Source organism: Aegilops tauschii, chromosome 5, assembly GCF_002575655.3.
Source record: "Aegilops tauschii subsp. strangulata cultivar AL8/78 chromosome 5, Aet v6.0, whole genome shotgun sequence".
In the NCBI taxonomy this organism is placed as follows: Eukaryota; Viridiplantae; Streptophyta; class Magnoliopsida; order Poales; family Poaceae; genus Aegilops; species Aegilops tauschii.
The window spans coordinates 8847500-8919588 of record NC_053039.3 but is presented as its reverse complement, the minus strand read 5'-3'; the positions used below and the strand labels follow the sequence as shown (position 1 = coordinate 8919588).

Genomic DNA, 72089 nt, shown 5'->3' with positions numbered 1-72089 from the left:
GAGTTAGTTGCGGGATGATGCATTATAGAACGAGTAAAGAGACTTGCTGGTAACGATATTGAACTAGGTATGAGGATACCGATGATCGAATCTCGGGCAAGTAACATACCGATGACAAAGGGAACAACGTATGTTGTTATGCGGTAAAGATCTTCGTAGAATATCTAGGATCCAATATGAGCATCCAGGTTCCGCTATTGGTTATTGACCGGAGATGTGTCTCGGTCATGTCTACATAGTTCTCGAACCCGTAGGGTCCGCACGCTTAACGTTCGATGACGATTTGTATTATGAATTTATGTGTTTTGATGACCGAAGGTTGTTCAGAGTCCCGGATGAGATCACGGACATGACGAGGAGTCTCAAAATGGTCGAGATATAAATATTGATATATTGGAAGGTTATATTCGGACACCGGAAGGGTTCCGAAGTGTATCAGATATTTTTTGGAGTACCGGGAGGTTACCGGAACCCCCGAGGAGTCAATGGGCCTTAATGGCCCTAGTGGAGATAGGAGGCACCGGGCAAGTGGTGGGGCGCGCCCCCCTAGGCCCAAACCGAATTGGTTAGAGGTTTGGGGGGTCGGCCCCCCTTTCCTTCTTCTCTCCTCCTCCTTCCTTCTTCTCCTAATAGGAATAGGAAAGGCGGGAGCCAAACATACTTGGAGTAGGACTCCCCCCCTTGGGCGCACCACCCCTTGGCCGGCCTCCTCCTCCCTCCCTCCTTTATATACGTGGGAGGGGGCACCCCAAAGACACGCAAGTTGATTGTTTAGCCGTGTGCGGTGCCCCCCTCCACAGATTTCCACCTCGGTCATATCGTTGTAGTGCTTAGGAGAAGCCCTGCGTCGGTAACTTCATCATCACCGTCATCACGCCGTCGTGCTGACGAAACTCTCCCTCGACCTCAGCTGGATCTAGAGTTCGTGGGACGTCACCGAGCTGAACGTGTGCAGATCGCGGAGGCGTCGTACCTTCGGTGCTAGGATCGGTCGGATCGTGAGGACGTACGACTATATCAACCGTGTTGTCATAACGCTTCCACTTTTGGTCTACGAGGGTACGTGGACACACTCTCCCTGCTCGTTGCTATGCATCTCCTAGATAGATCTTGTGTGATCGTAGGAAATTTTTTGAAATACTGTGTTCCCCAACACTACCTTGGTGTTAACCTACCACCACATCCAAAAGAGGGTGGCGTCGTACCACCGCAAGTTCATCATCAGCGTGAGGGGTTAGTATATACCACCTCACCAAAATATACAGACCATCAAATAGTTTTTCAGCCCTAACTACACAAAATGTACGCCGTCATCGTCATCATCGTCGTCGTCGCCACCGCCATCACCGTCGGGGATCATGCATGCTCACAGGCAGCACTACTCTAGTAGTAGTGCTTGCCCAGCCAGCTCCTGAGCCACATCACCCTATGAGCGTCTGCCAAGGCAACGAACCCAACACCCTGGGCCTTGTTGTCAAGCAGGTGGCTGAGAGCTGCCATGAGAGCCTCGTCGCTGAAGCCACCCTGGGTCATGACAGCATCATACAGGTCAGGGTGGACGTCGAGGGGCTTGCACTCCCTGATGGGTGTTGCCACCTCCTTCACCGCCTCAGTCATGCTGCAAAAGACATTGATCTCCTCCTCCATCAGGCCTCCTCTCTTCCTCTTCCTATCATGGATGGGGTCAAATGGCTTGTCGAAGGGCTTCACGAAGGGCTTGTCAGGGCCATCAAGGACCTCGACGTCCGGGGTCCCAGGGAAGTCTGACATGGGAGAACCAAGAGGCTCCCCCGAGCCCATGGCATGCTTCCCAGTTGCCAGCCCGAAGGAGAAGATGTCCTGCATCTGGCTATAGTTCTGTATGTGTGTGTTGAGGAACTCAGCGTCCCTTGGTTGGTCCTAAGAATGAAACACAAGTGTTTTTAGTTGCAATTAGGAGTAGGCAATGGTGGACAGTATGAAAAGGAAGACGGCTGTGAGCTAACCGCGACATGGCCGGTGTAGTGCTCTGCGTCCAGAACTATGGAGCAAGTGTTCTCATCCCATGAGGCGCCGCTAAGGTCTCTCGGCTTGGACACTTGGATCCATCGACCTCTCCACTTCCTCGGGTGGTTGTACACCTGGGTGGCAGACACCTCCTGCCCACACAACTCGAACACCTGCTTCGCAACGGTGTTCAAGTGCACCTCCTTGAAGCCCTTGTCAGTCCTAACTCCACTAGGGATGAGCTCACACATCTTGTTCAACACGAACGTCGACATGAACGGCTGCCACTTCATGTTGTTCGACCTACCATCCTTCTTTGCCTTTGTTGTTGCTACCTTGAGTGTAGCGGCGGCAGCAGCAGCAGGAGTTGGCTCGACGAGCACTACCGGCACATAGAGGGAATCAGACGCGAACACCTCTGAATCAGGTGCCATCTCGGACATAGGCTGCGAGTCCTCGACAAACGATGGAGCAAACCGGTTGTCGGACAGGACAAGGGCCTGACTAAGATCTTGCGTCTGCGTGGTCATGTCCTACAATCGTAGCACACATTGACAATAAGCATAGCACACAACATACCGGACAATCCATGAAAGCAGGAGCATACATGTACATGGTTCATCACTATCATACTAAGCACATATGGTTCATCGCTATCATACTAAGCATACCAAACAATCTATGAGCACGGACATACATCTACAACAAACAGCATGCTACAAATCACAGATCTAAGCACAAATCAACACAAGCACAAGGTTCAACTTCAAACTCTACTACTAATCTAGCCTACCACATGCTTGAACATCTAGCCCTACCACAAATTGCAACCGCGGCATAGCAATCAACCATATGAGCTCACAGATCAGACCACTAATCAACCATGCATCTAGATAAAACCCTAGCTGCAGCTCAGATCTAACTAGAAGGAACAGAGAGAAAGGGGGATTGAACTCACAGAGGCCATGGCTGCAGCTCAAGGACAAGGGGGACAGTCGTAGAAGATCAACGCTGGCCGGTGAAGGAGCGCCGATGCCGTGGACCGCCGGCCGATGAAGATGCGGCACTTACCTGCTCGTCTGTGCCGATGCGCGTCGCCGGGAAAGCTCAAACGAAGGCAGAATGGTGGCGGGAGTTGGGACGGTGAGGGAGGGGGCTAAATAGGGGTGGACTCGGCGGGAGGTGAGCCGAAATCCTCCCGCCGATTTTTCGACGACGCGGGCGAGCTCGTGCCATCTCCCTGGTCGCACGAGGAGAGAAGCGCGTCGCCCTCCCCTGCCTCGCCCGAGCCAGACTCGCGAGCTACTGCCGATTCGGGCGTTTCCCCTGGGCCTGGCCTGGACGTGCTTTAAGTTCCGTGTGATGCAGGCATCACAATAAACGCAGGCAACCAAACGGGCCAAGTTCTTCTCGCGCGGGCCAGGCTGGGCCATATGCAGGCAACCAAACATGCCCCAAAAGCTAACGAGTTTCAATTGGTCCCCTCTCGTTAGGGCTCGTTTTCCTCCTGGCGGCGGCGATCGCCATGGAGACTTCTGTCCCCTGCCCTCTCCTCCGGCCGTCGTTCGCTGGCGTCCTTGACTCCAGGATCGGGCAGCCAAGGGAGGGAACTAGGGTTCTACCGCCCGTGGAAAAATAGGTTTCTTCGGGCAAGAGTATCACGATGGTTAGATCGGCGCTGATTTTCAAAGATCAGCGAGCAAGATGGTTCAGGGTCCCTGATGGAGAGGGCCGCGGGACATCAAGCAACGAGGAAGGCTGCTTTGTTGAAGTAGCAGAGTACGAGGATCCGGATGCGGGAACACTTGAAGCCATTAACAACGTCAAGGATTTGACAGCTGATTGGTTCAGACGTTCAGGCCGTGGATCATGCGAAGGGAGGGCCCCTCGCGGAGGGAGTGGCAGAGGTCGGTCTGGGAGCGTTCCCGGCCGTATGCCGCAGCAGTCTTACCAGGGAGGTGTCGAGGGATTAGATGGTACAGATGCAATCATGGCTGAGTTAGCCATTGTTCCTGTTACCAGTCCTCCGATAGTCAGAGAGCAAAAACGGACCAAGACAGGGTTCGAGCAAGGCAATGGAAGCAACTCAGCAGTCAGAAATTTGGCGAGCTCCTTCGAGGAGTGCTGCCAGGCCCAATAACGCACTCTGTTGGAACTGCCGTGGAGCGGGTGTTGGGGATCGTTGCAGAATTTTAAAATTTTCTACGCATCACCAAGATCCATCTATGGAGTATACTAGCAACGAGGGGAAAGGAGTGCATCTACATACCCTTGTAGATCGCGAGCGGAAGCGTTCAAGTGAACGGGGTTGATGGAGTCGTACTCGTCGTGATCCAAATCACCGATGACCGAGTGCCGAACGGACGGCACCTCCGTGTTCAACACACGTACGGAGCAGCGACGTCTCCTCCTTCTTGATCCAGCAAGGGGAAAGGAGAGATTGATGGAGATCCAGCAGCACGACGGCGTGGTGGTGGAAGTAGCGGGGATCCCGGCAGGGCTTCGCCAAGCGCAAGCGGGAGGGAGAGGTGTCACGGGAGGGAGAGGGAGGCGCCAGGGGCTAGGGTACAGCAGCCCTCCCTCCCCCCTTTATATAGGCCCCCTGGGGGGGCGCCGGCCCCTGGGATCCCATCTACAGGGGGGCGGCGGCCAACGGGGGGAAACTTCCCCCCCCCCAAGCCAGGTGGGGCGCCCCCACCCCCAGGGTTTACAACCCTAGGCGCAGGGGGAGGCCCATGGGGGGCGCACCAGCCCACTAGGGGCTGGTTCCCCTCCCACTTCAGCCCATGGGGCCCTCCGGGATAGGTGGCCCCACCCGGTGGACCCCCGGGACCCTTCCGGTGGTCCCGGTACAATATCGATAACCCCCGAAACTTTCCCGGTGGCCGAAACTGGACTTCCTATATATAATTCTTCACCTCCGGACCATTCCGGAACTCCTCGTGACGTCCGGGATCTCATCCGGGACTCCGAACAACTTTCGGGTTTCCTCATACTAATATCTCTACAACCCTAGCGTCACCGAACCTTAAGTGTGTAGACCCTACGGGTTCGGGAGACATGCAGACATGACCGAGACGCCTCTCCGGTCAATAACCAACAGCGGGATCTGGATACTCATGTTGGCTCCCACATGTTCCACGATGATCTCATCGGATGAACCACGATGTCGAGGATTCAATCAATCCCGTATACAATTCCCTTTGTCAATCGGTACGTTACTTGCCCGAGATTCGATCGTCGGTATCCCAATACCTTGTTCAATATCGTTACCGGCAAGTCACTTTACTCGTACCGTAATGCATGATCCCGTGGCTAACTCCTTAGTCACATTGAGCTCATTATGATGATGCATTACTGAGTGGGCCCAGAGATACCTCTCAGTCATACAGAGTGACAAATCCCAGTCTCGATCCGTGCCAACCCAACAGACGCTTTCGGAGATACCCGTAGTGCACCTTTATAGTCACCCAGTTACGTTGTGACGTTTGGTACACCCAAAGCACTCCTACGGTATCCGGGAGTTGCACGATCTCATGGTCTAAGGAAATGATACTTGACATTGGAAAAGCTCTAGCAAATGAACTACACGATCTTTTGTGCTATGCTTAGGATTGGGTCTTGTCCATCGCATCATTCTCCTAATGATGTGATCCCGTTATCAATGACATCCAATGTCCATAGTCAGGAAACCATGACTATCTGTTGATCAACGAGCTAGTCAACTAGAGGCTCACTAGGGACATGTTGTGGTCTATGTATTCACACATGTATTACGATTTCCGGATAACACAATTATAGCATGAACAATAGACAATTATAATGAACAAGGAAATATAATAATAACCATTTTATTATTGCCTCTAGGGCATATTTCCAACAGTCTCCCACTTGCACTAGAGTCAATAATCTAGTTACATTGTGATGAATCGAACACCCATAGAGTTCTGGTGTTGATCATGTTTTGCTCTAGGGAGAGGTTTAGTCAACGAATCTGCTACATTCAGGTCCGTATGTACTTTACAAATATCTATGTCTCCATTTTGAACACTTTCATGAATGGAGTTGAAGCGACGCTTGATATGCCTGGTCTTCCTGTGAAACCTGGGATCCTTGGCAAGGGCAATAGCTCCAGTGTTATCACAGAAGAGAGTCATCGGGCCCGACGCATTGGGAATCACCCCTAGGTCGGTAATGAACTCCTTCATCCAGATTGCTTCTTACGCTGCCTCTGAGGCCGCCATGTACTCCGCTTCACATGTAGATCCCGCCACGACGCTTTGCTTGCAACTGCACCAGCTTACTGCCCCTCCATTCAAAATATACACGTATCCGGTTTGTGACTTCGAGTCATCCAGATCTGTGTCTAAGCTAGCGTCGACGTAACCCTTTACGACGAGCTCTTCGTCACCTCCATAAACGAGAAACATATCCTTAGTCCTCTTCAGGTACTTTAGGATATTCTTGACCGCTGTCCAGTGTTCCATGTCGGGATTACTTTGGTACCTTCCTACCAAACTTACGGCAAGGTTTACATCAGGTCTGGTACACAGCATGGCATACATAATAGACCCTATGGCCGAGGCATAGGGGATGACACTCATCTTTTCTCTATCTTCTGCCGTGGTCGGGCATTGAGCCGTGCTCAATTGCACACCTTGCAATACAGGCAAGAACCCCTTCTTGGACTGATCCATATTGAACTTCTTCAATATCTTGTCAAGGTACGTACTCTGTGAAAGACCAATGAGGCGTCTTGATCTATCTCTATAGATCTTGATGCCTAATATATAAGCAGCTTCTCCAAGGTCCTTCATTAAAAAACACTTATTCAAATAGGCCTTTATACTTTCCAAGAATTCTATATCATTTCCCATCAATAATATGTCATCCACATATAATAAGAGACTACAGAGCTCCCACTCACTTTCTTGTAAACACAGGCTTCTCCATAAGTCTGTGTAAACCCAAACGCTTTGATCATCTCATCAAAACGAATGTTCCAACTCCGAGATGCTTGCACCAGCCCATAGATGGAGCGCTGGAGCTTTCATACCTTGTTAGCATTCTTAGGATCGCAAAACCTTCCGGCTGCATCATATACAATTCTTCCTTAAGAAAGCCGTTAAGGAATGCCGTTTTGACGTCCATTTGCCATATCTCATAATCATATAATGCGGCAATTGCTAACATGATTCGGACGGACTTCAGCTTCGCTACGGGTGAGAGAGTCTCATCGTAGTCAACCCCTTGAACTTGTCGATAACCCATAGCGACAAGTCGAGCCTTATAGATGGTCACATTACCATCCGCGTCTGTCTCCTTCTTAAAGATCCATTTATTTTCTATGCCTCGCTGATCATCGGGCAAGTCAGTCAAAGTCCATACTTCGTTTTCATACATGGATCCTATCTCGGACTTCATGGCTTCTAGCCATTTGTCGGAATCCGGGCCCGCCATCGCTTCTTCATAGTTCGAAGGTTCACCATTGTCTAACAACATGATTTCTAGGACAGGGTTGCCGTACCACTCTGGTGCGGAACGTGTCCTTGTGGACCTACGAAGTTCAGCAGTAACTTGATCCGAAGCTTCATGATCATCATCATTAACTTCCTCCCTAGTCGGTGTAGGCACCACAGGAACACCTTCCCGCGCTGCGCTACTTTCCGGTTCGGAAGGGGTGACTATCACCTCATCAAGTTCCACTTTCCTCCCACTTAATTCTTTCGAGAGAAACTCTTTCTCCAGAAAGGACCCGTTCTTGGCAACAAAGATCTTGCCTTCGGATCTGAGGTAGAAGGTATACCCAATGGTTTCCTTAGGTTATCCTATGAAGACGCATTTTTCCGACTTGGGTTCGAGCTTTTCAGGTTGAAGTTTCTTGACATAAGCATCGCATCCCCAAACTTTTAGAAACGACAGCTTAGGTTTCTTCCCAAACCATAATTCATACGGTGTCGTCTCAACGGATTTCGACGGAGCCCTATTTGAAGTGAATGCGGCAGTCTCTAAAGCATAGCCCCAAAATGAGAGCGGTAGATCGGTAAGAGACATCATAGATCGCACCATATCCAATAGAGTGCGATTACAACGTTCGGACACACCGTTTCGCTGAGGTGTTCCAGGCGGCATGAGTTGTGAAACGATTCCACATTTCCTTAAGTGCGTACCAAATTCGTGACTTAAATATTCTCCACCACGATCTGATCGTAAGAACTTTATTTTCCTGTCACGTTGATTCTCAACCTCACTCTGAAATTCCTTGAACTTTTCAAAGGTTTCAGACTTGTGTTTCATTAGGTAGTCATACCCATATCTACTTAAGTCATCAGTGAGAGTGAGAACATAACGATATCCTTCGCGAGCCTCAACACTCATTGGACCGCACACATCGGTATGTATGATTTCCAATAAGTTGGTTGCTCGCTCCATTGTTCCGGAGAACGGAGTCTTGGTCATCTTACCCATGAGGCATGGTTCGCACGTGTCAAATGATTCGTAATCAAGAAACTCCAAAAGTCCCTCTGCATGGAGCTTCTTCATGCGTTTGACACCAATGTGACCAAGGCGGCAGTGCCACAAGTATGTGGGACTATCGTTATCAACTTTACATCTTTGGGTATTCACACTATGAATATGTGTAACATCACGTTCGAGATTCATCAAGAATAAACCATTGACCAGCGGAGCATGACCATAAAACATATCTCTCATATAAATAGAACAACCATTATTCTCGGATTTAAATGAGTAGCCATCTCGAATTAAACGAGATCCAGATACAATGTTCATGCTCAAAGCTGGCACTAAATAACAATTATTGAGGTTTAAAACTAATCCCGTAGGTAAATGTAGAGGCAGCATGCCGACGGCGATCACATCGACCTTGGAACCATTCCCGACGTGCATCGTCACCTCGTCCTTTGCCAGTCTCCGCTTATTCCGCAGTTCCTGTTTTGAGTTACAAATATGAGCAACCGCACCGGTATCAAATACCCAGGAGCTACTACGAGTACTGGTAAGGTACACATCAATTACATGTATATCACATATACCTTTGGTGTTGCCGGCCTTCTTGTCCGCTAAGTATTTGGGGCAGTTCCGCTTCCAGTGACCACTTCCCTTGCAATAAAAGCACTCAGTCTCAGGCTTGGGTCCATTCTTTGACTTCTTCCCGGCAACTGGCTTACCGGGCGCGGCAACTCCCTTGCCGTCCTTCTTGAAGTTCTTCTTACCCTTGCCTTTCTTGAACTTAGTGGTTTTATTCACCATCAACACTTGATGTTCCTTTTTGATCTCCACCTCCGCTGATTTCAGCATTGAATATACCTCAGGAATGGTCTTTTCCATCCCCTGCATATTGAAGTTCATCACAAAGCTCTTGTAGCTCGGTGGAAGCGACTGAAGGATTCTGTCAATGACCGCGTCATCCGGGAGATTAACTCCCAGCTGAGACAAGCGGTTGTGTAACCCAGACATTCTGAGTATGTGCTCACTAACAGAACTATTTTCCTCCATTTTACAGCTGAAGAACTTGTCGGAGACTTCATATCTCTCGACCCGGGCATGAGCTTGGAAAACCATTTTCAGCTCTTCGAACATCTCATATGCTCCATGTTTCTCAAAACGCTTTTGGAGGCCCGGTTCTAAGTTGTAAAGCATGCCGCACTGAACGAGGGAGTAATCATCAGCACGTGATTGCCAAGCGTTCATAACGTCTTGGTTCTCTGGGATGGGTGCTTCACCTAGCGGTGCTTCTAGGACATAATCTTTCTTGGCAGCTATGAGGATGATCCTCAGGTTCCGGACCCAGTCCGTATAGTTGCTGCCATCATCTTTCAGCTTGGTTTTCTCTAGGAACGCGTTGAAGTTGAGGGCAACGTGGGCCATTTGATCTACAAGACATATTGTAAAGATTTTGGACTAAGTTCATGATAATTAAGTTCATCTAATCAAATTATTCAATGAACTCCCACTCAGATAGACATCCCTCTAGTCATCTAAGTGAAACATGATCCGAGCTAACTAGGCCGTGTCCGATCATCACGTGACACGGACTAGTTAAGATCGGTGAACATCTCCATGTTGATCGTATCTTCTATACGACTCATGCTCGACCTTTCGGTCTTCCGTGTTTCGAGGCCATGTCTGTACATGCTAGGCTCATCAAGTCAACCTAAGTGTATTGCGTGTGTTCCGAGGCCATGTCTGTACATGCTAGGCTCGTCAACACCCGTTGTATGCGAACGTTAGAATCTATCACACCCGATCATCACGTGGTGCTTCGAAACAACGAACCTTCGCAACGGTGCACAGTTAGGGGGAACACTTTCTTGAAATTATTATAAGGGATCATCTTACTTACTACCGTCGTTCTAAGCAAATAAGATGCAAAACATGATAAACATCACATGCAATCAAATAGTGACATGATATGGCCATTATCATTTTGCTCCTTTGATCTCCATCTTCGGGGCGCCATGATCATCTTCGTCACCGGCATGACACCATGATCTCCATCATCATGATCTCCATCATTGTGTCTTCATGAAGTTGTCACGCCAACGATTACTTCTACTTCTATGGCTAACGCGTTTAGCAATAAAGTAAAGTAATTTACATGGCGTTATTCAATGACACGCAGGTCATACAAAAAATAAAGACAACTCCTATGGCTCCTGCCGGTTGTCATACTCATCGACATGCAAGTCGTGATTCCTATTACAAGAATATGATCAATCTCATACATCACATATATCATTCATCACATCTTCTGGCCACATCACATCACAAGGCACATGCTGCAAAAACAAGTTAGACGTCCTCTAATTGTTGTTGCAAGTTTTTACGTGGCTTCTATAGGTTTTTAGCAAAAACGTTTCTTACCTACGTAAAACCACAACGTGATATGCCAATTTCTATTTACCCTTCATAAGGACCCTTTTCATCGAATCCGTTCCGACTAAAGTGGGAGAGACAGACACCCGCTAGCCACCTTATGCAACTAGTGCATGTCAGTCGGTGGAACCTGTCTCACGTAAGCGTACGTGTAAGGTCGGTCCAGGCCGCTTCATCCCACAATACCGCCGAAACAAGATAAGACTAGTAGTGGCAAGAAAAATTGACAACATCTACACCCACAACTGCTTTGTGTTCTACTCGTGCATAGTAACTACGCATAGGCCTGGCTCATGATGCCACTCTTGGGGATCGTTGCAGAATTTTAAAATTTTCTACGCATCACCAAGATCCATCTATGGAGTATACTAGCAACGAGGGGAAAGGAGTGCATCTACATACCCTTGTAGATCGCGAGCGGAAGCGTTCAAGTGAACGGGGTTGATGGAGTCGTACTCGTCGTGATCCAAATCACCGATGACCGAGTGCCGAACGGACGGCACCTCCGTGTTCAACACACGTACGGAGCAGCGACCTCTCCTCCTTCTTGATCCAGCAAGGGGGAAGGAGAGATTGATGGAGATCCAGCAGCACGACGGCATGGTGGTGGAAGTAGCGGGGATCCCGGCAGGGCTTCGCCAAGCGCAAGCGGGAGGGAGAGGTGTCACGGGAGGGAGAGGGAGGCGCCAGGGGCTAGGGTACAGCAGCCCTCCCTCCCCCCTTTATATAGGCCCCCTGGGGGGGCACCGGCCCCTGGGATCCCATATACAGGGGGGCGGCGGCCAAGGGGGGGAAACTCCCCCCCCCCAAGCCAGGTGGGGCGCCCCCCACCCCCAGGGTTTCCAACCCTAGGCGCAGGGGGAGGCCCATGGGGGCGCACCAGCCCACTAGGGGCTGGTTCCCCTCCCACTTCAGCCCATGGGGCCCTCCGGGATAGGTGGCCCCACCCGATGGACCCCCGGGACCCTTCCGGTGGTCCCGGTACAATACCGATAACCCCCGAAACTTTCCCGGTGGCCGAAACTGGACTTCCTATATATAATTCTTCACCTCCTGACCATTCCGGAACTCCTCGTGACGTACGGGATCTCATCCGGGACTCCAAACAACTTTCGGGTTTCCGCATACTAATATCTCTACAACCCTAGCGTCACCGAACCTTAAGTGTGTAGACCCTACGGGTTCGGGAGACATGCAGACATGACCGAGACACCTCTCCAGTCAATAACCAACAGCGGGATCTGGATACCCATGTTGTCTCCCACATGTTCCACGATGATCTCATTGGATGAACCACGATGTCGAGGATTCAATCAATCCCGTATACAATTCCCTTTGTCAATCGGTACGTTACTTGCCCGAGATTCGATCGTCGGTATCCCAATACCTTGTTCAATCTCGGTACCGGCAAGTCACTTTACTCGTACCGTAATGCATGATCCCGTGGTTAACTCCTTAGTCACATTGAGCTCTTTATGATGATGCATTACTGAGTGGGCCCAGAGATACCTCTCAGTCATACGGAGTGACAAATCCCAGTCTCGATCCGTGCCAACCCAACAGACGCTTTCGGAGATACCCGTAGTGCACCTTTATAGTCACCCAGTTACGTTGTGACGTTTGGTACACCCAAAGCACTCCTACGGTATCCGGGAGTTGCACGATCTCATGGTCTAAGGAAATGATACTTGACATTGGAAAAGCTCTAGCAAACGAACTACACGATCTTTTGTGCTATGCTTAGGATTGGGTCTTGTCCATCACATCATTCTCCTAATGATGTGATCCCGTTATCAATGACATCCAATGTCCATAGTCAGGAAACCATGACTATCTGTTGATCAACGAGCTAGTCAACTAGAGGCTCACTAGGGACATGTTCGGGTCTATGTATTCACACATGTATTACGATTTCCGGATAACACAATTATAGCATGAACAATAGACAATTATCATGAACAAGGAAATATAATAATAACCATTTTATTATTGCCTCTAGGGCATATTTCCAACAGCGGGTAAACCTGCGGTAGTTCGAGGGCTTCGCGATTTCGCGAAGAAGTTTACCCCTACCCTCCTATGTATTGTGGAGACACAAATAGAAGGGAGTAGGGTAGAAGCTCTAGCTAGCTCGATAGGCTATGATAATGCATATGCAGTTGACAGTCAAGGCCGTAGTGGCGGCATTGGACTTTTCTGGAATAATGTAATAAAAATTGAAATTCTTGGTTATCCGTGCTATCATCTGGACGTATCTGTTGAGGAGGAAGGGGAGGACAAGTGGAGGTTGACATGCGTCTATGGTGAAGCCCAAACTCACCTTCGTCACCAAACTTGGACAGTTCTTAAAAACATAAGTACTTTGAGCACGCTCCCATGGATATGTATTGGCGATTTCAATGAAGTTTTATGTCCAACTGAGCATGAGGGAGTTGGACAACGTAGCAATGCTCAGATCCAAGCATTCAGAGACACTATTGATGTTTGCATGTTGATAGATTTGGGATACAAAGGACAGTTTTGGACTTTCGAGAAGAGGGTGGCAGGTGGTACCTACACTCGCTGCAGGTTGGATAGGGCCTTAGTCAACTCTGATTGGTTGGCAAGATTCCCCCTGGCCTCTATTACGCATGAAACGGCAGCTACATCAGACCACCTTGCTCTGCTTCTAGATTTTGGCCGGGCAAAAACTGAAAGGAGGAAACATGAGTTCAAATACGAGACGATGTGGGAGACGCATGAGGGCCTGAATGATGCGGTTGCACAGGGCTGGGGCGCGGGTGCGCCTTGTTCCACGGTGGAAGAGATGAGAGGAAAGCTCAGTAACTTAGCAAAAGATTTGGGAAGATGGAGCAATGACACTTTCGGTAGTGTACGGAAAGAGATTAAAGCCCTAAAAAAGAAGATTGAAGAGCTTCGGGGCGATCCCCTACGTACAGGCCCATCACATGTAGAACTCAAGGTTAATGAGCGGCTGATTGAACTTTATCATAGGGAGGAAATCATGTGGCGCCAGCGGGCTCAGATCGACTGGTTGACCGCAGGAGATAAAAACACAAAGTTCTTCATTTGAGAGCAAGTCTGAGACGAAAAAAGAACTTGATCAAAGCTCAACAAAATTCCCTGGGTGCTATAGTCGTAGACCCGGATGAGATGAAAAGCTTGGCAAATGAGTTCTATCAAACGCTCTATACAACCGAAGGGGTGCAGGGCATAGATGAAGTACTTAATCACGTGCCACGGAAAGTTTCGGAGGAGATGAATGCAATGTTAAATGCTGAATATACAAAGGAGGAGGTGAAAACAGCCCTGTTTCAGATGTTCCCCACCAAAGCTCCGGGCCCGAATGGTTACCCGACGCACTTTTATCAGCATCATTGGGACATTTGTGGTGACGATGTAACGAGGGTGGTGTTGAGCATAGTACGAGGAGAGCAAAGCCCGGAAAGTATTAATGACACAGTCTTGGTTCTGATCCCAAAGGTTCTAAGCCCCACCTTACTCTCTCAGTTCTGACTCATCGGTCTGTGTAACGTAATCTACAAGATTGCATCCAAAGTGGTAGCCAACAAACTGAAAGTTGTTTTGCCTGACATAATCTCTGAGAATCAGTCTGCTTTTGTGCCGGGAAGATTAATCACTGATAATATCATCTGTGCATATGAGTGCCTACATTTCATGAAGAAGTCCAAATCCAAGACTAACAGCTATTGTGCTCTCAAGCTGGACATGATGAAGGCATACGATAGACTGGAGTGGACATATCTGAAGGCCATTATGGGCAAATTGGGCTTTTCTCGGTAGTGGATTAACACAGTAATGGGTATGGTTTCTTCAGTATCCTTTTCTGTTCTTTTTAATGGCGAGAAGCTCGAGTCTTTCAGACCAACCAGAGGGATCCGAGGGGGATACCCAATCTCCCCCTACTTATTCTTGATTGCAGCAGAGGGCCTTTTGTGCCTCCTGAAATCCAGTTCACAGTCATCACTTGCAGGTATTAAGGTGGCCCCAACAGCTCCATCCATAAACCACCTTTTGTTTGCAGATAACAGCCTGCTGCTTTTTAAGGCTAGTGTAGAGGGGTCGGTTGCAGTGTCAAACCTATTGGAGATTTATTGCAATGCTTCAGGACAACGTATAAATAATGATAAATCATCAATCTTCTTCAGCCCAGGTTGCCCGCTTTCTTTGAGGGCAGAGATCAAAAACACATTACATGTCCAGAATGAGTCCTTAAATGAGCGTTATCTTGGCATGCCAACAGATGTTGGCCAGTCCAAGAACGGTACTTTTAAATATCTCCGAGATCGGGTGTGGGAGAAGATCAAAGGATGGATGGATAAGTTACTTTCTGCAGCAGGGAAAGAGGTCTGGATCAAATCAGTCGCTCAGGCCATACCTGTATATTCTATGTCTTGTTTTCGCTTGCCACGAGGTTTACGTCAAAGTATAACATCAATTATCCGACAGTTTTGGTGGGGTAGCAAGGAAGGAAAGAGAAAACCTAGTTGGGTTGCTTGTGAAGGAAATATGCCCTAGAGGCAATAATAAAGTTATTATTTATTTCCTTATTTCATGATAAATGTTTATTATTCATGCTAGAATTGTATTAACCGGAAACATAATACTTGTGTGAATACATAGACAAACAGAGTGTCACTAGTATGCCTCTACTTGACTAGCTCGTTGATCAAAGATGGTTATGTTTCCTAGCCATAGACATGAGTTGTCATTTGATTAACGGGACCACATTATTAGGAGAATGATGTGATTGACTTGACCCATTCCGTTAGCTTAGCACTTGATCGTTTTGTATGTTGCTATTGCTTTCTTCATGACTTATACATGTTCCTATGACTATGAGATTATGCAACTCCCGTTTACCGGAGGAACACTTTGTGTGCTACCAAACATCACAACGTAACTGGGTGATTATAAAGGTGCTCTACAGGTGTCTCCGAAGGTACTTGTTGGGTTGGCGTATTTCGAGATTAGGATTTGTCACTCCGATTGTCGGAGAGGTATCTCTGGGCCCTCTTGGTAATGCACATCACATTAAGCCTTGCAAGCATTGCAACTAAAGAGTTTGTTGCAAGATGATGTATTACGGAATGAGTAAAGAGACTTGCCGGTAACGAGATTGAACTAGGTATTGAGATACCGACGATCGAATCTCGGGCAAGTAACATACCGATGACAAAGGGAACAACGTATGTTGTTATGCGGTCTGACTGATAAAGATCTTCGTAGAATATGTGGGAGCCAATATGAGCATCCAGGTTCCGCTATTGGTTATTGACCGGAGACGTGTCTCGGTCATGTCTACATAGTTCTCGAACCCGTAGGGTCCGCACGCTTAACGTTACGATGACAGTTATATTATGAGTTTATATGTTTTGATGTACCGAAGGTTGTTCGGAGTCCCGGATGTGATCACGGAGATGACGAGGAGTCTCGAAATGGTCGAGACATAAAGATTGATATATTGGACGACTATATTCGGACACCGGAAATGTTCCGGGTGATTTCGGAGAAAACCGGAGTGCCGGAGGGTTACCGGAACCCCCCGGGAGAAGTAATGGGCCTTATGGGCCTTAGTGGAGAGAGAGAGGGGCAGCCAGGAGGGGCCGCGCGCCCCCTCCCCCTCTGGTCCGAATTGGAGTAGGAGAGGGGGGGCGGCGCCCCCCTTTCCTTCTCCCTCTCCCCCTTCCTTTCCCCCTCCTAGTAGGAGTAGGAAAGAGGGGAGTCCTACTCCTACTAGGAGGACTCCTCCTGGCGCGCCAACAAGGGCCGGCCGGCCTCCCCCTTGCTCCTTTATATACGGGGGCAGGGAGGCACCCCATAGACACAACAATTGATCTATTGATCTCTTAGCCGTGTGCGGTGCCCCCCTCCACCATATTACACCTCGATAATATCGTAGCGGTGCTTAGGCGAAGCCCTGCGTCGGTAGAACATCATCATCGTCACCACGCCGTCCTGCTGACGAAACTCTCCCTCAACACTCGGCTGGACCGGAGTTCGAGGGACGTCATCGAGCTAAACGTGTGCTGAACTCGGAGGTACCGTACATTCGGTACTTGATCGGTCGGATCGTGAAGACGTACGACTACATCAACCGCGTTGTGTTAACGCTTCCGCTTTCGGTCTACGAGGGTACGTGGACAACACTCTCCCCTCTCGTTGCTATGCATCACCATGATCTTGCGTGTTCGTAGGAATTTTTTTGAAATTACTACGTTCCCCAATAGTGGTATCAGAGCCTGGTTTTATGCGTTGATGTTATGCACGAGTAGAACACAAGTGAGTTGTGGGCGATATAAGTCATACTGCTTACCAGCATGTCATACTTTGGTTCGGCGGTATTGTGAAGATGAAGCGGCCCGGACCGACATTACGCGTACGCTTACGCGAGACTGGTTTCACCGTTGCGAGCACTCGTTGCTTAAAGGTGACCGGCGGGTGTCTGTCTCTCTCACTTTAGTTGAACCGAGTGTGGCTACGCCCGGTCCTTGCGAAGGTTAAAACAGCACCAACTTGACAAACTATCGTTGTGGTTTTTGATGCGTAGGTAAGAACGGTTCTTGCTAAGCCCGTAGCAGCCACGTAAAACTTGCAACAACAAAGTAGAGGACGTCTAACTTGTTTTTGCAGGGCATGTTGTGATGTGATATGGTCAAGACATGATACTGAATTTTATTGTATGAGATGATCATGTTTTGTAACCGAGTTATCGGCAACTGGCAAGAGCCATATGGTTGTCGTTTTATTGTATGCAATGCAATCGCCATGTAATTGTTTTACTTTATCACTAAGCGGTAGCGATAGTCGTAGAAGCAATAGTTGGCGAGACGACAACGATGCTTCGATGGAGATCAAGGTGTCACGCCGATGACGATGGTGATCATGACGGTGCTTCGGAGATGGAGATCACAAGCACAAGATGATGATGGCCATATCATATCACTTATATTGATTGCATGTGATGTTTATCTTTTATGCATCTTATCTTGCTTTGATTGACGGTAGCATTATAAGATGATCCTTCACTAAATTATCAAAGTATAAGTGTTCTCCCTGAGTATGCACCGTTGCGAAAGTTCTTCGTGCTGAGACACCACGTGATGATCGGGTGTGATAGGCTCTACGTTCAAATACAACTGGTGCAAAACAGTTGCACACGCGGAATACTCAGGTTAAACTTGACGAGCCTAGCATATAACAGATATGGCCTCGGAACACGGAGACCGAAAGGTCGAGCGTGAATCATATAGTAGATATGATCAACATAGTGATGTTCACCGTTGAAACTACTCCATCTCACATGATGATCGGACATGGTTTAGTTGATATGGATCACGTGATCACTTAGAGGATTAGAGGGATGTCTATCTAAGTGGGAGTTCTTCAGTAATATGATTAATTGAACTTGAATTTATCATGAACTTAGTAACTGATAGTATTTTGCTTGTCTATGTTAATTGTAGATAGATGGCCCGTGCTGTTGTTCCGTTGAATTTTAATGCGTTCCTTGAGAAAGCAAAGTTGAAAGATGATGGTAGCAATTACACGGACTGGGTCCGTAACTTGAGGATTATCCTCATTGCTGCACAGAAGAATTATGTCCTGGAAGCACCGCTGGGTGCCAGGCCTGCTGCAGGAGCAACACCAGACGTTATGAACGTTTGGCAGAGCAAAGCTGACAACTACTCGATAGTTCAGTGTGCCATGCTTTACGGCTTAGAACCGGGTCTTCAACGACGTTTTGAACGTCATGGAGCATATGAGATGTTCCAGGAGTTGAAGTTAATATTTCAAGCAAATGCCCGGATTGAGAGATATGAAGTCTCCAATAAGTTCTACAGCTGCAAGATGGAAGAGAATAGTTCTGTCAGTGAGCATATACTCAAAATGTCTGGGTATAACAATCACTTGATTCAACTGGGAGTTAATCTTCCGGATGATAGCGTCATTGACAGAATTCTTCAATCACTGCCACCAAGCTACAAGAGCTTCGTGATGAACTATAATATGCAAGGGATGGATAAGATGATTCCCGAGCTCTTCGCAATGCTAAAGGCTGCGGAGGTAGAAATCAAAAAGGAGCATCAAGTGTTGATGGTCAATAAGACTACTAGTTTCAAGAAAAAGGGTAAAGGGAAGAAGAAGGGGAACTTCAAGAAGAACAGCAAACAAGTTGCTGCTCAGGAGAAGAAACCCAAGTCTGGACCTAAGCCTGAGACTGAGTGCTTCTACTGCAAGCAGACTGGTCACTGGAAGCGGAACTGCCCCAAGTATTTGGCGGATAAGAAGGATGGCAAAGGTGAATAAAGGTATATGTGATATACATGTTATTGATGTGTACCTTACTAATGCTCGCAGTAGCACCTGGGTATTTGATACTGGTTCTGTTGCTAATATTTGCAACTCGAAACAGGGGCTATAGATTAAGCGAAGATTGGCTAAGGACGAGGTGACGATGCGCGTGGGAAATGGTTCCAAAGTCGATGTGATCGCGGTCGGCACGCTACCTCTACATCTACCTTCGGGATTAGTTTTAGACCTAAATAATTGTTATTTGGTGCCAGCGTTAAGCATGAACAATATATCTGGATCTTGTTTGATGCGAGACAATTATTCATTTAAATCAGAGAATAATGGTTGTTCTATTTATATGAGTAATATCTTTTATGGTCATGCACCCTTGAAGAGTGGTCTATTTTTGTTGAATCTCGATAGTAGTGATACACATATTCATAATATTGAAGCCAAAAGATGCAGAGATGATAATGATAGTGCAACTTATTTGTGGCACTGCCGTTTAGGTCATATCGGTGTAAAGCGCATGAAGAAACTCCATACTGATGGACTTTTGGAACCACTTGGTTATGAATCACTTGGTACTTGCGAACCGTGCCTCATGAGCAAGATGACTAAAACACCGTTCTCCGGAACTATGGAGAGAGCAACAGATTTGTTGGAAATCATACATACAGATGTATGTGGTCCAATGAATATTGAGGCTCGTGGCGGATATCGTTATTTTCTCACCTTTACAGATGATTTGAGCAGATATGGGTATATCTACTTAATGAAACATAAGTCTGAAACATTTGAAAGGTTCAAAGAATTTCAGAGTGAAGTTGAAAATCATCGTAACAAGAAAATAAAGTTTCTACGATCAGATCGTGGAGGACAATATTTGAGTTACGAGTTTGGTCTACATTTGAAACAATGTGGAATAGTTTCGCAACTCACGCCACCCGGAACACCACAACGTAATGGTGTGTCCGAACGTCGTAATCGTACTTTACTAGATATGGTGCGATCTATGATGTCTCTTACTGATTTACCGCTATCGTTTTGGGGTTATGCTTTAGAGACGGCTGCATTCACGTTAAATAGGGCACCATCAAAATCCGTTGAGACGACGCCTTATGAACTGTGGTTTAGCAAGAAACCAAAGTTGTCGTTTCTTAAAGTTTGGGGCTGCGATGCTTATGTGAAAAAACTTCAACCTGATAAGCTCGAACCCAAATCGGAGAAATGTGTCTTCATAGGATACCCAAAGGAGACTATTGGGTACACCTTCTATCACAGATCCAAAGGCAAAACTTTTGTTGCTAAATTCGGAAATTTTCTGGAGAAGGAGTTTCTCTCGAAAGAAGTGAGTGGGAGGAAAGTAGAACTTGATGAGGTAACTGTACCTGCTCCCTTATTGGAAAGTAGTTCATCACAGAAACCAGTTTCTGTGACACCTATGCCAATTAGTGAGGAAGTTAATGATGATCATGAAACTTCAGATCAAGTTATTACCGAACCTCGTAGATCAACCAGAGTAAGATCCGCACCAGAGTGGTACGGTAATCCTGTTCTGGAGGTTATGTTACTAGACCATGACGAACCTACGAACTATGAAGAAGCGATGGTGAGCCCAGATTCCGCAAAATGGCTTGAGGCCATGAATCCGAGATGGGATCCATGTATGAGAACAAAGTATGGACTTTGGTTGACTTGCCCGATGATCGGCAAGCCATTGAATATAAATGGATCTTCAAGAAGAAGACCGATGCTGACGGTAATGTTACTGTCTATAAAGCTCGACTTGTTGCGAAAGGTTTTCGACAAGTTCAAGGGATTGACTACGATGAGACCTTCTCACCCGTAGCGATGCTTAAGTATGTCCGAATCATGTTAGCAATTGCCGCATTTTATGATTATGAAATTTGGCAAATGGATGTCAAAACTGCATTCCTGAATGGATTTCTGGAAGAAGAGTTGTATATGATGCAACCGGAAGGTTTTGTCGATCCAAAGGAAGCTAACAAAGTGTGCAAGCTCCAGCGATCCATTTATGGACTGGTGCAAGCCTCTCGGAGTTGGAATAAACGCTTTGATAGTGTGATCAAAGCATTTGGTTTTATACAGACTTTTGGAGAAGCCTGTATTTATAAGAAAGTTAGTGGGAGCTCTGTAGCATTTCTGATATTATATGTGGATGACATCTTGCTGATTGGAAATGATATAGAATTTCTGGATAGCATAAAGGGATACTTGAATAAGAGTTTTTCAATGAAAGACCTCCGTGAAGCTACGTATATATTGGGCATCAAGATTTATAGAGATAGATCAAGACGCTTAATTGGACTTTCACAAAGCACATACCTTGACAAAGTTTTGAAAAATTTCAAAATGGATCAAGCAAAGAAAGGGTTCTTGCCTGTGTTACAAGGTGTGAAATTGAGTAAGACTCAATGCCCGACCACTGCAGAAGATAGAGAGAAGATGAAAGATGTTCCCTATGCTTCAGCCATAGGCTCTATCATGTATGCAATGCTGTGTACCAGACCTGATGTATGCCTTGCTATAAGTCTAGCAGGAAGGTACCAAAGTAATCCAGGAGTGGATCACTGGACAGCGGTCAAGAACATCCTGAAATACCTAAAAAAGGACTAAGGATATGTTTCTCGTTTATGGAGGTGACAAAGAGCTCATCGTAAATGGTTACGTCGATGCAAGCTTTGACACTGATCCGGACGATTCTAAATCGCAAACCGGATACGTGTTTACATTGAACGGTGGAGCTGTCAGTTGGTGCAGTTCTAAACAAAGCGTCGTGGCGGGATCTACGTGTGAAGCGGAGTACATAGCTGCTTCGGAAGCAGCAAATGAAGGAGTCTGGATGAAGGAGTTCATATCCGATCTAGGTGTCATACCTAGTGCATCGGGTCCAATGAAAATCTTTTGTGACAATACTGGTGCAATTGCCTTAGCAAAGGAATCCAGATTTCACAAGAGAACCAAGCACATCAAAAGACGCTTCAATTCCATCCGGGATTTAGTCCAGGTGGGAGACATAGAAATTTGCAAGATACATACGGATCTGAATGTTGCAGACCCGTTGACTAAGCCTCTTCCACGAGCAAAACATGATCAGCACCAAGGCTCCATGGGTGTAAGAATCATTACTGTGTAATCTAGATTATTGACTCTAGTGCAAGTGGGAGACTGAAGGAAATATGCCCTAGAGGCAATAATAAAGTTATTATTTATTTCCTTATTTCATGATAAATGTTTATTATTCATGCTAGAATTGTATTAACCGGAAACATAATACTTGTGTGAATACATAGACAAACAGAGTGTCACTAGTATGCCTCTACTTGACTAGCTCGTTGATCAAAGATGGTTATGTTTCCTAGCCATAGACATGAGTTGTCATTTGATTAACGGGATCACATTATTAGGAGAATGATGTGATTGACTTGACCCATTCCGTTAGCTTAGCACTTGATCGTTTAGTATGTTGCTATTGCTTTCTTCATGACTTATACATGTTCCTATGACTATGAGATTATGCAACTCCCGTTTACCGGAGGAACACTTTGTGTGCTACCAAACGTCACAACGTAACTGGGTGATTATAAAGGTGCTCTACAGGTGTCTCCGAAGGTACTTGTTGGGTTGGCGTATTTCGAGATTAGGATTTGTCACTCCGATTGTCGGAGATGTATCTCTGGGCCCTCTCGGTAATGCACATCACATTAAGCCTTGCAAGCATTGCAACTAAAGAGTTTGTTGCAAGATGATGTATTACGGAACAAGTAAAGAGACTTGCCGGTAACGAGATTGAACTAGGTATTGAGATACCGACGATCGAATCTCGGGCAAGTAACATACCGATGACAAAGGGAACAACGTATGTTGTTATGCGGTCTGACCGATAAAGATCTTCGTAGAATATGTGGGAGCCAATATGAGCATCCAGGTTCCGCTATTGGTTATTGACCGGAGACGTGTCTCGGTCATGTCTACATAGTTCTCGAACCCGTAGGGTCCGCACGCTTAACGTTACGATGACAGTTATATTATGAGTTTATATGTTTTGATGTACCGAAGGTTGTTCGGAGTCCCGGATGTGATCACGGAGATGACGAGGAGTCTCGAAATGGTCGAGACATAAAGATTGATATATTGGACGACTATATTCGGACACCGGAAATGTTCCGGGTGATTTCGGAGAAAACCGGAGTGCCGGAGGGTTACCGGAACCCCCCCGGGAGAAGTAATGGGCCTTATGGGCCTTAGTGGAGAGAGAGAGAGAGAGAGGGGCAGCCAGGAGGGGCCGCGCGCCCCCTCCCCCTCTGGTCCGAATTGGACTAGGAGAGGGGGGGGCGCCCCCCTTTCCTTCTCCCTCTCCCCCTTCCTTTCCCCCTCCTAGTAGGAGTAGGAAAGAGGGGAGTCCTACTCCTACTAGGAGGAGGACTCCTCCTCCTGGCGCGCCAACAAGGGCCGGCTGGCCTCCCCCTTGCTCCTTTATATACGGGGGCAGGGGGGCACCCCATAGACACAACAATTGATCTATTGATCTCTTAGCCGTGTGCGGTGCCCCCCTCCGCCATATTACACCTCGATAATATCGTAGCGGTGCTTAGGCGAAGCCCTGCGTCGGTAGAACATCATCATCGTCACCACGCCGTCCTGCTGACGAAACTCTCCCTCAACACTCGGCTGGATCGGAGTTCGAGGGACGTCATCGAGCTGAACGTGTGCTGAACTCGGAGGTGCCGTACGTTCGGTACTTGATCGGTCGGATCGTGAAGACGTACGACTACATCAACCGCGTTGTGTTAACACTTCCGCTTTCGGTCTACGAGGGTACGTGGACAACACTCTCCCCTCTCGTTGCTATGCATCACCATGATCTTGCGTGTTCGTAGGAATTTTTTTGAAATTACTACGTTCCCCAACAGCTTGGGACACTATGATCCAACCGAAGCATCTTGGGGGCCTAGGTTTCCGTGATATGGAAATCTTTAACCTAGCGCTACTTGCCCGGCAAGCGTGGAGAGTCTTGACGGAAGAATCCTCATTAAGTGCTCAAATACTAAAGGCAGTTTATTTCCCACAATGCAATCTTTTGGAGGCAGAGTTGGGATCACGTCCATCGCAGATTTGGCGAGCAATTTTAGATGGGAGACATATATTAGCTCAAGGCCTAGTTCGAAGGATTGGTGATGGGGACACCACATACATATGGAGGAATAACTGGATTCCACGGGATAGTTTCAAGAGGCCATTAGTGTCCTTGGTTCCTAACCCGCCAGAAAAGGTGGCAGAATTGCTAGACAACACTTCGGCGCAGTGGAAGGAGGGCCTAATCCGCACTGTGTTTACTCCTTTTGACGCAGAAGAGATCCTAAAGATACCAGTTTGCACTAGGAGGTTGCCGGACTTCTGGGCGTGGCATGAAGAAAGCAGAGGGGTGTTTACTGTTTGCTCGGCTTATCAGATGATCTTGAGAACGAGGACGAGCAGGGAGAGCTGGTGGCATGGCAGCGAGGGCTCGTCCACAGGGCAGGAGGACAAGGTATGGAGCGCTTTGTGGCACATCCAGGTTCCTTCCAAACTTCGCATGTTTCTTTGGCGTCTCGCCAGACATTCTATGCCCAGTGGTGAGGTTTTGCATCATCGTCATATGGTTGACACGGACTCATGTCCGCTGTGTGGAGCGAGGGATACATGGAGGCATGCCCTCCTGACCTGCTCGCTGTCAAGGAGTGTTTGGGCCTTGGCACCCGAGGATTTGGTCGAGAAGCTCATTGAACACCAGCAGGAGAGTGCTAAAGATTGGTTGTTTGCTTTGCATGAGAACCTGGACGGGAAAGATTTCATCCGGGTGGTGGTGACGGCTTGGGCAATATGGGGAGCCAGAAGAAAGGCTACTCACGAGGATATATTCAAGTCTCCGCATGCAACTGATGCATTCATACGGAGCTATATTTCAGAGTTGGATTTTATAAACAGGAGAAGCCAAAACCAGAGTGGACAGCGACTGGTCCGATCTTCGTCTTGGCAGCCACCGGTACTGGGAAGTGCAAAAATTAATGTTGATGGAGCAGTATCGAGAAGGGGAGGCACAGGACAGCAGCAGCGATTTGTAGGGACCAAACTGGTCTCTTTCTGGGAGCATCAGCGATGGTATTCAATCACATCACAGACCCCCCTACACTTGAAGCGTTGGCTCTAAGGGAAGCTCTGGCACTTGCTGATGATCTTTATATTCGACGCGCTCATATTGCCTCGGATTGCAAGGTGGTAGTCGATGACATAAAACGTGACAGCCACGCTTCTTATGGAGCGGTTTTGAAGGAGGTGTTAGATAGATCGTCCTCTTATATTTCTTGTGTTATAGTTCATGAATTTAGCAGCTCAAACTTTGAAACTCACAACCTAGCGAAACATTCTCTTACTCTTGGATTGGGCCGCCATGTTTGGTTAGGCCATCCAGGAGATCTTCCCTTCGTCCCTGTAAACATTGTGACGGGCTAATAAAGTTTCGCGAGGTTGTCTCAAAAAAAAAAAAAAAGCTAACGAGTTTCTCTCCCAACCGCCGTCCAAGAAGTAGAAGCGGTGGCGAGAGGGAGGTTCAAATTTCGAAATTTGAATCGAAGAGGCGGAGCAAAAGGGAGGGGAGGGCGTGCCCGTGGCTTCTGTCACCAGTGTCAGATCGTACGGTCAGCGGGAGGGCACGTGTCGACCCCCCATTGCATCCCCCCACCCACTCACTCCCGTTTCCCGCCCTTTTTATCCCCCCAGCCCACCTCCTCCCCCCCCCCCCCCTCTCTCTGTCTCTCCGACTCCAGAAGCTTCCGTCCCCGCCCGTTCCATCTTCACCGCCGGCGAAGAGAGAGAGAGAGAGAGAGAGAGAGAGAGAGAGAGAGAGAGAGAGAGAGAGAGAGAGCGGGAGGGAGGATGGGGACCCGGGAGCTGCCGCTGCCGACGTGCTTCGAGCTCCTCCTCGGCAAAGGTGACCCGTGGCCGAATCCATCGCTCTGTCTTCGCCTCCCTTCGCCGGCCGGCCGTACGTCTCACCGTTCGATTGATTTTCTTGCTATTGTGCAGAGCGTGACCGGTGGCCGCTGGAGGCCAGGCTCATCTGCGCCGCCCACGACGGCAGCGTCCGCAAAATCAAGAGTAATCCCCTTCTGCCCCCTCCGGTCCGGCGTCTCCGTCTGCTCTAGATCTGCCCGGCCGGGCCGGCCGCTTAGGGTCGATTTAGCCACTGTACGTGCGCGCGCCGGCCGCTGCCTTCTGATTTCGTAGGCCGATTTGCGGCGGCTCCGCGGTGCCTGATGCTGCTGGGGTTTTCTAGCTGCAGACCAGTGTCGATTTCTTGAGTAGCAATGGACGGGATTCTTGCTACGATTTCTAGGACTGGCAGCGAAGCTGGGAATTTGGGGGCTTTTCTAGTTGCAGTCTTGCAGATCAGTGACATTTCTTAATTAGTAGCACTGTAGCAGTGATGATTTCTTTCCAATTTGATGGAATTGCAGTATGCCATGGGATTCATGCTACGATTCGTAGCTAAAAAGGTGCCCCCTTTTTCATGTCTGAACTGCAGAGATCGCAAAGGAGCTGGACGTGCATGGGCACGGGATCCCGGTGACGGTGGCCAACACCACCTACATGGGAATGAACGCGCTGGACGCCGCCGGCGGCCATGGCAGCCTGCCGGTCTACCGGTACCTCGTCGAGGAGGTCAAGATGGACGTCGGAAACCCCGACACCGCTCAGGGTAATCTGTGCTAATGAACACGTGCATTTCCTTTCTGATCTTAGATAAAAATGTACAGTACTACCTTCTTTACAGAGAGGGAGTACAGAGTACTTACTACTACAATGTGAGACTATGGGTTTAATTTATGACTTGACCATCAACTCGCTGCTAGGTTTTACGCCCTTGGAGTATGCTGTCCAGAATGGACACCTCCCTGCCATCAGGTACCTTGTTGACCACGGCGCCGATCTGCACCAGGAACGTTCCACCCTCACTCTTCTTCATACAGCTGCAGTTCATGGTACAGACAAGAGGATCTTTCCCTCTGTTGTTATATATATGGCCTTCCTTCAGTGCCAGGATTGGTTTATGAGATATCTGTCCTTGTTTTGCTTCAAGCTGTTAAAAGCAGTTTACACCAACCTAAACGAGTATTCATTGGTTACACCGACCTAAACTGTTAAAAGCAGTTTTCCTTCAGTGCCAGGACTGGAACTTTGTTGCCCCAAAACAGTCGTACAACTCCACCATGTTGGTTGAATGTGGAGACAAATGATGTGGCGATGAAGTGAAATCATTTTACAAGGGCTAAGCTAACCTAAGATACACAATTTTCCTACTGCTGTAAACCGAACAGTTTTTCTTTTCTTGTTGCTCTAAATTAAAACAACTCTGATCTTATTGGCTTCTCATGTTTATCAGCATCTGCATAAGGGCCAATCTTGTAAAAATTTCTGCTGCTCTCAGATATGCAAAAAAGAAAATCCATGTGCCATCATATTGCTACCAGTTTTTGAAGGCAGTATATTTACCACATTTGTCGGTTGATATGCTTATATGCCATATTTTATTTTGTTCTAGCGGCCACTGAAACTTGCTAATGTCTGTTTTCTTCTTATATATATGTCATATTTCATTTTGTTCTAGCCATTGAAACTAGTAAATGTCTGTTTACTTATTCTGTTTCTTATCGATGTTATGAATGTCTGTTTCTGAAATATATGTTGTTAGCAGCAGCATAGATGAGACCTGAGAGGTATAACAACAAAAGTATGAAATCCCAAGTTGTGGCAACTGATCATAGTAATTCTTCGTATTCCGAATGTTTACTCAGTAAAATGTGAACCAACAAAGTTGCTCCCCCCCCCCCCCCCCCCCCTCTAGCAATTGAAACCTGGTTACCCAAAAACAGTTGTAGAATTCTACCATGTTGCCATAAATTAAAACAACTCTGATCTTATTTGCTTCTCATGTTCATCAGCATCTGCATATTGAGTCTTTTTAGCCGTAAACTTTTAACATAGTTGTCACATTAATTTGGGTTTCTATCTCTCACAAATGTAAAATACTCCATTTGTCATCATGGTGGTACCAATTTCTTTAGGCATTGTATATACCTTATTTGTCTGTGGATCTTCTTGCAGGATATCTATTTCACATACTATTTTGTTCTAGCCAGTGAAACAAGTTCCCAAAAAATGTCTGTTTACTTAGTATGTTAACTGTCTATTTATGCAAGTCTTTCGGGATAACTATTTGATACATTATCTTGTTCTAGCTGTTAGAAGTAGTTTTCCCTCAGATGACTGTTTATTTACTATGACTATGTCTTATGGTAACCGATGATGGTAATTCTTTGTTTGCCATATGCTTATTCAGGGAATTGTGGACCAGCAATATTGCTTATCCCTTCTACATACTGAAACTTTCTTGCCCAAAAACATTTTCATGTACTATTATTAGTGGCATAATCTTTGTTTTCCTTCTTTTTCTCCAGGGCGGTCTGAAATAGTAAAGTTTCTTCTTTCTAAAGGAGCTGATGTTGATGCACTATCAGATGCTGGGACACCACTCACTCTTGCTTCTCTTAGAGGACATGCTAGTATTCTGAAGATCCTTTTGCAGCACAATGCAGATGTACTTTTCAAATCTTTTGTTATGTCATCTTTTAACTCCTGTTCTCTTTTTTGCTGGGTTTTTGCTATGCTATCCAATTGCCCCACCTGTATTTGAGGGTCTTTTTGGTTAGTGACTTAGTTACTTACCTGTTTGTTCGACATCTGCGCTTGCCGCATTATTCTTTTCCTGCAACATGTGTCCTATGTTACTGACTCCAAAAAAGTGTGGTCGGCTTCCCTTAGGCTTGGCAAAGTATGACACTCATTTTCATCATCGACATGCTTAGTAAAAAGTATGGCAAATATCAGCAACCTTCGCAAACCAGTCAAGCATGCTCTGCTAATAGCTGTTATGTGTGAGCCACACCAGGCGTGGTGGCACTGGTGACCCACACAAGAACTCTGAAAAATCACTGGTGACCCACACTATATAAGCTATGCTCTTAGAAAGAAGTATCAGCTCAGCTTTTTTTTTCCCCTTACAAATGTTGTCTTTCTCTTGGGTCATATTTTGACATGGCATTAATTTCTTTTATTTATTTTTCCAGCCCAACAAGGGTAATGGTGTGTTTGTACCTTTAGACGTGGCATTAAACAAATCCTTTGTCTCCTGTGTGAAGCTATTGGTTCAGGTACAGTTTCCTCTGTTTATTAATTATATTTCAGTAGGAATATAGGATTTCTATAAACCGATGTTTGATTTAGTTATCTCTGTATTAGCAACTAGAAAATTGTTTGATGGGCTTGTCTTCTATGTTTGCATCTGATAGGGTGGGACTAATGTGAACGGCGATAATCCTTTGGCAAAGGCTGCAGAGAAGGGCCTAACTGAAGCTATTAAGTGTTTGGTGGAAGCTGGTGCAAACCCAAATGTTATTGACAGGGTGAGAATGCTCTCTTTTTGCCACATATTCTTGTGTCTTGCTTGGCTTTGTAGTTTCAGTATACATGTCTTAAATTGACACGCAACATCCTTACCAGTTATGACGTAAGTACAGCAACATTATGCTAAGTTGCATTTTTTTTACATAAGCTTGTCGCTGTTTCGCCTTTCCCCCTTTGTGCCATGTATTTTGTTAATTTGGTCAGTTGAGTAATACGGTTTTAAGTAGTAGTGTCGACAACATTGCTTATTTCCTAAATGTTGAATATCGCTTTGCTAAAGCTTCGCTTGTCCCTCACCAGTTTGGTAGATTGCCAATAGAGTTGGCTGCTGAGTATGGTACACGAGAAGATGTCGAGATTCTCTTTCCTTTCACCTCTCCCATTTCAACTGTGGCCAATTGGACTGTTGATGGAATCATTAAGCATGTGGAGATGGAAATCAAGCAACTTGAGGTACGTAGTTGTAGCAATTTTGTTGCATGCCCATGGCAATTGTGTCCACCTTAACTCTCTGAACAATGTTGGCATCAAGTAGGCGTTTAACTAAAACTTCATATAACAAGAATCTGAATTTCCCAAAGCTTAGGTTCCTATTCCTGCTCATCAAACGCACATGTATTTTCTTGCATCTGCATCATGGTTTAAGCTCTGTTCTGAAAACTCATTTTATTGGAATGATGTTTATCGGATAACTTGTTTTGCTCATATGTCACTGTGCTCAAATTGTAATTCATGAAATCTGTTTTTTTTTTCAAAAATAACAAGGAGGCAGATTCATTTTCTTAAATAGTTCTCTCCATTTCCTGTCTGCTTAGCAAGTGAGAACTGATTTTTTAAATCTTGCATTGATTACAACTATTTCTTGGATTCATTCACTTCACCTTAACATCTTAGTAGAGTAATGATTCTTCCTCACATGCATCTGACCTCCCAAGTTGAATATATATATGTTGTCCAGGATGGTAGTTTTGTGAAAAAGAAGATGTCTGACTCAAGTTATTGTGAGTTGTCCAGGATGGTAGTTTTGTGAAAAAGATGTCTGACTTAAAACAACAAGGGGATGAAGCATTTAAGAAGCAGGATTATCAAAATGCATCAGTGTTCTACACACAGGTATATTGTCAGGCTATTTTTTTTCTTTCTAGACTGGAGGTACAGCCATGAAACATGTTCCTCCATTCAAATTTGGTTGATCCATATTATTAAAATTGATTGACATTTGCAGTGTGTAAAAACTGACCAGTTATCTTGTAATGCTATCACATGAACTTGTTGAAAGATTAGTCACTGGTGTGTGCATCTTGTCACAATATGGAGTATTAGCTGGACATCATAGTCTGGAGAAGTTCCATTCTAGAGCTAGTGGTAAAAAACAATAGGGACACTTACATTGAAAATAAAACAAGAATGCATTGATGTCGGTCTTCCATTTTGTCGGGAGGAATTTTGTTGGAATTAAACCTGACTCGTACTAGTCGTGTCGACTAGAACTCCTAACCGAATAGGTACCTAGACGAGCCTGTGGCAATAAGCCAAGCCTCCGTGTGCGTGAGTACTAGTGCTGCTGCTAGATCGATACTTCAATCTATCAGTTAGCTATACGTGAGAGCTCTGTAATAGTGCTGCTGCTAGATCGATACTTCAATCGATCAGTTAGCTATACGTACGTGAGCTTCCGCCGGACTAATCAATCTAGTGCGCTGCTTTTGCTGTTTACGTGCACGACCAGCAGCGAGGTTGATTGGTAGCGGAATAAAGCTCAGCGTTCGTTGTCTTTCGTGTCGGTCGTCGCGTGTCATCGGAAAGTACTCGGTGGCATTGTCTGTGCCAATAAATTTCAGGTGGCAGATGGTCTTCTATCACTGTTTTCGTTTCTTGGTCATTGTACGGAGGACAATGACAAATGATTGGTCGTGTAAAGTGATCCAAGCATTTCTGGAATGTGGCAACTAGAGCAAGTTTTCACCGTTTTGTCTGGTGTAGGCACTGAAGATGGATAACTTCGACGCCAAGCTGTTATCAAACAGGAGCCTCTGCTTGCTTCGCATGGGTGAAGGGCGAAGGGCTTATGAGGATGCAGCTGAATGCACAAAGCTGCGCCCGAAGTGGGCAAAGGCGCACTATCGGAAAGGGGCAGCTCTAATGTTCATGAAGGTGCATTCAGTGGGAGGGTTGAAACTGACAATTTCATTGCTGCTTTCACATGTGTCATGTCATTTGATTCCACCGTGCTCTTGTGTTGCGCAGGAGTATGATGCTGCGTATTCCTCACTCTCGCGGGCTCTGGAGTTGGACCCGGAAAGCGAAGAGATCGAGAAACTATTCTGGTAAGGAATCCATCTTCCATCTTGTGCTTTTTTGAGGTTAACATTCCTAGCTGCTGCAGATTCTTGTTGTTGCTGTAACCGGTAGAATCTGTTCCTTGCTTAAATGTTTTGGTCAACCGAATTTTGCAGGGAGGCGATGGAGCTGAAGTGATCATCTTGCAACTGCGGAGGGAAGCTCAGGCAGAATGGGAGCTCTTTCGTGTGTGTGTGTGTGTGTGTGTGTGTGTGTGTGTGTTTTCTCAGACAAAATACTGAACTTTTAATTATGGCGCCTTTCTGTGCGCGATTCATGGAGGACCTTAGCAGATGCTTAGGGCAAACCATGTTGCTGGCTGCTTATTTTGAGTTCTCTGAAACTTGCATCTTGTTAGTATGTGGAAGTGTGGCAGCAGTGGATGATGAAATTCCTAACTGTGCTAGAGTGAAATGTTTGGCAGAAGATCAGTATATTCAGACCTTATTGTGTTCCGTAATCTTTTGGTCCATTTTGGATCGCATGGAAAAAAAAATTAGACCTTATTGCGACAAGCTGAAAGTTGTATGGCAGATGCTAGTTAAGTAGCTTGTTGTACAGGGTTAACTAGAACAAGAATCAGTAGCCATCATGTTGCAGTTTGGTAGCATACTATTACCTGGGCATCCCTATAGATGTTGCCATCCCCAAATCTTGAGCATTCTGGCCATCTTGTGTTTGGTAGCAGTTCAAGCATTCCGGCCTTAGAATCATGCGCATGCGGTGATTGCTCGAACTGCTGCCATTGATCCATTCATAGATTTGTGATTTGAAGACGCCGCCCTGATAACATGACACATTACCTTTTTTTGTCGGCATTTTGGAAGCTGGAGTGACGTTAGTTGCCCTATCCCGGCCGTTCTTCGTGTTCTCCATTTCTCTTAGTTTTTATTTTGCTTCGGCTTCTGCTTGATTTCGGTGCCTAGATTTGTTGCAGTATTTGGTGCCTAAACAAGAATGCATTGGTATTGTGTGTGCATCTTGTTGCAGTATGGAGTATTATCTGGACAGCATAGACTGGAGAAATTGCATGCCTAGAGTCAGTGGTATTAAAACATGGCGACGATTTTGTTCAAAGTAAAACAAGAATGATGTTGGTCTTCTATTTCATTGGGAGCAAATTTCAGGTGGGAGATGCTATTTTTTACGACAGTTTTTGTTCTTAGGTCATTATACTGTGGACAAATGACGAACGATTGGTGGTGTAAAGTGATGAGCGTTTTTGGAATGTGGCAACTAGAGAAAAATTCCACTATTTTGTCTGCTGCAGGCACTAAAGATGGATAACTTCGACGCTAAGTTGTGAGGATGCAGCTGTGTGCAAAAAGCTGCGCCCGAAGTGAGCAAAGGCACACTATCGGGAAGGAGCAGCTCTTATGTTCACAAAGGTGCAGTAGGAGAGATGAAACCAACAATTTCATTGCTCCTTTCACGTGTGTCATGTTGATTAGCGTAAAAGGCTTTCGCCCCGCTTCATATATAAAGCAACAACCAACATGTTGATTCCACTTTGCGCTTGCTTGGCGCAGGAGTATGCCGGTGCTTATCGCTCGCTCTCGTGTGCTTTGGAGTTGGACCCGGAAAGTGAAGAGATCGTGAAACTATTCTTGTAAAAGATTCATCTCTCATCTTGTTTTTCTTTTCTTGAGTTAGTTATACTAGATTAATAGCATTGCAAGATGCCGCAGATTCTTGGTGGTATATTTTAATTCTCATCTACCTTGTTTCTAACCAACTGATTTTTGCAGGGAGGCGATGGAACTGAAGTGATCAGGCCCTGCATATGCCAAATGCAGAGAGTTCAGGCAGAATGGGAAGCTCTTTTTGTGTGTGTGTGTGTGTGTTCTCAGACAAAAACTCTGAATTTCAAATTACGGCGCCTTTTCGTACCCGATTCATGGACCGTAGCAGCAGCTTAGAGCAGCATAGTTTACTGGCTACCTATTTTGAGTACTCTGAAACTCACATTCTATTACTCCCTCCGTTCTTTTTTTATAAGTCGTTTCAGACAGCTCAAACTGAAATGCCTACAACGTCCTATAAAAGTGAACAGAGGGAGTATTATCGGGTGCTGAAGTTGCTAAGCTAGAGCAAAATGTTTGGTAGAAGATCATATATTTTAAATTGCCAGTTCCCATTTACATAATATGTGCAAGGAACACACGGATCCTCCGTTTGACCTATGGTGACGATCTGAAGTTCTACGGCAGATGCTAGTTTTCATAGCTTGTTGTGCAGGGTAAATTAGAACAAAAATCACAAGTACTCCCTCCGTTTCAAAACCATGACAATTATTATGAAACGGAGGGAGTAATTCTCATGTACCGATATAGCACGTACCTAAACAAACAATGTCATCCCCCAAATCTTGCGTCAGTTGTTCTGACGTATCATCATTCAGACCAGACGAACCACCTTGGTAGCCTAGGATATGAAGGTTCGCTCTCGAGATTTGATAAGCTATTGGCACAAACGAAGGTAGCCATTATTGGATTCTTAACTCTAAGCCAGGGTGACACGTATATTGGAGATTCGATGAGCTTACTCTGGCCTTCTGTGCTCACCTCCGCTCCTGCGGAGGAGGTGGGTGTCACAACATAATTTCATTTTCTTTATTACTCTTTCCTACTTATAAAGATTTGCTAGAATCATCGTACTTTCATGTTCCCCTCCTCCCGCCCCCACCCATCACACAACGCCCCTCTCTCCAGTCTTCAATCTTCATGGTTCAAATCCAACGATGACATCTTCATCTGTGCCAAAAGCTCGTCGAATCTCGAGAGCGGACCTTCATATCCTATCCTACCAAGGTGGTCCGTGGACGCGCCAAGCATGCCCACAGCCAAACCCAATGTTTTGAAATCTATGAATGGATAAATGGCAATAGTTCAAGCAATCGCCTCTTGCGCATATTTTGTGGCATGAATGATGACAGCATTTAGGATGCCCTAGTAATAGTATATTACCAATTATGTTTTTTGTTCTAATTTATCCTGCACAAGGTACAACTAGCATTTGCTGTAGAACCTTCAGCTCCATGCAATAAGTAGAGAGCACATCTGTGTGTCCCTTGCACATATAAATATATAAATAATGTCAACGGGCAATGTAAAATGTATTGATCTTCTGCCTCTAGCATAGTTAGCCATTTCATCCACTGCCACACTTCCGTACTAACAGGATGCGAGTTTCAGAGAACTCAAAATCGGTAGCCAGTAGCATGTCCTGCTATAAGCTGCTGCTACGGTCCACGGGTCGCATACAGAAAGGCGCCATAATTTGAAGTTCAGTGTTTTTATCTGAGAACACACCTACAAAAAAAGAAAGCTTCTCTCCGCAGTTGGCATGCAGGGTTGATCATACCATTTCCACCACAATAGTCTCCCTGCAAGAATCAGTTGATCAAAACATGTAAATACTAGTAAAGAGTCTGAAGCAGCTGACAATGTTATATCAATCAGTCAAGAAGAAACAAGATGAAAGATGAATCTCTTACAAGAGTAATTTCGCAATCTCTTGACTTCCTGGGTCCAACTCCAAAGCACGCAAGAGTGAGTGATAAGCATCATCATAATCCGCAAGTGCACAGTGAAATCAAATGACACGACACATGTGAAAGGAGCAATGAAATTGTCAGTTTGAACCATCCCACTGCACCTCCATTAAAATTTGAGCTGCTCCTTGCCGATAGTACGCCTTTGCCCACATTGGCTGCAGCTTTTTGCATTCAGTTGCATCATCATAAGACCTTTCTCCATCACCCATGCGAAGCCAGCAGAGGCTCCTGTTTGATAACAACTTTGCGTCAAAGTTATCCATCTTCAGTGCCTGCAACAGACAAAACAGAGGAAAATTGTTGTTGTTGCCACATTCCAGAAGCACTGATCAGTTTACACATTCCAGACTAGACACTAGTGTGTGCGACAGGATGCACACACTAGTGACTAGTCTTTCAACAAGTACATGTGATAGCATTACAAGGTAACTGGTCATTTTTTACACATGGTTAAGGCCAATCAGTTTTAATAATAAATCAACTAAATTGTAATGGAGGAGCATGTTTCATGGCTGTGCCTCCAGTCTAGAAACAAAAAATACTTCAGCAGCGTACCTGTGTGTAGAACACTGATGCATTTAGGTAATCCTGCTTCTTAAATGCTTCAGCTGCTTGTTGCTTTAGGTCAGAGATCCTCTTCTCCACAAAATTATCATCCTGGGCAACTCGCAATAACATGAGTCAGATACATATACATAACTTAAGAGGTCAGATGCGTGTGAGGGAAAAATCAGTACTCTAGCAAGATGTTAAGGTGAAGTGAATGAATACAAGAAACAAATGTTCTAATCAATGCAAGATCTGAAAATCCAGTTTTCACTTGCTACTCAGACTTTAGAAGGAGATCGCTATTTAAAAAATGAATTTGCCTCCTCTTTATTTTTAACAGAATCAGATTAAATGAACTATAATTCAAACAAATGTTATTTAATAAAGCGTCAATAAAAGAAAACGACTTTGCGAATTACCATTTGAGCAAAATAAGTAAAATAAAAAAGAGTTTTCAGAACAGAGCTTTAACAGCTATGCATACGCAAGAAAATACATGTGCATTTGACTAGCAGGATGAGGAAACTAAGCTTGGGCAATTCTTGATCTATGAAGTTTAGTTAAACATCGACTTGATGCCAAAACTTCTCAGAGAATTAACATGGAATCAAAATCGCCGTGGGTGTGCAAGAAAATTGCTACACTGACATACCTCAAGTTGCTTGATTTCCATCTGCACATGACTAATGATTCCATCATCGCTCCAATTGGCCACAGTTGAAATGGGAGAGGTGAAAGGAAAGAGAATCTCGACATCTTCCCGTGTACCATACTCAACAGCCAACTCTATTGGCAATCTACCAAACTGTTGAGGAAAAAGGGAAATAAGCAATGTTCCAGGCACGATTAATGCAAACCATATTATTCACCTGACCAAATTAACAAAGACACGACACCAAGGGGAAAAGGCAAAACAGCAACAAGTTATGCAAAAAAAAAGGTAACTTAGCACAGCCTTCTATTGTTATTTTGCAGATAGCATGACGTAGCTGTACTTACATCATAACTCGCATGGTTGTTGCACATCAGTATAAGACGTATACTGAAACTATATAGCCAAGCAAGACACGAGAATATGTGACAAAAAGAAGCATTCTCACCCTGTCAACAACATTTGGGTTTGCACCAGCTTCCAACAAGCACTTAATAGCTTCAGTTAAGCCCTTCTCTGCAGCCTTTGCCAAATGATTATCACCGCTCACATTAGCTCCACCCTATCAGATCAAATATAGAAGGCAAGCCCATCATACCGTTGTCTAGTTGCTAATACAGAGATAACTAGATCAGACATAAGTTTATAGATATCCTACATTCCTACTGAAGTATAATAAACAAAGGATGCCATACCTGAATCAATAGCTTCACACAGGACACAGAAGATTTGTGTAATGCCACGTCTATAATTCCAAACAGACCAGCAACCTTGTTGGGCTGGAAAATTTAAACAAAGTACTTCATTTTCATGACAAAATATGACACAGTTTCAAGAGAAAAATGAATTTGGAAGGGAAAATGGGCTGAGCTGATACTTCTTTTCTAAGAGTATAGCTTATATAGTTATATATCCCTTTGTTCCCAGTGATTTTTCAGAGTTGTTGTGTAGTTCACCAGTCCCACCATGCCTGATGTGGCTCAAACACTAACAGCTATGAGCAATTTCTGCTTAGTTGGTTTCTGAAGGTTGCCAAAATTTGCCACTCTTCTGAAGGTTGCCAAAATTTGCCACACTTTTGCCTAAGCATGTCTATGGTTGGATGATGAAAATGAGTGCCATACTTTGCCAAGCCTAAGGAACCCTACCCAATTTTTGTGAGTCAGTGACACGTGGTACCCATGTTGCAGCAAAGAATCTTGCCACAAGTGCGGTTGCCAAACAAATTGTCTAACTTTTGGCGTGGCATGGTTAGTTACCGGCCAAAAAGACCCTCAAATACAGGTGTGCAATTGGAGAATGTAGCAAAGACCCGGCAAAGAGAGAACTGGACTAAAAAGACAACATATCAACAAAACATTTGAATAGTACATCTGCACCGTGCTGCAAAAGGATCTTGAGAGTACTAGGATGTCCTTTAAGAGCAGCAAGAATGAGTGGTGTCCCAAGATCTGATATTGCATCAACATCAGCTCCTTTAGAAAGGAGAAACTTTACTATTTCAGATTGCCCTGGAGAAAAAGAAGGCAAACAAAGATCATACCAGTGTTAATAGTACACGAGAAAACATTTTTGGGCAAGGAAGTTTCAATAGCTAGGAGGGAAAAGCATTATTGCTGGTCCACATTTCCCTGAATAAACTTATGGCAAACAAAGAATTACCATGATCAGAGTACCATAAGACGTAGTCATACTAAGTAAACAGTCATTTAAGGGGAAACTACTTCTAACAGCCATAACAAGATAGTGTATCAAATAGCTATCCCAGGAGATTTGCATAAAAAGACATTTTTGGGAAATCCGTTTCAATGGCTAGAACAAAATAGCATATGAAATAGATATCCTGCAAGAAGATCCACGGAATAAAATAGTATATACAGTGCCTTAAAAAATTGGTACCAACCTGATGGCACATGGACTATTTTCACATTTGTGAGACAGAAACCCGAATTAATGTAACAACTATGTTTAGAAGTTTCTTAAGACTGAAGAATATGCAGATGCTCATGAACATGAGAAGCAACTAAGGTTGGCGTTGTTTAAATTTATGGCAACAAAAATCTGTTTCTTCTTTACATCAATAATAAAATTGTTTATCGTAGGTTAGCTTAGCTCTTGGTAAAATAAATCCACTTGCATCGCTACTGCATTCCTCTCCACATTCAATGGAAGGCTCTCCAACATAATATCTGCTGCTACATTGTAGTGTTCTACGACTGTTTCTGGGCAAGAAAGTTTCAATAACTAGAGGAAAGCAACTTTGATGGTTCACATTTCACTGAATATAAATATAAGGAAAACAAAGAATTACTATGATCAGTTACCATAAGTTGGTAGTCGTACTGAATACATACTCATCTAGGGGGAAACAGACTGCTTTTAACAGCTTGAACTAGATGGTATATTAAATAGTTACTCCCTCTGTGAAGAAATATAAGAGCGTTTAGATCATTACATTAGTGATCTAAACGCTCTTATATTTGTTTACGGAGGGAGTACTTATCAAGCGAGACTTACATAAGAAGATGGTTATATTTAAATACTAAGTAAACAGACATTTTGGGGTAACTAGTTTGAATGGCTAGAACAAAATATAAGAAGATCAGCGGACAAATTTGTAAATGTAATGTCTACAATATTTTTTTATTCATAACTGAGCAGGATTTCGAAATAATGTGACATGCTTAAACTTCCTTCCCCGCAAAAAAAAGGAACTATGCTCAACACATCATTAGACTGATCGATATGCAGACGTGGAAGAAGAGATATTTATCACGGCAGCAATTTCATTTTTGTTTGTACCATGAGTTGCAGCTGAATGAAGAAGAGTGTTATCTCCGCGTTGCAGATGCAGATCAGCACCATGGTCAAGAAGGTACTTGATGGCAGGGAGGTGGCCATGTTTGACAGCATGCTCCACGGGCGTAAAATCTAGCAGCAAGATCCACACGGCCAGGTCGAAGTCATCATAAGTTAAAGCCACGCAAATTGTCCAAGTGGAGAGGACAATGCATTTTCATTAGGATCAGGAAGCAAATTACCAATAAGGGTGTCAGGCTTGTGGATGTCCATCTTGACCTCCTCGACGAGGTACCGGTAGACCGGCAGCCTGCCGAGTCCACCGGCGGCGTGGAGGACGTTCATGCCCATGTAGGTGGTGTTGGCCACCGTCACCGGGATCCCATGCCCCTGCACGTCCAGCTCCTTTGCAATCTCTTCAGTTCAGACAGACAAAAAAGGGGGAAACTTTTAGTTACCAATCGGGACAAGAACTCAGTATATAAATACTGGAATCGGAATCAGAAAGAAATCGCCGCTGATTCTTTGGAAGGGGGCCAAGAATTTGGTCTGAAAACCCCCATTTGTGACGAGAAAAAACCCCAAGCCCCAGCACTCCAACCTAAATCACAGGCAAAATTGAGACCCTGGAGTCGTATCTCGCCTAGAATCTGTGCTAAATCGGAAGCGGAGCACGCACACGGCAGCCAAACCCTAATCCCCCGGCCAGATCTAGCGAGCGAAATGACGCCGGGGAGAGAGAGGGAGGGAGGGGGTGTGGGGATTTGGTGAAATGCGGCGCTTACTCTTGATCTCGAGGACGTCGCCGTGGTGGGCGGCTTCGATGAGCCTGGCCTCCGGCGGCCACCGGTCGCGCTCTGCACAGCAAGCGAAATCCAACGATGAGACGGCCGACGGAGGGAGGGTCGATGGTCGATTGGGTTAGGTTAGGTTGGGGTGTCAGTCACCTTTGCCGAGGAAGAGCTCGTACAGGCGAGGCAGCGGCCATTCCCGGGTCCCCATCCTCCCCTCCCTCTCTTCCTTCGCCGGCGGCGGCGGCGGCGGTGGCGGTGGCGGAGGCGGAGGAAGGCAAAGGACGAGGGAATCTTCTGGAGTTTGGGGGAATGAGAAGGGCGGGAAAAGGGAGGGCGCTGCCGTCGTCCGATCTGACACGCTGGCCACTCCCTTCCCTTGCTTTGCTTTTCAATTCAAGTTTTGAATTCTGAATTTAAACTTGCTTTACTGATTTCCTCTTCGATGGCGATTATGTATACCCCCTTTTGGGGAGAAATGCAGCCACTATCCTACCAAGTTGAGTCCGATTTTCCGAAGAAATGCAGCCACTGAAGAGGTGCCTCGATAAATGCTGGCGTGAAGTCTCGGCACGAGCCTGAAAGAGGATCAAGGTGCATGCATATTCCGGTGGTGGGAGCAGGCGGTGCCGCCCAGCCGACTAGAGTTCGAATCGTTGTCAGTCAAATTCCGTGTCTGGCTTGATTGTCCGTGACGAATTCAGAAGTTTGGTCAAATTTGTTGTCAAGGATGGGGCCTCAACCCAGTTCTGGCTTGATTGGTGGACTGGTGATGGCCCCCTAGCTGTCACTTTTCCTATCTTGTTCTCTTATGTTGCTGACAAGGCCTGCTCGATCGCTCCGCTTGCTGTGTCGAACTGGGATTTTGCTTTTAGACGGGTTTTGTCTCCTGAATTGTTGGCAACCTGGCAAGATCTTATTGCCCTCTTGCCTACGCTCTCGGAGACACCTGACAAGATTATTTGGCCTCATCCGACCTCTAGCCGATTCTCAGTTAAATCTCTTTACTCTAAAGTCATCCCGGGTAGCTAGGCTTGACGATCGTCTCAAGGTGTTGTGGCGTGCCCATATTCCTCTCAAAATCAGAATTTTCCTTTGGCAAGCTATTAGATGTAAACTTCCGGTCAGCGACCAAATTATTAAACGCCAGGGCAATGCTAGCCCAGCATGCACTCTTTATGAAGAGTTGGAAGACACTTAACACATCCTGTTCAAATGTACACTTGCTAAGTTTGGCTGGAGCTGCGTTCGGTCGTGGTTGAACTGCAACTGGAATCCTCAGGGGTTCTCTAATATCTTTGCTATCCTACATAGCCTGACGGGCCAGCCAGTACGTGTCTTCTGGATCACTTTTGCTGCATTTAGCTGGTGTTTTTGGACGACTAGGAACAAGTTTACTATTGAGCACATTTTTCCTAACAAACCGGCTGACTGTTTGTTCAAAATTATTGCCTTTCTACAGCTCTGGAGATCACTGTTTAAATCATGCGATGCGGACATGCTCAACTCTCTTTATCTCCAAGATCAGGACGTCCGCCATCAACCTCGGTCATCAAGCTACCCCTTAGTCTCCTCGTTTCGTTTGTTACCGGCCTGCATGCCGTCTGCCTTCGAGGCTGTACCATACTTTTTCTGCCCTATGTTGGACATGCCGCGCTACTGTTTTCTGGTCTTGTTCTGAACATGATACTTGGCTTGTTGGGCTTTATAAAGTTGGGCTACCATCCTTTTCTTCAAAAAGTCACAGGTGGCCAAAACGCTCGCCAATATTTTGGGTTGCCCATGAATTGGCGGGGCTACCCTGGTAGGATCCAAACAACCCCATAAAGCTTAGATGGTGGGGTGATGGGGTAAAGATGAAATATTTTGTAAGAATATAATGCAATTATTATATGTGCTAGCTTGTGATTTGAGCACAATATTCTAAAGAAGTAACAGTATACGTTTTACTTGTGCATTCTTGTTCACTTTTATCCTGGGCAGCAAAAGCTTATGGAATCGTTGGATTTCACCCGCACCAGGCCTTAGAGCATCTCCAGCCGCGCCCCCAACAGGCCCCCAGGCCACTTTTTCGGCGCCGGCGCCAAAAAAACGCCCCAGTCTCGCCCCCAGGACGCCGAAAATCGCCGGTTCGGCCCTTTTTTCCGCCCGGCGGTCACAGGCCGAACCCGTCGCACTGGGGGGCAATTGGGGGCTCCGGCGCAAGGGAAAAGCGCGGCTGGCCCACACCGTCAGGGGAAAATTCAAGGTTTTCTTCCCCGACTCGCCTCCCACCCCTCGCGCCCTCGGCCGCCACTAGCTATATCCCGGCGCCGCCCGCCGCCCTTCACCGCTAGATAGCCATTCCCCGCTGGAAAAATAGCAGAGCTTCGCCGCGGCAGCCCCTCCAACAGCAGCTGGGCGTTTCTGGCCGCCGTTTCCGGCCACGGAGGGGCAATTTAGCGGCGGGTACACGCCCACCGGGCGCAAGGTGTTCGGCGATTTGCCTGCCTCGGCGATGGACTCGGATGACGAGGAAGCGCTCGCCGCGCTGCTGGAGGAGGAAGCCGAGGCCGACGTCCAGGAAGAAGAGCATCTCATGGTGCTCGCCGCCCTCGCCAGCTGCTGGCGAGCAATGAAAAGCCGCGGCGAGGTGGCTCGGCGCCGGGGCGGGTGAAAGCAAAGAACCGGCATCGTCTCGAAGGCTACTGCATGCTCTACTCCGACTACTTCGCCGATGCTCCACTTCACGGCGAGAAAACATTTCGGCGTCGTTATCGGATGAGCCGAAAGCTCTTCCTCGGGATTGTGAATTCCATCCAGGAGTTCGACAACTACTTCAAGTGCAAGATGGATTGCACCGGCGCCCTTGGATTCACCTCCATCCAAAAGTGCACGACAGCGATGAGGATGCTTGCATACGGAGCTCCCGGTGATTCACTCGATGACTATGGGCGCATGACCGAGTCCACCAGCATAGAGTGTTTCTACAAGTTCTGTCGGGCAGTGGTGGCAGTGTTTGGACCGCAATACTTGAGAACACCCAATGCGGAAGACACTGCTCGGATCCTAGAACAGAATGCAGCAAGAGGATTTCCTGGGATGCTTGGAAGCATCGACTGCATGCATTGGAAATGGAAGAATTGCCCATTTGCTTGGCAGGGGATGTACAAAGGCGCCAAAGGCGGTTGCAGTGTGGTACTTGAGGCGGTGGCCACATAGGACCTCTGGATTTGGCACTCCTTTGGTATGCCAGGAACTCACAATGACATCAACGTGCTGCAGTGCTCTCCTGTCTTTGCCAAGCTTGTTGAAGGTCATTCTCCTCCGGTGAACTTCGAGATCAATGGGCGGCACTACAACAAGGGGTACTATCAAGCTGATGGCATCTATCCGAGATGGTCGACATTTGTGAAGACGATCTCAAACCCTGTGCCAGGAGGCAAGAACGCCTGGTTTGCGAAGATTCAGGAGGCTTGCAGGAAGGATGTCGAGCGGGCATTTGGTGTGCTCCAATCTCGATTTGCTGTTGTCCGGTACCCCGCTCAGACCTGGTCCAAAGATCAAATGTGGGAGATTATGACTTGCTGTGTCATCTTGCACAACATGATCATCGAGAGCGAGCAAGAAGACCCAGTGTTTGACACTGAACCATACTACAGGCAGGGTCCTCTAGCCGAAGTTGATCACCAGCTACCGGCAACCTGGACTGCCTATCTCAGTATGTGTCAGTAGATCCGAGATCCACAGGTGCATCATCAACTGCAGAAAGATCTGATTGAGCACCTATGGAGGCTCAAGGGGGACGCTGTGTGATGAAATATGAGTTTTTATTTGTTGAACTATATAATTTGTATTGAACTATTTGTTGTTGTACTATTTTGTTGAAGTATTTGATTTTTCGGTGATGAAATATGTGATAAGAAAAAATTGTGTTGATAATTGAACGCCGAGACACGGCGAACCACGTCGAATATGGGCCTATTCTCGCCCATATGGGCCCTTTATTCGCCGAAATGGGGCTGAAAAGTGAGCCAATTTCGGCGCCTGGGGGCGACGACTGGGCGCAAAACCGCCCCCGCGCCGATTGTATCGCCGGCTCGCCCCCAGGGGGCGATTTTTATGCGTCCTGGGGGGGCCAACGGCTGGAGATGCTCTTACAAAACATGGGTGCGCCAAATTATTGGCAAGCGAATTTACCACCATGAATCGGCCCAGCTGTGGGCACAAATTAGGAGTGGCAACCAAAATATTGGCTGAGATCAGTCAATGCTCATAATGTTTGTTCGCATACATATAAATTTTTATATAAATATACTAGTCTTGTGCCAAACATTTAATTCTAGCATAATTACCAAGTTCAATTCATCATCCACGTCGTACAAGATGTGAGTCTCACAAAACTCAAAAGAACTGGCTAGATTCTACTGCAGCCATGTTGCTTCCACGTTCCATGCATTACACTAAAAAAGGAAGCATAATTCTAAGTTTTTGACTGGTGATACACAAAAATAATCTGAAACTTATGTCTATAACTGGCATCGGGTTAATTCCATTTGCTCCATGAAAGAATCAGTTGATCGAAATGTATGTGTTGATTCACTCACCTCCAAGGGCCATCAGTAATAGGGTAAGTGCCTACACAAATAAAAGCATCAAGGTTCAATTAAATACACCAGGTATATTGGTGATTATCACATTAAATTTACATTCCATGAAGCAAGGGGCAGGAAGAATTCAAGAAATTCTAAAAAGCCATCATAACAAAAAATCAACTACCACGTTAAGAAGATGGTTACCTTCTATGATGTCTTCTCCACAGTCCGATACAGTTACGGTCAAATTTCTAACTCTTCGGCAACGTTTTGTGGCACGAAATATTTGAATCTGTAAATTAAACAATATTATTTCAAATTGCTATAGTCAACATAAATTTAAGCATTCCATAGTTAAAACATAATAGTAACTTACTCGAACATCTGTTTCGGCCTTTAAGACTTTTGCTTGATCAAAATGGTCTCCGCCTATATCCAGCAACATCTTTTCCAACTAAAAAGTTACAAAAGTCAATATCACAAAGTGTCACATAAAACAACTTTTCTATTTTACTTAAAACATATTACCTCAGTTGTATTAGAAATACACTCTCCATTGAAGCGTTCAATAACATCACCCATGCGGATTCCAAGTTTCTCAGCATTCAATTCTTTTGACACCTAGAATTTAATCGATCGTCATTAAACGATAATATGCATATGAGCAACATTTTTTAGGAAAAACTAATAGCAAGTGTGAAAATAAACAATGTTAAACATCACCAAATATACCTGTTCAACAAGAAGACCAGATGCAATGTTATGCTTACGCCTCATCCTCTCAATACAAATAGGATCTAGAAGCTTGATGGGAGTAAAGGTCATTCCAAGGTGGCACGAGGGATGCACCTATACCAAATATAATCATTAAGATTGTCGCTTTATAGACTCATGTTAAAATAAAACAACATATTTCAGTAGAATCGATACCAAATGAGTATCACATCACACAAAACTTAGACAAGAACATTATGCAACTAATACCGTAACAAGACATTAGTTTATGTCGTGCTCAAAAGAGGATTAAGCCAGAAAAATGGGCCACCAAGTTAAATAGAAAAACTGAACCTTCACACCAAATTTAGTTCCTATACCCTGGATAGGAATAGTTTGTAAGACACACAAAATTTGGTAAGGTGACCAACACACATTTTCTCTCTAGTGTTAGACACATTTTGTAGCACATAGGCCTCACGTAATGATTTTTCTAAATCACATTTTAGCAATTCATCCAAATGTAATAATTGTTAAGCAATCACAATCCAAACATAATTTTGTAGTTGTTCAATTGTATGGCATGAGTTAAAATATATAAGGGAGTGCATTAGCTAAATTAATAGTACTAAAGAGAAATTGAGAATTAAGGGTCGTACTTCAACTTTCTCCACGAATCCAAGCACTTGTGCAATATAGAAGAAGGTAAAAAGGTCTCTTTGAATTGATTGTGAACCATTCCCACAACCTTGCCTTCTAAGTCAATGATAGGGCCTCCATCGTCATGCAACTACAACACAGTGACGATAACAAACATTATAATCTGTACTAACAAAATAGCAGCACAAAGAATATACAACAAAAAGTTAGAATTAAATAATAGCACGTACACTTCTATGTTCATCGTGGGAAAAATACATGTAGTGACATCTCTCGTGACGGGTTGGAATTTTATATTCCACCCTACCATGTGTTATCCTTAGATCAAGACTTTCATCTCTTCCAAGTCGGAAAACGTCTTGACCAGAATGCACGTTGTCGTTAAAAGTGGACAACTGAACCGGTTTGTCCACTACAACCTCATAAAGAGCAAATTCATAGTGCTCCTGGAGGTAGAGGAGACTGGCTACTGCAGTTTCGCCGTCCAACAAGTGAACAATGACCTGGAAAGACAAGCACAAAAATTACGACACTATAGTTGGTGTCAGTCTTGTTAACGACGATGATGATGACACGAAAAATGAATCAAGCTTTACCTCTATCTGCATGTATTGGCGATCTTGAGGGCGGCACGTAGGTCCGGGTCATCAGCTAGCTCCTCGGGTATGTAGGGTCTGTACATCAGAGGGCTGGGTGGACATGAGGATTCCTCCGACGAGGACTCGACCGCATCGTCGTCGTCGTACACAGGATCTACATACATACAGAGAAAATAAACACCAACCAATACTACTACTACTCAATCTGTCGTGATTAGGAGGGGAATCGAGCGGAGGGGAGGTTGGGTACCAAATTTTGGTCGGGGTTGGGCTTTCTCACTCTCGAATGCCACAACGACCGCAATGGGTCGGCCCAGCTAGAGTGTTCCAAACCCCTGGTCAGGGTAGTTCAAAATATACATGTTACAAAAAACACATCACATAAGTTTTAGAAAAAAATGTTAAAGTGCATCTGAAAAGTGTTTAATGTGTGTAAAAAAAACGTTTTCCTGTATACAAACACTTCATTTTTTAAAACCTTTACAGAAAATGTTTCACATGTATAACAAAAATGTATGATGTGTACAACAAAAGTTAGACATCAAAACAACTATTTGAAAAAAATGTTAATCATGTATATGAATTTTTTTTAACCTGTATAATTTTTTTAGATGTATACCAAAAATATACAATGTGTATCAAGACAAGATATTAAAACATTAAACATGTGTAGAGAATGTTATCATGTAGTTAGAAAATTTAAACATGTACAAAAAAATTAAACTTGTGTAGAACAATGTTTTAAATGTGTAAGAAAAATGAATGATGTGTATTATAAAAAGTAGAAGTCAAAACCCAAAACAGAATATATAAAAAACATATATTTGAAAAAAAAACATTTAATTGTGTATTAAAATTTTGTTCTTGACGTATACGAAAAATGTACAATTTGTGAATGTGCTAAAGAAAAATAAAATAAAAAGATAAAAATGTAAAACCAATGAGAAAAAGAAAAAGAAAAAGAAAACAAGAAAACCAGAGAACAACCAATACAAAAAATGAAAAAGAAACAAAAGAAAAGTAAACAAGAAAACCAAGAAAGAAAAAAAAACGAAGGAAAAGGGGAAGAAAGAAAAAATCAGTAAAAACCTGGAAAGAACCAAAGAAAACCAATGAAAAAAGAAAACAAACAAAGAAAACCAAAGCAAATCGAACTACAGCAACAGGGGGAGTATAGCTAACGCGACGACCCATGTGCGAGCCTTTCGAGCGAGCTAGATGGATATCTCGCTGTAACCGAGACATAGCATTCGCGGTCCTGTACGGCGGCGTGATGGATATCTCGCTATAAGCAAAATATAGCATTCGTGGTCTTGTAGGGCGACCCCCTTGTACTCTTGTAGGGCGACCTGGTTGGCTGCTCGGTCTTTTTTTTTTAGAAACAAAATGCATTGATTAGGGATTTCTTCTAGACAGTCTTGTGAAGCTTTTATTAAGTCGTCATAATGTTTGCATGGATGAAATTAAGGGATCCAAGCTGACCTAATCAAACATGACAGACATCCCTTAAGATAACGGTAATGTAAAAAATCTGATGTCAGACTTTTAACTTTTCAGCATGGCAAATCTAATGCTTCTGATGGCAAGTTTAGTTGGCACGAGGGTGGCAAACTTAGTTTACAAGAACGATAATTTCCTAACAAAAACAATATGAACTAATAAGACGAATTTGCCATGCATATCAACTAAACTTGTCATCCTCGATAAACATAAATCGTCATAAAATTGTTTGATTTTCCATAGTTAAAAAATCTCACGTCAGGTATGTTGTGGAGTCCAAAGATAAAGCATGCTTCGCTAAATTTTGAGTCTCGACATTCAAGACCCCCAACTCAAAATTGCACGTTGTAAAATTCTAGATCAACCGCTAAATTTCACAGAATAATTGCGTCATAATTCGCCACACTTCCTTGCTTGATGTTGTCAATGACCACCTTGCAATCTAATGCAACATGGATCTGATGAACGTATAGATCGTTAGCCAGCGCCAAAGCTTCCCTCACAACTCAAAGTTGTTGGGTCAGAAATCCCCAAGAAGACTACCGGAGATGCACCCATATAAGCTCCATGGTGATCTCTGCATACCTCTCCAACTGCACCAATATATCCATTCCTCGCCAGCGTTGCATCAACGTTTATTTTGGATAAACTATCAGGTGGAGCCAACCAATGATTTGGGCTAGACGGAGCTACTCTAGTGACCGTTGTGACATGCTTCTCCAACATTTGTAGCTTAGACAGAAATGGGGTTATAAAAGGTGAGCCGAGAGTGGGCTTTGAAAGATTTCCTCGTGAATTGTCTTTCTCCTAGCATGCCAAACATCTCAAAGTGTAACCATCATCTTGATGAACTCATCATGCGGCACAGCATCGTGCATCAAGAAAAATCCAATTCTTTGCATTTGGGTCCTAATTAGGGCACATGTTTTCAACCAAACCCTCGGAAAAGAGAGCCCACACACTTCTGGCCTTGGAACAGTCGAGCAGTGCATATCTCCAAGTATTCTCCGCTCCATAAAAAGGACATACCGGCGTCAGGGACATGTTTTGATGGTGAATAAGCTCGCCCGTCGGTATGGAGTGTTGCGCCAATCGCTACAAGAAGATCCTGAATTTTCTTTGCACTTGAATTTTCCACAGGGAAGTCGAGCTGTTGCTTTCTAAGTCCTGGTTTGATGGCCCTTCCCGTTGCTCCAGCAAGTTCTCCGTGTTCAACTCAGTTCTTTTTAGGAACATCCTTGTTCAACTTATTATGCACTACCATTCTGTAGGTAGGCCATACCATAAAAACGGCACGGTTGTCCTTGCTACATGCCCAAAAATCGTCCACCCTTCTCATGCATAGCGGTATCTGAAGGAAATATGCCCTAGAGGCAATAATAAAGTTGTTATTTATATTTCCTTATATCATGATAAATGTTTATTATTCATGCTAGAATTGTATTAAATTGGAAACTTAGTACATGTGTGAATACATAGACAAAACAAAGTGTCCCTAGTATGCCTCTACTTGACTAGCTCGTTAATCAAAGATGTTTATGTTTACTGACCATAGACATGTGTTGTCATTTGATGAATGGGATCACATCATTAGAGAATGATGTGATGGACAAGACCCATCCGTTAGCTTAGCATAATGATCATTTAGTTTTATTGCTATTGCTTTCATCGTGACTTATACATGTTCCTCTCACTATGAGATTATGCAACTCCCAAATACCGGAGGAACAGCTTGTGTGCTATCAAACGTCACAACGTAATTGAGTGATTATAAAGATGCTCTACAGATGTCTCCGAAGGTGTTTGTTGGGTTGGCATAGATCGAGATTAGGATTTGTCACTCCGTGTATCGGAGAGGTATCTCTGGGCCCTCTCGGTAATGCACATCACTATAAGCCTTGCAAGCAATGTGACTAATGAGTTAGTCACGGGATGATGCATTACGGAACGAGTAAAGAGACTTGCCGGTAACGAGATTGAACTATAGGTATGATGATACCGACGATAGAATCTCGGGCAAGTAACATACCGATGACAAAGGGAACAACGTATGCTGTTATGCGGTTTGACCGATAAAGATCTTCGTAGAATATGTAGGAACCAATATGAGCATCCAGGTTTCGCTATTGGTTATTGACCAGAGAGGTGTCTCGGTCATGTCTACATAGTTCTCGAACCCGTAGGGTCCGCACGCTTAACGTTCAATGACGATTTGTATTATGAGTTATGTGATTTGATGACCGAAGTTTGTTTGGAGTCCCGGATGAGATCACGGACATGACGAGGAGTCTCGAAATGCTCGAGAGGTAAAGATTGATATATTGGAAGGTAGTATTCGGACACCGGAAGGGTTTCAGAGTGCATGGGGTACATACCGGAGTACCGGAGGGGTTACCGGAACCCCCCGGGGAAAGATATGGGCCTTATGGGCCATAAGAGGGAGGCTAACCAGCCCACAAGGGGCTGGTGTGCCCCCCCACAAGGGAGGAGGCCGAATTGGACTTGGGAAGGGGGTGCCACCTGATACGTCTCCGTCGTATCTACTTTTCCAAACACTTTTGCCCTTATTTTGGACTCTAACTTGCATGATTTGAATGGAACTAACCCGGACTGCTGTTTTCAGCAGACTTTCCATGGTGTTATCTATGTGCAGAAACAAAAGTTCTCGGAATGACCTGAAACTCCACGGAACGTCTATTTGGAAATAATAAAAAATCCTTGCAAAAGATGAAGACCAGGGGGCCCACACCCTGTCCACGAGGGTGGAGGGCGCGCCCCCTACCTCGTGGGCCCCCTGGAGCTCCTCCGACCTCAACTCCAACTCTATATATTTGTTTTAGGGGAGAAAAAAATCAGAGAGAAGAATTCATCGCGTTTTACGATACGGAGCCGCCGCCAAGCCCTAAAACCTCTCGGGAGGGCTGATCTGGAGTCCGTTCGGGGCTCCGGAGGGGGATTCCTCGCCATCGTCATCATCAACCATCCTCCATCACCAATTTCATGATGCTCACCGTCGTGCGTGAGTAATTCCATCGTAGGCTTGCTGGACGGTGATGGGTTGGATGAGATCTATCATGTAATCGAGTTAGTTTTGTTAGGGTTTGATCCCTAGTATCCACTATGTTCTGAGATTGATGTTGCTATGACTTTGCTATGCTTAATGCTTGTCACTAGGGCCCGAGTGCCATGATTTCAGATCTGAACCTATTATGTTTTCATGAATATATGTGAGTTCTTGATCCTATCTTGCAAGTCTATAGTCACCTACTATGTGTTATGATCCGGCAACCCCGAAGTGACAATAATCGGGACCACTCCCGGTGATGACCATAGTTTGAGGAGTTCATGTATTCACTATGTGTTAATGCTTTGGTCCGGTACTCTATTAAAAGGAGGCCTTAATATCCCTTAGTTTCCATTAGGACCCCGCTGCCACCGGAGGGTAGGACAAAAGATGTCATGCAAGTTCTTTTCCATAAGCACGTATGACTATATTCGGAATACATGCCTACAATACATTGATGAATTGGAGCTAGTTCTGTGTCACCCTATGTTATGATTGTTACATGATGAACCGCATCCGGCATAATTCTCCATCACCGATCCAATGCCTACGAGCTTTTCACATATTGTTCTTCGCTTATTTACTTTCCGTTGCTACTGTTACAATCACTACAAAACAACAAAAATATTACTTTTGCTACTGTTACTTTTGTTACCGTTACCACTACTATCATACTACTTTGCTACTAAATACTCTGCTGCAGATACTAAGTTATCCAGGTGTGGTTGAATTGACAACTCAACTGCTAATACTTGAGAATATTCTTTGGCTCCCCTTGTGTCGAATCAATAAATTTGGGTTGAATACTCTACCCTCGAAAACTGTTGCGATCCCCTATACTTGTGGGTTATCAAGACTATTTTCTGGCGCCGTTGCCGGGGAGCATAGCTCTATTCTTTGAGTCACTTGGGATTTATATCTGCTGGTCACTATGAAGAACCTGAAAGACGCTAAGACAACAATTTATCCCTCAACTACGAGGGGAGGTAAGGAACTGCCATCTAGCTCTGCACTTGATTCACCTTCTGTTTTGAGTAAGCTTGCGACACCTAAACCTGCTTCTGCTATTCGTTCTGATATGTCGCATGTTATTGATGATGCCACTTTTGCTATGCATGATACTTATGATGAAACTACTTCTATGCTTGATACTACTGTGCCACTTAGTGAATTTCTTGATGAAAAAATTGCTAGGGCTAGAGAGAAAGAAATTATTGAAACTGATTATATTGATGAAAGTGATGATGAAGACTTGCCTGTTATTCCTGAGGGTTATGTTTTTGATAAAGAAGCTTCTTTAGCTATTTTAGCTTGCAAAGATAGATATGAGCTCAAGAGGTTATTAGCTAAATGGAATCAGCAATCTCTTAATGCTAGAATGAAACCTGACCCTGCTTTTGCTACTTCACCTATCTGTGTTACCGATAAGGATTATGAATTCTCTGTTGATCCTATATAATTACTTTGGTTGAATCTGATCCTTTCCATGGCTATGAATCTGAAACTGTTGTGGCACATCTTACTAAATTAAATGATATAGCCACCCTGTTCACTAATGATGAGAGATCTCGCTACTTTTATATCCTTAAAATATTTCCGTTCTCATTAAAGGGTGATGCTAAGATATGGTTTAATTCTCTTGATCCTGGTTGTGTGCGTAGTCCCCAGGATATGATTTATTACTTCTCTGCTAAATATTTCCCTGCTCATAAGAAACAAGCTCCTTTGAGGGAAATATAAAACTTTGTGCAAATTGAAGAAGAGAGTCTCCCACAAGCTTGGGGGAGGCTTCTCAAGTTACTTAATGCTTTGCCTGATCATCCTCTTAAGAAAAATGAAATACTTGATATCTTTTATAATGGACTAACCGATGCTTCCAGAGATTACCTGGATAGTTGTGCTGGTTCTGTTTTCAGGGAAAGAACACCGGATGAAGCTGAAATTCTATTGAATAATATGTTGACAAATGAAAATAATTGGACACTTCCGGAGCCAGCTCCTGAGCCAATTCCTGAGCCTATTCCTAAACCAACTCCGAAGAAGAGAGGTGTTCTATTTCTCAGTCCTGAAGATATGCAAGAGGAAAAGAAATCTATGAAAGAAAAGGGTATTAAAGCTGAAGATGTTAAGAATTTACCTCCTATTGAAGAAATACATGGTCTTAATTTACCGCCTGTTGAAGAAACTTGTGATCTTAATCCTCCACCTATTGAAGAAACTCACGGTCTTGATAACCCGACACAGGTAGTAAAGGTAAATTCTCTCTATAGATTTGATGAAGGTGATATTCCTCACTATAAGTCTGCTAGACAATGCTTAGAGGACTTTGATAATTTTATTGTCAAACAAGAAAACTTCAATGCTTATTTTGGTAGACAATTGAAATACAATTCTGATACGCTTGAACACTTGGGTAATTACATGGCTAATGTTAGAGGTGAACTTAAACTCATTACTAAACATGCTTCTATGGTTACCCCTCCGACAGAGTACCGAAAAAGGCCTCCAGATGTGATTGCGGAAGAACTGAGACTTGCCGTGGCGGAAAAATTGTTTCGGATGGCTCTTTGTTGGCAAAACTTAGTCCGTCAACTCTTCAAACCGGATAAGTTTAGTCCCTCGTCTCAGCCCACAAAGTCCTCACCCTATTCACCTTAACATACATCCAATCCGGGTGAAGGGCCGCATTGCCAACATGAGACCTCCAGATCTAGATGAGGGAGCCGCCACCACTGAAGCCACACAATGCCAGGATCACTCGCCACCCCTCCCCTTGCTACCCCCATAGCCAAGAGATGGCGCCACCGCCACTGACGCATTGCTCGCCGTAGAGCCAGGCGCACAGCCTCACCATCCAGGACCACCGCCCCGGCATCCAACTAAAGGAATATTTAAATAAACTTTTTTTGAGCAACGAATATTTAAACAGATGTGAGTAACTTAAAGAAGGATTGTGTGGGCTCAGTAGAATATTTAAACAGGTGGGCTCATTAAAAAAAGCAAGATTGTGGGCTCTATTATGGTGTGGGGCCTACTAATTAATAGGTTGATTGTCGGCTGAATGTGTAAATGGTTCAGGATTGTGGGCTGTTTGAATTACAGGATCAAATGCCTGAAATGATTATGTGAATATGATGATGACCTTATGGGTGATTTGGAAGGCTAGGAGGGATGTGGTTCATGAAAACATTTCCAGTCACCCTTTGCGACTAGCAGTTTCATCTCAAAGATTTATGGAACTGGAGGCGGACACCATAAGGACTGTGAGTCAACCAATGGTCCAGCCGCCACGACAGCGACTAGGCTGGATTCCTCCTCCTAGGGGCGATGCGAAGGGCAATGTTGACGGGGCCATTTCTGAGATGCACCGGAGGAGTGCTGTTGCAGCAATTTTTCGGTCAGATGATGGTAAGTTCTTAGGGGCTTCGGTGCTGGTCATGGCTAGGATCCTAGACCCTGGAACTGCTAAAGCAATTGCCTGTAGAGAAGCTCTTTGTCTGGCACAAGATGTAGTAGGTCCAAATTCTATGACTATTGCATCCGACTGTGCTGGAGTTGTCCAAAGCATTGAAGAAGGAACACTGAGAATGCTATGATCATAAGGAAGATAATGTAATGGGGATGCCCATAACATTGTTATAAATTCGTTAAATCTAGAGGTTGGACTTCATGTCTAGCTTTTGGAGTCCCCAAATTAAGTTAAACTTTCTGTCATTGATTAATAAAGTCCGGTGGTGTTTCGCTAAAAAAAAGGTAATCAAAGGGACGTAGTTTCCGATGGATAAAATATCCACATCCTATTTATTTTTAATGCATGCATTTTTTTAAGAGCATTGATTTATGATTATGCTGGCCCATTTGAAATGTCAATTAATACTAGGATCATTACAAGTCTGCAAAATTATGACTAGGTGGGGGAAGGGAGACTCGTGAAGCGGTGTGCGTATGATGATCAAATTTGTGGCTGTGATTTAATCATGTTTGTCATGAATAGGTGGACAGAGTGACCACCATTGATGATTGTGACAAAAAGGAGAATTAGCAACAACAATGGGTATCTAGGAATGTACAAGAATTTGTTTCTCCGGGTTTCAATGCACGGCCACATGTTGTATGGGCGCTAACAACAAAATTCTTTGAAAACATAGGACCTCTAGAGCTTGCTACTGGCCTTTTTGTTTTCTAGAATTATTTGTCTAAATGCCAAGATTTCCATATTATTGTTTTCTATTTTGTTAATATTGTGTGACGACGGCACAGATTGATGACAACTAGCGCTCGCCCGACCAACTAACACATGCCAGCACCAGCTCTGCTACCATCATGAAATATATTTCAAGCTGGGATAAAAAATAACCATTTCTGTTTTTACTTAAATATAATGATGAATTATAGATGTATTTAAACACATTTGAAGTCCATCTGTAATCAGTATATAACTTGCTTTTCTGTGGGTCCACGGATCTTGGTAAGCAGTACTTCGCATGAACCATCATTGTGTTTTGCCCATATAATTCTGACTAAATTTAAATACACATCAATGTTGTGTCTCCTGTTGCAACGCACGGGCATTTGTGCTAGTATAACGCAATGGAAAGTAATTTTTAGGGTGATAGTATACATTGCAACATGCTATTCTTGTTCTCTTTTACCCTTCATAGAGATTCTTTTTTGCAAATACATATACAAGGCAAATTTACAATGTAAATATATCAATCTAGTTCCAAGCATTTCACTCTAGCATAATTAACCAGTTGAATTGATCATCCACAGTACATGCATGATATAAGTCCCACAAAAATTCAAAATAAATAGCCAATAGCAGGTTCTGCTCTATGGTCCATGAACTACATTTAAAGAGGCACGGTAATTTGAAGTTCTTGTCTGAGGACACACACACACACAAATCTATAGAACATCGGTTAATTCTGTTGGTTCCATGCATTAATCAGTTGTTAGAATGAATTTGTCAGTAGACTCATCTTCGAAGGCTAGTAGTGATTGGGTAAGTGCCTACAAGAATAAAAACATCAAGCTTCAGTTAGATACATTTTTGCTCCTGTAGAAATATGGCAACATAAACAAAAACAAGAATGACTATTTGTGTGCAGAAAATGCGTTAGAGGGAATGGGGGAAAAGTACAACCTAAAATGGTAGTAAGAGGTATGAGTTTTACATATCTTCAATTATTTAGTATTCCTATATGCTCGGAAAACACGTATGGAGATTGATGACAAACCAAAATGTTTGTGTGATACAAATTTAATGAGTGCTAAAAAGAAAGGAGCAGTTCGCATGTTTGGCAATCAATCTTGAAGGGCGCTACAACGATGAAATTGGATTAACTAAACGTATAGGTGAGACGCCAGCCCTAAAAATTATATCTAACAAATAAAGTACGGGACAAGTAAAAAAAACTACAAGTAGTAGGCGTGGCTGCCGGCCGAGCACGGAAGTGGAGGCTTAACACCACGCCAGCAGAATTTAGATGAGCAAGCCGACCTAGCAATGGCTTACATGGTGTTGCATAGTACGATAGCAAGGCATGGTATTTTGCTCTCTTTTTTTGAGAAAAATGTATTTAGCTAGTACTATATTATGATATGTTTTCTATAATTACATTTTCCTCTATATAGGCGTAATTTAAGATTCCACATCGGGCCCAAAATTTCCTCTACAACCTTCGAATTTGAGTTAAAGCATATTGGATTTTACACAAGAGAGAAATGTGATAACTTAGGATTTACAGCAAAAATCAACCACTATGTTAAAAGAAGAGATGTTTACCTTCTATGATGTCCTCTCCACAATCCGATATAATTACAATCAAGTTTCTAGATCTTCGGCAAAGTTTCGTGGCACGAAATATTTGAATCTGTAAAGTCAACAATATAATTTCAAAGTGACATTGTTGGCATAAATTATACAATCAATAGTAAAAACATAATAACAACTTACTTGAACATCTATTTCGGCATAAGCGTTTTGCTTGTTCAAAATGGTCGTTGCCTATGTCCAACAACATCTTCTCTAGCTGACAAGTTAGAACATTCAATAGCATAAAAAATTACATCAATAAGTTAGACATACGCAGGCACGACACATACACAACCTCTTTTAATTTTAAAGCACCTACCTCAATTGTACTAGAAATATATTCTCCATTGAAGCGTTCAATAATATCACCCTTCCTGATTCCAAGTTTCTCAGCATTCGATTCTTTTGACACCTAATGTTTAATTGAACATGATTACTCCATAATATGCATGTGAGTAACAGTTTAGAGACAACTAACAATAAATGTTAAAATAAAAATGGTTAAGCACCACCATATACCTCTTCAACAATAAGACCAGACTCAATGTTATGCTTACGCCTCATCCTCTCAATACCAATTGGATCTAGAAGCTTGATGGAAGTAAAGGTCATTCCAAGGTGGGGTCGAGGGATGCACCTATACCAAATATAATCATTAAGATTGTAACCGTTTTACAGACTTGTTTTAAAATAAAACAACATATTTCATTAGAATCAATACCAAATGAGTAATACACAAACTTAATCAATAACATTATAGAATTAATACCATAACAAGACATTAGTTCACGCCCTTCTCAAAGGAGGATTAAACTAGAAAAATAACTCACCAAGTTAAAAAGAAAATAAAAATGTTTACACCAAATTAAGTTCCTATACCCTGCGTAGGAATAGTTTGGAAAACACGCGGAATTCGATAAGGTGACCAACACACATTTTCTCTATAATGTTAGACACATTTTGTAGCACCTAGGCCTCCCGTAATGATTTTTCTGAATCATACTTTAGCAATTCATTTAAACATAGAGTAGTAATTATTAAGCAACCACAATCCGAACATAATTTTGTAGTTATTCAATTGTATTGCATGAGTTACATTATATAACATAATGCATTAGCTTAATTAACAACACTAAAAACGAATTGGGAGGGTCGTACTTTAACTTTCTCCATGAATCAAAGCACTTGTGCAATATAGAAGAAGGTAAAAAGGTCTCATTGATTTGATTGTTAACCATTCCCACAACCTTCCCTTCCAAGTCAATGATAGGGCCTCCATCGTCACGCAACTACAACATAGCGATGATAATAATATTATAATCTACCATTTGTACTAATAAAATAGCAACATTAATTAAAATAGAAAACATAAAGTTAGGATTTGATCATAGTACGTACGATATGTTCATTGTTGGAAAAATACATGTAGTGACATCTCTCGTAAGGGACAGGAATCATGTATTCCACCCTACCATGGGTTATCCTTAGATCAAGACTTTCATCCCTTCCAAGTCGGAACACATCTTGACCAGAGTGCACATTGTCATTAAAAGTGGACAGTTGAACCGGTTTGTTCACTACAACCTCGTAAAAAGCAAATTCATAGTGCTCCTGGAGGTAGAGGAGACTGGCTACTGCAGTTGTGTCGTCAAGCAAGTGAACAATGACCTGGAAAAGACAACCACAAAGATTATGACACTGCAATAGAATTTTCGTAGTATTTGAGGAAACCATTTTCGAGAGATTGACTATCAGAAAAACCGAACGCCACACCGAATCAAGTATATTATTTCAAGGACAGAGTGTACATACATAGTAAATTGAAGAGAAGGCACATCTAATTGGTAAACGGGTGTCGATGAGGCACATTGCAAATGATTAAGTTTTGATACGAAAAAAAAGGAAAACAAACAGGCACCAGTGAGTGGAGAAGATAAATAAATAGAATAGTGAATTAATGTTAAGAAGCTCACCTCAGCGTCGCGATGATATTCGCCCGTCCACTCATCCATCCACTGGTCGGGATCCTTTGCGCGAATGAGATGCACGGACGTCAAAACCACGGCGGCATTGTTCTTTTCGTCCTGTTGGATCCACAAACCACAACACCTATTCAGCGGCTCATCATCTGCAATTAAAGCAAACCAAAAGTCACAACACTCGGTCGAGCAAAGTAACTTATATGTTCTAGGTGGGTGATATCCTTGGATGAAGTGTTCAGTCACGTACCAAGATAGGAGGAGAGGGTGATGATAGAGTTGGCGGCAAAAAGCACCGCATCCTTTGCAGGCTCACGGATATGGAGAAGGTGTTGCTCGTGAGACAGGCACGAAAGAGAAGAGGAGCGATCCAATGTGAAGACAAACCGACAAGCTACATACATAAATACATACAGAGGGAGAAAAAAATAGCTAGGTTAGTGTCTTATAACGATCGACGATGATGATGACGAGGAAAAGAGAGATCAAGACCTAAATCTGCTTGGTATTCGGCCTTGGCGTGCTTGAAGGCGGCATGTATGTCCGGCCTATCAGCTAGTTCGTCGGGGATGTAGGGTCTGTGGAGCAGAGGGCTGGGTGGATACGAGGATTCCTCCAACGAGGACTCCGCCACATCGTCGTCATGCACACGATCTACATACATAGAGAAAAAATGAGCACCTAATTTTGGTCGTGGTTGTGCTCTCAACTCTGCAATACCGGATCAATTAGGCCCAGAATGGTTTTGCTCCAAATCATAGGCGGTTTTGATCTGATCTTCTATCTCCTCACTTGCGACGTCGGATATTTTTTACTTTTCTTTTTGCTCATTGTCTCTCCGGCGACCGGCAGAGGCGTAACGCCTTGTCACCCCCCACTCATCCCATGGAGACACCTGCGCTTGATGGCCCTTTCTTCTAAGCGTGCAAATCCCATGGCCCTTGCATGGTCGATCGCAGACGACGCCATGACAGTGCACCTCCCAGCTCCATTATTTATGTACGGCAGCCGCGCACCACGAGCATGTGCTGGTACTCCAGCACAAGGAGCAGCTGTGCAACAGAGCCTAAACGCAGGAGTGAACTCGATCATCTCCATGCCTCTAACACGGGAGGAATTCAAAATCGATCACCAATCACGTACAGAACTTGCAAATTTGTTATGGAAATTGACAACAAAAAAACATGGTTTAAAATTTCATCGAAATTTCGACAATTTCGAGGATGGGCGAAATTTTTGTCTTTTGTTCAAGAAATTTCGGTTGGTTTGAATTTCTATGTAAAAAATGAACATGGATCAGCTAAATTTAACATGTATTATGGAAGCACAGCGGTAGGAAAGTTGTCTAATATGATCAGTAGGTTGTGAGATCGAATCATGATTACCATAATTTTTATTTTTTTGCACCAAATATACATGGCAAAAAAAAACCCTCCTAGCTGAGATTCAAACCGCGACCAGCACCTTGTTAGGCTATGGATTAACCATCAGGCTAGATATGTAATTGCATTAATTCTGTGCTACGCGTTCTTTTATCTATCTGTTTAAATTTAAAATTATTTGAATTCAAACAATTTTTTTATTTGTACGAAACAATTTTCAAAATTTCGACCATTTCGAGGGTGAGCGAAATTTTTGCTACTTCCAAATCGTAAACCTTGCTCCCCACCACTGCACGGCCATTGTGGATGACTCCTCGTCAAATGACAAGTCAACATGTCCAATCATCAACCTTTAGTCAAAAAACGCCTAAAATCCTCCCCAAAACCACCCAAGGGCTTAATTGATCCGGTATTGCAGAGTTGAGGGGCTGATTTAACCGGTTTTACACTTTAGGGGGGATTTGATCCAGCGGGAGGGATTTGAGGGGCAAAAGTATATTTTATTGGTCAGGGAATAACTTCGGCCAATTCCTTTATGTTCTTCCGGCTAAGCCCCTTATTATGTCTCTTTCCTCAGCCCAAACCAGGGTATCGTGGAAGGAATCACCGAAGCGGATAGCAACTAACTCAAGGTTACCGCTTGCAGAGACCTCTATGGGTCACTCTGGGTGGCCTCGAAGCACGTCATGTTGTACGTCCGTCTGGCCGCGCCACATGTCGCGTGTAGGACGCTTCCTCTAAATTTTTTTTTTTTTATTTTTCCATACGCGTCTTTAGGTTTTAGAGGTGGGGAGGTTTGGCTTTTCGGTTTTCGCGTGGTAGTCCCTAGGTTTTGGAAGTTGCGCGATTTTGTTTGCTTCCACGAGAAACACATATTTGTTTCCACGGAGGCACGGATTTGCTTCCGTGAGAGACACAACTGTGCTTCTCGGAAAGGGAAAAACTTGTGTTTTCACGGAAAATATAGATTTGCTTCTCGTGCAGGCACGGATTTGATTCTGCGAGATGCACATGTATGCTTCTCCGTAAGGGAAAAAATATGTGCTTCTACGAAAAGTGATTCTTTTTTTTTTGAAAAATCACAATCGTGCTTTCGAGTCTCTGGTTCTAGTTCTTCTGTTTTTGCTGTCGGGTCTCTAGTTTTTTTGTCTTCCTTTTTTCTCTGTCATTTGTTTTTCTGGATGCCAGGTTTTTTGTTCTTTTTTTGTATTTTGTTTTTCTTTTAATTTTTTTCGTATTTTGTTTTTCTCTATTTTTTTAGAAAAATAGTTCGTCAAAACATATTAACATGGGATCTATTTTCAACGATCTTGACGCGGGAAATTCAATGATGAAAACAGTTCAGGATTTTGACTCATGGTCAAGAGATAAGACGCTTTGAATAAAACGAACCTAGGAAAAAAACTATCAGATTGTGACAAAGTGACGCATATGTAGTGTGCCACTTGTCAGCCACTGAGAAGGTTGGAGTTACCTTTGCAAAGGGTAACCCTTAACTAGTGATTTCGGCCGAAGCGACACTAGCCAAGGCCAACGCCAAATCTTGCCTAAAAAAGCCAAGTCAAATCAATACTTGGTTTGTGTGTTTCCTATCTTGCCTTAAGGATTGTTTGGCGGAATCACTAGTTAAGGGGCACGCTTTGCAAATGTTATTTTCACCTTCTTTGATGGTGACAAACGACATGTGTGCCACTTAACATAATCCATGAATTTTGCTTTTTTCGTAGATTTTATTTTTAAAATGTTCTATCTCTTGAACTGTGTGTCCAAATCAAGAATCATTCTTATCGTTGGATTTCTCGCGTCGAGATCTTTAAAAATCGATATAATGTTAAGTGTCAATGAACTTTTTTCAAGAAAAAACCGATCCATCAGGGCTAAGCATAACGCGAGTCGACCCGTTTCATAAGTGTGTCGTGCCTGGGCCTAAGGGTGAGGCCCACGTGCCGGCACGACACAACCCACTTATAAATGTGCCTAGGCGGGCCGTGTCGTGCCTGGCCATTTAAGCGTGACCTAGCCATGCCTGCCCACTTGGCCAGCTTTGGTAACTATACTACTTTTGTTTTTGAGAAAATGGTGACTATACTATGACGATCCTACTTGGGGAGCAGCTAATGAAGGAGTACTCCTTCGGGAGCCCCGCCACGGTCACCTGGGGTGGGTTGAGAAGGCGCCACATGGCGCACTCTCAACCGCCGCCATGTGGCATACTCTAGGCGCTCACTTCGACTTTTATTTTATCTTCCCGCACACGTTTTCAGCCTTTTAGATGTTTTCTTTTTTTTTCAATTTTTTGGTTTTCCACCGATATTTCTTAGCTTTTGGACAAAAAATTTATGTGAAAAAACACCTTTTTTGCTTCCGTGAGAGGCATGGCCATGCCTCTCGGGAACGAAAAAAAACAGGCTTTCTTTTTTTTCCGTGAGAGGCACTGTTTTACTTCCGTGAGAGTCATGGCCGTGCCTCTCGGAAACGAAAAAAAAATGCATTTTCTTTTCTTTTTTCTTCCGCGAGAGGTACGTCTATGCCTCTCGGAAACGAAAAAAAACACATTTTCTTTTATTTTTCCTTTCGCGAGAGGTACGTCCGTGCCTCTCAAAAATAGAAAAAACATGTTTCTTTCCCTTCCGCGCGAGGCATGATTTTGCTTTCGCGGGAGACACAGATTTGCTTCCGCAAGAGACACGGCCATGCCTCTCGGAAAGGAAAAAAACATGTTTTTTCCTTCCGCGAGAGGCACGGGTTTATTTCTTGTGGAGACACAGATTTGCTTTTGCGAAAGGCACAGTGATGCCTCTTTCAAAAATGCAAAAAAAGTTCAATGTGTATTACAAAATGTTCATCGTACATTAAGAAAATGTTCATGGAACTACCTCCGTTCCTTTTTACTCCGCATATAAGTTTTGTGTCTAGTCAAACTTTGACCAAATTTGTATAAAAAAATATTAACATATACAATATCAAAATATACATAATATGAAACTACATTCCATAATGAATCTAAAGATATTCCTTTGGCATTGTAAATGTTGATACTTTTTTCTATAAGTTTAGTCAACTAGAGATACTTTGACTTTAGACAAAAATTATATGCAGACTAAAAAAAAGGAGGGAGTATATTACAAAAAAGTTCAGCATGCATTATAAAATGTTCATCAATTAAGAGTTTGTTCAACGAAATACTAAAAATGTTCTATATATTTAGTTTTTGTTCAGCATATATTACACAAAATATTTAATGTGTATTCATGAATTTTTCAACATACATTAAAAAATGTTCAATGCGTATATGAGAATTGTTCAACGCACATTACTAAATGTTTGATATGTATTTGAAAATTGTTCATCGTATATATTCATATTTTTAAAAATGTCGAAATAAGAACTGACCAACTAGCGGGAGATATAGTGAAAGGAAACAATGGGGGCATAGAGGGCCGGCCCAAGCCGCCTGGCTTCAGCGAAGCTGGCTCCTTTTGACGCACACGTGCGTAAACAGGTAGGGCTGCAAACGAGTCGAGTTCAAGCGAGTTGAACTTGGCTCAACTCAACTCCTATTAAAATTCGAGCAAGCCTAAATTGGGTGAAGCTCAAAATCGGCTGTAGAACATCACTCGTACTCGGCTTATAATAATCTCTAGCCAATCATGAGCTCAGTACTAGGAAAAGGGCTATAGCTAATATGGACATTAATGGCGCACCATGTAAGTGGTGCGCCACTGCTACCAGATACAGGTACGCCATTAATGTCCTCATTACTAATGGCGCACCTGGTGGGCGGTGCGCCATTACTAGTTATGAAAAAAAAACGTAAAAAAAATTGTTAGCAATGGCGCACCAGGGGATAGTGCGCCATTACTAGTAACTAGTAATGGCGCACTGTCCACTGGTGCGCCACTACTAACATGTTTTTTTTCAAAACTAGTAATGGCGCATCACTCATCAGGTGTGCCATTAGTAACCCTGGTTACTAATGGCGCATTCTTAGGTGGTGCGCCATTGGTAACCTGGGAGCAGCTAGATATTTTGGACAGCCACCTACTACACTCACTTTCCTCACTTCATTCTCTCCACCTCTACCAAGGTTGGTCTCGGCTGCCTCCTCCTCCTCACCTCATTTGCACCATAGATTCACCCAAATTAAGTGGTTAAATTTCCTTTTTTTGATAAGTAAGTAAGGGGAAAGCTTTCTTTATGTTCTAGATCTACTTTTTTCTCCCTTCAACAATGTACACACTTTTTATGGCCTAGATCTACGTATGTTTGTGGTGTTGCATATGTTTGTGTTTGCATATGTTTGTGTTTGCAGGTACCGGTATTTGAAATGCGATAGTTGCCAATATTTTGCCGGAATGTTGATTCATTTCCATTTCGGCGAAAATTTGGCACTATGCATTCTTTTTGGTCCTATTTTTAGGCAAAGTCATGCCAAATTTTTTTTGGTTCTAAAATATCGTTTTGCTCTACCCCGCAGGCGACCATGGTCCGCACGATGACCAAAGGCATCGTGAATCGGTTTTTGAGCTCCGCGAAGGCCGAGATGCTTCAAAAGAACGAGACAGAGATAAGAAGTCCGTGTCGAAGATGCAAGCTGAAGAGCCTTATGGACCCGGATTCCGTACAGGTGCGGGACCACCTGCTCTTGCGTGGTTTCATGGATGGCTATCGGTGGCAAGGTGATGAAGATGACTATGAAGTCGTCCATGGGGGCCGGGCAAGAAATGAGGAAGGGCAGCAAGACAACCGCGGCGAGGGCGGGCGAGAAGACGAAGAATCTCCAGGACATGATCACGAAGTAGATGCAGTACACAGTCATCATGTAGAAGATGCCGGACATGATGATGAGGAAGGTCAAGACGAAGGGCATGATCATCAAGATGAAGATGCCGGAGCAGACGACGATGGACCATCGATGGGCTGGGTGCAGGACCCTCATATTCAAGAGCTGCATCTCAAGCAGACGGATAACGCAAGAGCTGCTGCCCGAGAGAAAGCCAAGCTGGATCAACTGGAGATAGACGCGGTTACTCCATTGTATGAAGGATGCAGGCCCGAGGATACCCGCCTGAAAGTAACGCTCATGGCTCTGGAGATGAAGGTAAAACACAAAATGACCGACGCATGCTTCGACGAGAACATGTCATTCTGGCACCAACGTCTTCCCAAGGGGAACAAGTGCCCGACCAGTTTCGAGGAGGCGAAGAAAATCGTGTGTCCTCTGGATTTACCGCACGTGAAATACCATGTGTGCATGAACAATTGCATCATTTATCGGGACGAGCACGTGGAGTCTACCATATGTCCGGTGTGCGGCGTCTTCGATACAAGAAGAGGAAGAAAGCTCCTCGAAAAGTGGTGTGGTACTTTCCGATTACTCCTCGTCTGCAGCGGTATTTCGCAGACCCTAAGCTAGCAAAGCTCCTGCGTTGGCACGCGGATAGGATGGAGAAGAAGCGAGAAGATGACGAAAATGATCCGGAGATAAATAAAAAAGACAAGATGCTGAGTCACACTAAGGATGCGAGCCAGTGGCAAGTGTTGAACTTCGAATACCCAGAATTTGGGGACGATCCAAGAAACATCATGCTGGGCGCGAGCACCGATGGATTCAATCCATTTGGCAGCCAGAGAAGCACACATAGCACCTGGCCTTTGTTTGTGTGGATGTATAACCTTCCCCCTGGTTGTGCATGAAGAGGAAGTACATTCACATGAGTATGCTAATTGAAGGGCCGAAACAACCAGGGAACGACATCAGTCTGTATCTGGGGCTGCTGAAAGAGGAGCTAGACACGCTGTGGAAAACGCCAGCCAATACGTGGGACGCCGCAGAGAAAGAATATTTCCCTATGAGAGCTGCACTGCTCACGACGGTGCACGACTATCTCGGTTACGGATATGTCACGGGGCAGGTGGTCCATGGATTTTCTGGATGCGTCAGGTGCATGGATGACACAATGTATCGCCAGCTAGATAGAGATCCCGGGTCTTCGAAAACCGTGTTCATGGGACATCGAAGGTGGCTTCGCGACGATGACTCATGGAGAAAACGCAAGGATCTGTTCGATGGTGAAACCGAACCCCGAAGACGCCCGCGTACGAGGAGCGACGAGGAAATAGACGAGCTATTGAAAAATTGGAAAGATTGCCCACTACCGGGAAAGAAGCGAAAGGCGCCAGAGCCGGGAAAGAAGCGAAAGGCGCCAGAGCCGCTGCTGAAGGTATGGAAAACGAGGTCTATTTTTGGGACTTGCCGTACTGGAAGATCCTCCGTGTGCCTCACAGCCTTGATGTCATGCATATCACGAAAAACATGTGTGAGTGTCTGCTTGGTACCCTGCTCAACATGCCAGAGAGGACCAAAGATGGGCCGAAAGCAAGGACAGACTTGAAATCAATGGGCATCAGGGAGGAGCTTCACGCTAATGATGATCATGATGATGAGGCGAAGGACACGGAAAGTCGTCGCAAAGGCAAAAAGGCCAAGAAGATCAGAAATGACTACCCTCCCGCGTGCTTCACTCTAAGTCAGGAGGAGATCGAGCAGTTTTTCACCTGCCTCGTAGGAGTAAAACTTCCTTACAGTTACGTGGGAAGATAAGCAGATACCTAGACTCAGCGAAGCAGAAGTTCAGCGGGATGAAGTCTCACGACTGTCACGTGCTGATGACGCAGATACTTCCAGTTGCAATCCATGGGATCATGGACGCGCACGTCCGTGAAACGCTATTTGGCCTATGCAACTTTTTCAACGTCATCTCTCGAAAGTCGGTTGGCGTGAGGCAACTCAGAAGGCTACAGGAAGAGATCATGGTGATACTATGCGAGCTTGAGATGTACTTCCCGCCCGCATTCTTCGACGTTATGGTGCATCTGCTGGTCCATATCGTGGAGGATATCATCCAACTCGGGCCGACGTTCCTGCACAGCATGATGCCGTTCGAAAGGATGAATGGTGTCATCAAAGGATACGTTCGCAACATGTCACGTCCAGAGGGAAGCATAGCCAGGGGCTTTCTGACCGAAGAGTGCATCTCCTACTGCACGAATTATCTTGGCATCAAGAACCCCGTTGGTCTGCCCGTCAACAGGCACCTCGGCAGGCTCGCTAGATGGGGTCACCGCGATGGTCGCCGCGAAATGCATGTCGACTTCGAGGGTCGACTCGCCGACTTTGAAAGAGCAAACCTAGTCACGCTACAACACATAGACGTGGTCGATCCTTGGGTGGTAGAGCACAAAACCTTTACTGAGGAGACGTACAATGACCGAGGCCAACAGAGGATGGACGGAGATATAATCAAAGAGCACAACTCATGTTTCACGCGTTGGTTCAAGGAGAAGCTTCTGTCGTACCCTTTACATGAGGATTCTTTCGCGGAAGAAAAACTCATATTCGCCTTGTCACAGGGTGCCGAGCACAACCTGATGACGTATGAGGCGTACGATGTCAACGACTACACATTCTACACCGAGGACAAGGACATGAAGAGCGATGGTTATCAGAACTCCGGGGTAACGATGGAATCCTACACCGGTAACGACAAGGACAGATACTACGGAAGGATCGAGGAGATCTGGGAGCTGAGCTATGCTGGAGAGAAGGTCCCGATGTTCCGTGTCAGATGGGCCAAGAGCGTCCTAAAAGAAGACCGGTATTTCACCACCATGGTTATACCCGAAGCCAAATCCAAGACCGCGGGCGCAAACGTCACCGCGAAAAATGAGCCATGGGTACTGGCTTCCCAAGTGGACCAATGCTTCTTCATTACCGACCTGTCAAAGCCCAGTCGTGTTGTCGTGAGGAGAGGCAAAATGAAGATCATCGGAATGGATGGAGTCGCCAATGAGCAAGACTTCGACAAGTACGGCGACCCGAAGATGGAACATGACGACGACGATGAAGTACCATACACCACAAGAAGAAGCAGGACCACCCTACCTAAAGGACGTCCGTTCAAGAGAAGAACTCCATTTGCGAAAAAGAAGGGCAAGAAGATTGTGAAAAGATAGCTAGCTAAGATCGATTGTATTTAAATTGTAGTCTTCATTTCTCGATTGTATTTCGACATATGGAAATGACATTTCTTCTGTTCTAGTCCTGATGAATATTTATTTATATTTATTCTGGTATTTATGTTTATTCTGGTATACCAATTTTTATTTAGGTTTATTCTGGTATTGAATTTCTAACTCACAAAAACAATTGAATTCGTTAATATTTTTTGAACTCATGAATATTTTTAAATTTCATGGGCACTTTTTGAATTCATGAATATTTTTTCAAATTTGATGATATTTTTTTTATATTCATAAATGTTTTACCAATTCACAAATGAATGCAACCAAAAATCCAAAAAAAAATTACTAATGGCGCATCAGGAGAAGGTGCGCCATTGCTATCAAGGTACTTATGGCGCACCCCTAGGAGATCCGCCATTGGTATACCAATTTTTATTTAGGTTTATTCTGGTATTGAATTTCTAACTCACAAAAAGTATTGAATTTGTTAATATTTTTGAACTCATGAATATTTTTAAATTTCGTGGGCACTTTTTGAATTCATGAATATTTTTTCATATTCATAAATGTTTTCTAAAAAATTATTAGATGCAACTAAAAATCAAAAAAATATTTTCAAATAACAAATTTGATGATATTTTTTCACATTCATAAATGTTTTCAAATTTGATCGTCATTTTCAAAAAAATTATTAGATGCAACTAAAAATCCAAAAAAAAAGTTAGTAATGGCGCACCAGTGGAAGGTTCGCCATTGCTATCACTGTGTTTATGGCGCACCCCTAGAAGGCGCGCCATTGCTAACCTTCCCCCCTCTGTATGTAGGTGTGTGCTGTCCATCTCGCTAACCCTCCCTCGCCAGATCCCCCTCGCCCCCTGCGCCCGCTCCACCGCTGCCATCCGCCCGCGCCCGCTCCCCTCGCCCTCCCCGGCCCAGCAGCGAGCAGAGCCCAGAAAGCCTCGCCGCCGTCGCCCCTGCCCTCCCGACGAACCCTAGCCGCCCCTGCCCTCGAGCCGCAGCCAATCCAGCCACCGGCGGGGCGGTGCGCATCTTCAGCACCATCGACCGCGAGCTGCTCAAGCCCTCCGCCTCCGTCGCGCTGCACCATCGACCGCGAGCTGCTCAAGCCCTCTCCGAGACATTGACGCCAGCTAGCCCACTTCCCTCCCTCGGTCGTCGCCATCGGCCGCCCTCGGGCCCTCTCCGAGACGCCGACGCCAGCTAGCCCGCTCCCATCACGGCGCCGACCGGCCGGACGGTCCCCTCCCCTCGCCGGCTCGCCTCCAACCTGCAGGGCGCCCGCGGTCCACACCATCGCTGCCGACCTTCCCTAGCAAGTTAGCAAGGTACAATTGATCTTCCCTTCCTGCAATTCTGCTAAGCAGCAAATCTGGGAAGATAAAGATTGGTGTCAATTCGTGTTCATGTCAACCATACAATTGAACTTGATGCTTCCTGCTTATATGAATTAGTAAGTACATGAACTGTTAACTTGTTTTACAGATACTGTATTTGAGGAATAACTTGATGGTCTCCACATTTCCTTTTTTTGTGACCAAGTAATGGCCCGAACTCTCTTCATTAAGAGTAGTTTTGTAAGTTTTGTAATGGGCACGAATTTCTGTCTGTGACTGATTACCAATTTACCATGCTCTGCATCTAGCACCATCTTTGCTGCTACTGTTGAGCTTATGCCAAGTGTTGTAATTTAAACTGGAATGCTTAGAAGAACACAAAATACTTTTTGAAGCAGTGATTATTGGATTATTTCGATATCTTAGACAACATAATTGCTCCTATTAGTGTGTTAATAATAGAAAGGTGCACCTAGTTTTGGGAAATCATATATGCACTGAATCTCTGAATATATGAAATGTTGATTGACCTGGAGAGTTATATGTGCCCCCTGAGTAGAGTTTGTACTTTGTAGTAGATTAAGCATTGTTGTTTCAGTGCAGTTGATGCTATGTTTGATTTCTATTCTGCCTAACTTAATTCTGTTTTTTTTGTTTCATAGGTGCAGGTATCTCAAGCACTGCCTCCGTACCACAGACAGCAGCAGCTCGTGTTGTTTCAAAGCTGTTATAGATATCATTAACAAGAGGTAAACTCAAGACGCCACTACATTTGGCTGCGTACTGACAGTTGTACTCCATTGAAGTACTGTTACTGTTAAATGTGCAAACTGAATTTGGTGTAGCAGCATACTGAATTTGGAGTATGAAGTAGCTGTATGGATTACTGTTTTGCATAGAGTAAAATGGAGTAGCTCTGTTACTGAATTTGGTTGGTAAAGATGCAGTACCAGTGGGAGTTTTTACTGAATTTGCTTAATTTGCTTGGAGTACATTTAACTTGGAGTACATTTTCTTAATTTGCTTGGAGTACATTTGCTTAATTTGCTTAATGCTACAGTGAAAGTCTAGCAGTACCACTGTACCAAGTTAGTAAATATCATTTGAATCAAATTACTCCAGTACACTGTACTACACTATACTCCTGAATCAAATTACTCCATCAGTATTTGTTTAAATTATTTACTCCAGTGCAAATAATTATTTACTCCAGTGCAAATAATTATTTTCCTCCTAGAACACTAATTGTAGAAATCACTATTAGTATTTACTCTTCACGCAACCACATCAGTAATTGTTCTCCCGACGCATGAAAGCTTACTGCCAATAGTACAGAATACAAAACACTAGTATTTGTGGCAGCTGACTTGTGTGAGGAAAGTGTCTTCACAAGGAAAATGTGGCAGCTGACTTGTGTGAGAACTGAGCCCAGCAGATTGTGTTTCTGTCACTTTGTACATGCCATAAAAACTGTATTCACTGCTGCTGCTGTACTACTTGTGATGCTGCTGTTGCTGTACTACTTGTGATGCTGCTGCTGTACTACTTGGGAATTTTGTCAACTTGTGATGCTCTTGTGATCTTCTGAAATGACCCCTTTTCTCCTGAAATGTTGATTAATTTACGTTTCGGTTGAGAATGGGGCACTCCTAGGTCAAGAAAATTAGCAAAGGTCATGCCCAATTTTCTTGACCTAGAAGGTGCCCGATTCTCAACCGAAACAAAAATTAATCAGCATGTATCTTGACATCAACCAACTTTCTGGACACATCCCTCGACAACTAGGTTATCTTGAGAACTTAGAGGAGTTGTGGCTTTGGAGACACTCAGACACCCTTGCTTGCCATGTGTGTGAGAGAGATAGTGAGAGGAGACAAGAAGAAGGGGTTAGGAAGATGCTGCCTGCTCATCAAAGCTAACCATCTCCCCCTCCCCTTTTCCTTTGTCTTTTGTGGGTTGCAAGGAAGCTACTGTCTTAGGTTCCATCCCACTAACAGGTTCCATC

General features: G+C 44.3%; 2 protein-coding genes and 2 pseudogenes across 3 annotated transcripts; 1 reads left to right on the top strand and 3 right to left on the bottom strand.

Moving 5' to 3' along the window:
- Positions 1-26043: 26043 nt before the first annotated feature.
- On the top strand, positions 26044-32577 carry LOC109771704 (uncharacterized). 2 transcript variants are annotated; one of them, XM_073499617.1, is made up of 13 exons: positions 26067-26194; positions 26290-26361; positions 26789-26962; positions 27117-27245; positions 28722-28861; positions 29391-29474; positions 29613-29726; positions 30028-30180; positions 30686-30719; positions 30773-30840; positions 31711-31881; positions 31975-32054; positions 32184-32522. In XM_073499617.1, exons 1-13 carry the CDS (start codon positions 26140-26142, stop codon positions 32203-32205), a joined length of 1296 nt encoding a protein of 431 aa, XP_073355718.1. In that variant the 5' UTR covers positions 26067-26139; the 3' UTR covers positions 32206-32522. The 2 variants fall into 2 exon arrangements, with proteins under 2 accessions (XP_020186021.1, XP_073355718.1); XM_020330432.4 differs by lacking the exon at positions 30686-30719 and having other exon boundaries at positions 26044-26194; positions 30742-30840; positions 32184-32577.
- A 2528-nt stretch (positions 32578-35105) lies between these two features.
- On the bottom strand, positions 35106-40727 carry LOC109753338 (uncharacterized). The gene is made up of 12 exons (XM_020312243.4): positions 40571-40727; positions 40409-40480; positions 39866-40039; positions 39627-39755; positions 38196-38335; positions 37520-37603; positions 37273-37386; positions 36825-36977; positions 36179-36280; positions 35726-35895; positions 35564-35644; positions 35106-35452 (listed from the first exon to the last, which is right to left on the bottom strand). The coding sequence occupies exons 1-12, from the start codon at positions 40623-40625 to the stop codon at positions 35425-35427; spliced, it is 1302 nt and encodes a 433-aa protein (XP_020167832.1). The 5' UTR covers positions 40626-40727; the 3' UTR covers positions 35106-35424.
- A 4265-nt stretch (positions 40728-44992) lies between these two features.
- LOC109753172 (uncharacterized) lies at positions 44993-46970 on the bottom strand (annotated as a pseudogene).
- Positions 46971-57044: 10074 nt separating this feature from the next.
- LOC109753250 (uncharacterized) lies at positions 57045-60420 on the bottom strand (annotated as a pseudogene).
- Between the last annotated feature and the right edge of the window lie 11669 nt (positions 60421-72089).

Bases quoted from the DNA above. Each gene is read 5' to 3' on its own strand.
- LOC109771704 (XM_073499617.1), top strand. From the start codon at position 26,140: ATGGGGACCCGGGAGCTGCCGCTGCCGACGTGCTTCGAGCTCCTCCTC. The intron at 30,841-31,710 runs GTATATTGTCAG...TGTCTGGTGTAG, and splicing joins CATCAGTGTTCTACACACAG to GCACTGAAGATGGATAACTT. The intron at 31,882-31,974 runs GTGCATTCAGTG...TGTGTTGCGCAG, and splicing joins CAGCTCTAATGTTCATGAAG to GAGTATGATGCTGCGTATTC.
- LOC109753338 (XM_020312243.4), bottom strand. From the start codon at position 40,625: ATGGGGACCCGGGAATGGCCGCTGCCTCGCCTGTACGAGCTCTTCCTC. The intron at 40,481-40,570 runs GTGACTGACACC...CTTGCTGTGCAG, and splicing joins CGAGCTCTTCCTCGGCAAAG to AGCGCGACCGGTGGCCGCCG. The intron at 37,604-38,195 runs GTACTATTCAAA...TAAATTTTCCAG, and splicing joins TTTTGCAGCACGGTGCAGAT to CCCAACAAGGTTGCTGGTCT.